The following is a 72,089-nucleotide window of genomic DNA, read 5'->3' on the forward strand; positions in this document are numbered from 1 at the left end:
TTTAACCCAAGTTAGCATGGAAGATATATTTGAAATGAAGTAGAGCTTAAGGTAGCTCACAAAATTATGCATAGGCAGTCGGGTTTTATTTTGGTTTTGAGAAATCTCTTCTGTTCGACCCAATAGCAAAGCGATGCACTAGTCTAGCATAGTCCAAGTGCCATATAGCTTTCTCCAGATCCCTACCTGATATGTATATTTTTAGGTGTTTCGTGGATTTACAGAGAGGGAGACAGAAAGAGAAAGATATAAGGTTTCAGCTTACTCTCAATTGATTATAAAGAGCTACTTTTCACGTGGAAATATTTCACAGTTCATTTCATTTTGCAAATGATTTGAGTTGCCATTTCCATTATATTGTTCCGATTTTTCCATCCCTTTTAAGGCAAAGCCCGCACATCTAAGATGGCCAGTTATGATGAAACTATAGTCGTAAAGACGTTTTCATGAAGATAATACTATAGGCTTAAGTTCTGAGCCAGTGACCCCAAAATACTGCCAATTTATAGTATTATGCCTTCCAAACTCAAGTATGCAGATCCTTTTTAACTATCAAAAAGGGTATCAACATCTTCTACCTCTATACTACTCTTAATTCAGTTTAAGTGAAATTGCATTTCAATAGTCAGACAAGTGCTAAATATAATTGAAAGTAGCAGTATGGAAAATATATATCCATTTATAAGTCACTGCTTCCTTGTTGATAGTAGAGAACTGGTTTAGGGGTAGCTCTGGATCAAAATGCTTGACTTGATAATCAGATTCTGCTTACTAGGAAACTCTAAGGCACAGTTTTCTGATCTATAAAAAAGAATGAGGACTTCATGTACTGTTATAAAAATTAAATGAGGAAATCCATGTAAACTGTTCAGCATAGCACTTGAGGGGAGAGGGTGCTAACAGTAAAAGAAATGTTAAGGTCACTTCGTGTTAACATTTTTAGTAGTATGCATATGAATCTGACTTTTTTCCTTTTACAATGACATTGATCACTTCCTCCTCAAAAAAATTGGGAGAAATCACTTTTGTTAATTAAACTAGCCAGGCCAGGTTGCTGAGCAATGAACAATGAGACCACATAGCTACAGTATAGAGAGATGTTACTAGTTAGTGTCTATACAGTCTTGAGACTTTTTTGGTTAGCTCACTGCAAAGTTATTTAAATGCCAATAGGTTTTATTGGCATTTGACAACTTCGGAGTAAACTTAAGAATGACCCAAAACATGAGTAGATAGTTAAAAGAAAATCGTCTTTGAGAAAAGTCCTCACCATTTCTCCAGTTATACTACAAATCAGTCATCTTAGTAAGAATTCCAGATTCCTTATTTGAAACTTAACATACAATGTTCTGCCTACCAATGCATAGAACAACCCTTCTTTTAGATAACCTTGAAAATGTCAATTTCTTAAATATTGTACACATCTTAGTACATTATGAAGGCTATATAACAGATGAAAGAAGAAAGTTAATAGCAAGGGAAAATGGTAAGTGTTTTCTCTTACTATTAGCATCCTCTCACCTCACCAAAAAAAGAGGGGTTTCTTCATCTAGTGTTTATACACTTTGTGGTTATTCCCTGTTGTTCTATATGCTGCACAATCCCTGTGTGCTTTTATTTTTTTTTGTTTCCCATAACTGTTCTACTTTTTCTGTGATTAAGTTAGAAATATTTTTTATTGACTCCAAGGTAAAAATGAACACAGCAGGATCTCAAGTCTAATTCTCCTGGGTATTCAGTGACTTTTTTAATAAAAAAAAAATATATGAAGCTTTAAGAAACAAATGGTATTGGGATGGGCTGCTCATTATAAAACAATTTTCCTTGGGTTATAGTGGCTCAAATGTCCTTAAAATTATATAATTGTATCTACTAGAAGACTGCGTACCAGAATAGATATGCCACACACAATTTTTCTTTCTTTTTAAGTAGGCTCCATGCCCAGCATGGAGCCCAACACAGGGCTTGAACTCACAACCCTGAGATAATGACCGGAGCTGAAATCAAGAGTCAGATGCTTAACTGACTAAGCCGCTCAGGTGCCCTGACACACACAATTTAAAAAGACATGGACTCCTCAGGTCTCACCCAGTGTAAATTATCTGCATGAAGAGGGTTCACTAAAAACTTTTACATCAGAAAGCAATTACCACTACCTGACAGGTAACTATTTATTAAAGTATAATTATCATTTTTTCTGTCCCACTAGAATTACATTCCATGAAGGCAAATATTTTGTCTGCATTTTCATTATCTTACCCCAATGTTTAGAACAGTGCCTAGATCAATAAAAGTTTCTTTGAATGAAGTAATATGTTACTAATGCTAGTCAAATTACTATAATTAACAATATAACAGTATGTTCGGAACAATGGGTTACTACTATTATGCCACATGACTACAGGGTAAGCAGAGTTAGGTGTTTTTGTTTTTTTTAAGGTGGGCTTTTTTTTATTTCTTCCTCTAACTTGTTATGTCAATGTTTGTAGAATCAAAAATTTAAACACTCCTTATAAATTAGCCATGACTGAAAAAATTACATATTCTAAAAAACAGAAGTAATAACATGTGTTTTGAATTCAAATGTTTAGGTTTGGCCAGATGTCTTAATTTTTCTACGTTTATGTTATCATTCAACTTGTATTATTGTATTAATCAAGGTTATTGGTAAAGTTTGCACACAACTCTGTGTCTATAACAAACAAAGTTCATACCCTTTGCACTGTTCTAAGAGACCGCTTACTCCATCAGGAGAAAGCTGTCTACCTTATCTATCAATGGTGATGATCTGGACTAATTCAATTCACGAGAAACACTCTAGTCTGGAGTCAGGTTTTGTATTTTAATCTCAAAGAATTTCAAGTACCATTGGTACTCTAAGCCTCAGCTTTCTTATTTGTAAAGTTATTTTATAATCTTCTAACTACCAATGTATAAATTGTTGTCCAGAGCAAATGAAATAAGAAGTATAGGAAAGTGATTTACAAGCTGTAAAGCAATTGAAGTATAGGATAGGTGGCTGGTATCAGCACTCCTCTACAGTCACTCATGTCAAAGTTTTCTTTTCTTTTTTGTTTTTTTAAGATTTATTTATTTGACACAGAGAGAGAGCACAAGCAGTGGGAGCAGCAGGTGGAGGGAGAGGGAGAAGCAGGCTCCCCATTGAGCAGGGAGCCCAATGTGGGACTCGATCCCAGGACCCTGGATCATGACCTGAGCCAAAGGCAGACGCTTAACCTACTGAGCCACCCAGGTGCTCCAGAGTTGTTTTTCTGTTGTTGTTTTTTATTCTTGTTTGTTTCTTTTTTTTAAGAGCTATGATTTTACACCAACTTTTACTTGTGGGAAGGCAGTAGAGTCCTGATATCTGAAGAGGACAAAAAAAATAGAATAACAGAAATAGCCAGTGTTTGTATCCTGCATATCCCTTTAATTGGACTCCTTTTTCAGAGCACATCTTGTATAGAATTCACATGGCAGTACTTTGAATAAAGCAGAACAGGGAGAAATAGGTAATTTATCGCCATTCATTACACATTAACCTGTTGAAAGTCTCCATATTTGAAGTGACAATCAGAAATGAGCTTTCTAATAGGTAATCAGATGTCTTTCTTTAAAAAAAAAAAAATTTGGTTCAGAAATAGACTGAGAATAAATTTCTGTTACCAGAAAACTTTTCTTTGCTAGTTCCTTTTATCCTCAACCAAATTAGAGTTTATGTATGACATCAAACTGAGTTCATCAGATCTTTCTATCTTAGTCCCCCATTTGAGTATTCCAAATGGTGGTTTGACTAAACTGGGCAGCAATTTGTCTGCTATCCAATCGATTCAATCAAAAGGATGTTTGAACAGCACTAATTAAACTCTGGGATATCGAGAATGAAAAAACCAATGTGAAAACAACTTAAAGGTTCTGTACAGTTTGATTTTTTAATTCCCTATAACATCACAAGTGTTGATGAGCCTATCCTAAGGGTCTTGTTTTTCTGTTAAAGAACATACTGACCTAACCTGATCAGTGTAGGCACAGCTCTATGCAGAATGCCAATATGATCTTGCATGTGAATAATGCTAGAAGGTAAATATCAAAAGAATAAAAATATTAAGCTCAAAGTCTAAATAAACATTAATTGCAATAACTAAAAGCACTGGAGAACCTAAAACTATTAAAACAATGAAGTATTTATTGGAATAGGTAAGAGTGAAAAATAAAATAATAAGTGTATGGAGCTACTAGAATAAAGGCTTATATCCAATACTTAGTCAAGACAAATAAAATCTACTTTCCAAAGAAATAAAGGCATTATTCAAGACTGACTACAATTAAGTCAATTAGCTCAAAAAAATATTTTGCTCACTTCTACAAATTTAAAATTAAGTTGGTATTTTCAAACACTTAGTTTTTCTAATACTGATTAATTTTCATCTCAAAATCAACTTTGAGAACAGGTAAAAAGAAGAAACTACCAAGAAGTTATAAGAAACCAGAATACAAATATTTAAAAATTAAAGACTAGTCATTTAAAAATATGACAGTGATATTCTTAAATAATTACTGTCAACACTTATAGGCAGAGCTTTTATATTTTAGGTATTTGTAATTCTGTTTATGTATCAAGAGTATATCCTCTTTCAGGTATGAAGGAATAACAGGAAAATCAAATGCCATGCTAGAGTTCCTGCTGTAAGAAACCATTAATGAGGTACCTGCTTTCAGGCATTAGACAACAGTTAAATTTAAATCCCTCTGAATGAGGAACCTCAGAAGCTAAGCCCCAAGGTCACCCTGGCTCTCTATTTGTAGAAAATGTGCTGACTTCAACTGCAACAAGCTGCAATCCATGCAGAGCACAGTGGCCCCACTGTATGGAGGAATTTGCAGCATAGGGTATGGGGTGGGGGAGGAGAATATGCATGGTAGTAGGAAATGTGCCCAGGAGACAATGAGCTTCCCATTTGATCTAGGACAAAGATTGGCTGTGCATGCAGAGTGCAAAGACATATAAGCCCTGCTTATGCATAATTTTTCTTTTTGATAATAGCTTTATTAAAATAAAATTCACAGACCATATCATGCCTCTATTTAAAATATTAATCTATCCACAGATACATGCAATCATCAGCACTGTCAATTTTAGAACCTTTTCATCCCCTCAAAAAGAAATTCCGGAACCCCTGGGTGGCTCAGTTGGTTAAGCAACCGACCCTTGGTTTCAGCTCAGGTCATGATCTTGGGGTTGTGGGATCAAGCCCAGCATTGGGCTCCACACTCACTGGAGAGTCTGCTTAAGATTCTCTTTCTGCGGGCGCCTGGGTGACTCAGTTGGTTAAGCGACTGCTTTCGGCTCAGGTCATGATCCTGGAGTCCCTGGATCGAGTCCCGCATTGGGCTCCCTGCTCGGCAGGGAGCCTGCTTCTCCCTCTGACCCTCCCCCCTCTCATGTGCTCTCTCTCTTTCTGTCTCAAAAAAAAAAAAAAAGATTCTCTTTCTGCCCACTCTCCTCCATGTGTATGCATGTGCACTCTCTCTAAAATAAGTAAATCTTAAAAAAAAAAAAGGAAAGAAAGAAATGCTATACCCTTTAGCTATCACCCCACTGATTCCCCCATTTCCCTAAACATAGGCAACCACTAAGCTACTTTGTCTCCATAGCTTGGCTTATTCTGGATATTTCACATGAATAGAATCATGTAATAGGTGGTCATTTAGCATAATGGTTTCAAGGTTCCACATGTTCAACATGTATCCTTACTTCATTCCCAGTATTCTATACAGATATATCACATTTTGTTTATCCATTCATCAGCTGATGGGCAATTAGGTTGTTCGTACCATTTGGCTATTAAGAGTTGTGCTGCTATAAACGTTTGTTTAAAAGTTTTTGTGTAGACATAAAGTTTCATTTCCCTTGGGAAGAAATCTAGGAGTGGAGCTGCTGGATCACATAGTAACTATATTTAACCATTTGAGGAATTTCCAGACCATTTTTCAAAGTGACTGCATCATTTTATATCCCCCACAATCAGTTTATGAAGGTTTTAATTTCTCCACATTCTCAACACATTATCCAACTTTGAGACTGTAGTCATCCAAGTGGGTATGAAGTGGTGCCTCATTGTGGTTTTGGTTTGCATCTCCCTGATGACTAATGAGGTCAAGCATCTTTTATGTGTTTTTTGTCAGCTTATATACCTTCCTTGGAGAAATATCTATTCAGATCCTTTACCCCCCCCTTTTTTTTTAATTCAGTTGTCTTTTTATTGTTGAGTTGTAAGAGTTCTATATATTTTGGTTACAAGACCCTTATCAGATATAATTTGCAAATATTTTCTCCTACTCTAGGGGTTGTCTTTTCAAGCTCTTGGTAAAAACCTTTGTCCTACAAAGGACGCTAGTTTTGATGAAGTCCATTTATGTTTTCTCTTTTGTTGTTTATCATCCTGGTGTCATATCTAGGAATCCATTGTCATGAAGATTACCCCTATACTTTCTCCTAAGAAATCAAGAGTGAAATAGAGCTGAGCACTCAGTGGCGGGAGCATCTTAGCTAAAGGCCCAGGTCACCTTGGTGTGCCTCTCTTGTCTTTGAGCTCCTACCCACAAACCACAGCAAGGGCAGTTAGGGCTCAAGTTTTCTCAGTGATGCCATGCCCAAGGTTGAACCTATATCCCATGAGCAGGAGCTGGGCAGAAAAGGGGCACTTACTTTTCAGCCACACTCACCTGGAGCTTAGCCTCAGTAACAGGTAGATAAAGGTAGGAGGAGAAATGCTGGCATCCTGGCCCTCTGCTGGGTAGCCCTACCAACTGAGAGAGGAGGGAAAAGGGAGTCCTTTGTACTTATACTTGTCTTGCTGAGCTGGGAGTAAGGAGTGAGTGGGTCTTGTTTTAAATACCACAGACTATCCAAGTTTAGAGCTACCCTACGATCCAGCAATTGCACCACTGGGTATTTACTCCAAAGATACAAATGTAGTGATCTGAAGGGGCATGTGCACCCCAATGTTTATAGCAGCAATGTCCACAATAGCCAAACTATGGAAAGAGCCTAGATGTCCATCAAAGGATGAATGGATAAAGAAGATGTGGTGTGTATATATACAATGGAATATTATGCAGCAATCAAAAAATGAAATCTTGCCTTTTGCAACAATGTGGATGGAACTAGAGGGTATTATGCTAAGTGAAATAAGTTAATCAGAGAAAGACAATTATCATTTGATCTCACTAATATGTGGAATTTGAGAAACAAGGCAGAGAATCATAGGGGAAAGGAGGAAAAAATGAAACAAGATGAAAGCAGAGAGGGAGACAAACCATAAGAGACTATTAATCTCAGGAAACAAACTGAAGTTTGCTCGAGTGGAGGGGGCTGGCAGGGATGGGGTGTCTGGGTGATGGATACTGGGGAGGGTATGTGCTATGGTGAGTGTTGTGAATTGTGTAAGACTGATGAATCACAGACCTGTACCCCTGAAACAAATAATACCTTATATGTTAATAAAAAATATATAAGCTGCCTTCTAGTCTTTGTTCTACTAAATAGTATGCGAGGGCCATCTCAAAGTTGGTTTCTAGTGACTGATTTTTATCTGGATTATCGGTGACATTTTTCGGTTTCTTTTCATATGTAGTAACTTTTTCATTGTATACTGGACACTATTGAATGTTATTTTTAAAAAAAACACTGCATTCCATTATATTCCTATAAAGATTTGACTTTTTTTCAGTTGGCATTTCAATTATTGGCCAACTTCATCTTAGACTTGTGTGAGCTTAATTTTGCCTTTCTTTAGGGTGGATGAGTGAAAAGCACAGTGTTTCGGGGGCACCTGGGTGGCTCAGTCGTTAAGCGTCTGCCTTCGGCTCAGGTCATGATCCCAGGTCCTGGAATCGAGCCCCCGCATCGGGCTTCCTGCTCCGCGGGAAGCCTGCTTCTCCCTCTCCCACTCCCGCTGCTTGTGTTCCCTCTCTCACTGTCTCTCTCGCTGTCAAATAAATAAAATCTTAAAAAAAAAAAAAAAGAAAAGAAAAGAAAAGCACAGTGTTTCTCAAGCCCCTGTAACTTGGAGGGACTGAATCCCTCTAAATGCTGTCTTTTATTGCTCTTGTAAGGACTTGGATATTAGGCTCTGTACAGGTGGATCTAGAGTAGATCTTACTCTCCAATGAGATCTATATGTCTGGAGTGTAGTCTTTTTAGCATCTTAGCTGGGTGTTTTGATGTTTAAAAAGATGGTGATGAAGCCTTTCCACTAGTCGGGTATGGGACCTGGAAGGTTCTAGCACTGCTTAACCTCTCTTCTCTTTTCCCTTGTCAACACAGTAACCACATTTTGGTAAGCGTCATATATTCTTTTTTTAATGGCAAAATTACTGAGATGTAATTTAAATTCCATAATGTTCATCTGATTAAGGTATAAGATTGAATGTTTTTTAGTATAGTCAGGCAACCATCACCATATCTAATTTTGGAACATTTTCATCATCCCAAAAAAGAAACCTTGTAGTTCCTTTGGCATGATAGTATGAGGAAACGCCATGGACTTGCTCCCCCAGGGAAACTAGTGAAAGTCTCTGGAAATGGTTCTAAGGGTATATAACAAATGAAGAAACATTTTTTTCCCCCAAGAAAATCTAAACTTGATAAGGGTAGCTCTATTTTCAACTTTTTGAGGAATCTCCATACTGTTTTCCAGAGTGGCTGCACCAGCTTGCATTCCCACCAACAGTATAGGAGGGTTCCCCTTTCTCCACATCCTCGCCAACATCTGTCGTTTCCTGACTTGTTAATTTAGGCATTCTGACTGGTGTGAGGTGGTATATTATTGTGGTTTTGATTTGTATTTCCCTGATGCCAAGTGATGTTGAGCACTTTTTCATGCATCTGTTGGCCGTTTGGATGTCTTCTTTGCAGAAATGTCTGTTCATGTCTTCTGCCCATTTCTTGATTGGATTCTTTGTTCTTTGGGTGTTGAGTTTGATAAGTTCTTTATGGATTTTGGATACTAGCCCTTTATCTGATATGTCATTTGCAAATATCTTCTCCCATTCTGTCGGTTGTCTTTTGGTTTTGTTGACTATTTCCTTCGCTTTGCAAAAGCTTTTTATATTGATGAAATCCCAATAGTTCATTTTGCCCTTGTTTCCCTTGCCTTTGGCGATGTTTCTAGGAAACAGTTACTGCGGCTGAGGTTGAAGAGGTTGCTGCCTGTTCTCCTCTAGGATTTTGATGGATTCCTGTCTCACATTGAGGTCTTTCATCCATTTTGAGTCTATTTTTGTGTGTGGTGTGAGGAAATGGTCCAGTTTCATTCTTCTGCATGTGGCTGTCCAATTTTCCCAACACCATTTGTTGAAGAGACTGTATTTTTTCCATTGGACACTCTTCCCTGCTTTGTTGAAGATTACTTGACCATAGAATTGAGGGTCCATTACTGGGCTCTCTGTTCTATGTGTCTGTTTTTGTGCCAGTACCATACTGTCTTGATGATTACAGCTCTGTAATAGAGCTTGAAGTCTGGAATTGTAATGCCACCAGCTTTGCTTTTCTTTTTCAACATTCCTCTGGCTGTTTGGGGTCTTTTCTGGTTCCATACAAATTTTAGGATGATTTGTTCCATTTCTTTGAAAAAAGTGGATGGTATTTTGATAGGGATTGCATTAAATGTGTAGATTGCTCTAGGTAGCATAGACATTTTCACAATATTTCTTCTTCCAATCCATGAGCATGGAATGTTTTTCCATTTCTTTGTATCTTCCTCAATTTCTTTCATGAGTATTCTATAGTTTTCTGAGTACAGGTTCTTTGCCTCTTTGGTTAGATTTATTCCTAGGTAGCTTATGGTTTTGGGTGCAATTGTAAATGAGATCGACTCAATTTCTCCTCTGTCTTGTTAGTGTATAGAAATGCAACTGATTTTTGTGCATTGATTTTATATCCTGTCACTTTACTGAATTCCTGTATGAGTTCTAGCAGTTTTGGGGTGGAATCTTTTGGGTTTCCCACATAAAGTATCATCATCTGCAAAGAGTGAGAGTTTCATTTCTTCTTTGCTGATTCAGATGTGTTTTCTTTTTGTTGTCTGATTGCTGAGGCTAGGAGTTCTAGTACTATGTTGAATTGTAGTGGTGAGATTGGACATCCCTGCCGTGTTCCTGACCTTAGGAGAAAAGGTCTCAATTTTTCCCCATTGAGAATGATATTCGCCATGGGTTTTTCATAGATGGCCTTTTTTTTTTTTTGGCTGGGTACAGTATACCTTATTGATGGTACATGACAAGGTAGGGCCCCCAAAGCCTCTCCCCTTCTTCAGGGGGTCTGGGATGGACACGATGGAGGTCAGGAGATTCTTAGTGTTTGAGGGGATAAGTTGGGGCAGGGACTCCCCAGCAGCTGAGGGCCTCTCTCTTCCTCTTGCTCTCACTGGGGCTGGTGGTCCAGGGGGCTCTTACTCCTTGGAGGCCATGTGGACCATAAGGTCCACCACCCAGTTGCTGTAGCTGAATTCATTGTCATACCAGGAAATGAGCTTGACAAAGTAGTTGTTGAGAGCAATGCCAGCCCCAGCATCGAAGGTGGAGGAGTGGGTGTCACTGTTAAAGTCGCAGGACACAAGCTGGTCCTCAGTGTACCCCAGTATGTCCTTGAGGGGGCCCTCTGATGCCTGCTTCACCACCTTCTTGATGTCATCATATTTGGTAGCTTTCTCCAGGCAGCAGATCAGATCCACGATGGACACGTTGGGGGTGGGGATATGGAAGGCCATGCCAGTGAGCTTCCTGTTCAGCTCAGGGATGACCTTGCCCACAGCCTTCTGGGTAGCCCCTCGGCCATCATGCCACAGCTTCCCCAGCTTCTCCACAGGGGCCATCCACGGTCTTCTGGGTGGCAGTGATGGCATGGATGATGGTCATGAGTCCCTCCACGATGCCGAAGTTGTCATGGATAACCTTGGCCAGAGGAGCCAAGCAGTTGGTGGTGCAGGAGGCATTGCTGACAATCTTGAGGGAGTTGTCATACTTCTCATGGTTCACACCGATCACAAACAAAGGGGCATCAGCACAGGGAGCAGAGATTATAACCCTCTTGGCCCTGGCCTTCAAGTGAGCCCCAGTCTTCTCCATGGTGGTGAAGACCCCAGTGGACTCCACAACATACTGAGCACCAGCATCAGCCCATTTGATGTTGGCAGGATCTCGCTCCTGGAAGATGGAGATGAACTTTCCATTGATGAGAAGCTTCCCGTTCTCAGCCTTGACTGTGCTGTGGAATTTGCCATGGGTGGAATTATACTGGAACATGTAGACCACGTAGTTGAGGTCAATGAAGGGGTCATTGATGGTGACAACATCCACTTTGCCAGAGTTAAAAGCAGCCCTGGTGACCAGGCACCCAATAGGGCCAAACCCGTTCACTCCGACCTTCATTATCATGTCTTGGGGACGTGGCTGGCACTGCACCAGAAGATGTGGTTATCTGTGGAACGGGAAGGAGCAGAGAGCCTCATAGATGGCTTTTATGATATTGAGGTATGTACACTCTATCCCTACACTCTGAAGAGTTTTAATCAAGAAAGGATGCTGTACTTTGTCAAATGCTTTTTCTGCATTTATTAAGAGTATCATATAGTCCTTATTCTTTTATTAACATATTGTATCACACTGATTTGGGGATGTTGAACCAACCTTGCAGCCCAGGGATAAATCCCACTTGGGCGTGGTGAATAATCCTTTTAATGTACTGTTGGATCCTATTGGCTAGTATTTTGGTGAGAATTTTTGCATCCATCTTCATCAGGGATATTGGTCTGTAATTCTTTTTGATGGGGTCTTTGTCTGGTTTTGGGATCAAGGTAATGGTGGCCTCATAAAATGAGTTTGGAACTTTTCCTTCCATTTCTATTTTTTGGAACAGTTTCAGAAGAATAGGTATTCTTCTCTAAATGTTTGGTAGAATTCCCCTGGGAAGCCATCTGGTCCTGAGCTCTTTTTTGTTGGGAGATTTTTGATGACTGCTTCAATTTCCTTACTGGTTATAGGTCTGTTCAGGTTTTCTATTTCTTCCTGGTTCAGTTTTGGTAGTTTATACATCTCTAGGAATGCATCCATTTCTTCCAGATTGTCTAATTTGATAGCATATGCTTTCTCATAATATGCTCTTATAATTGTATTTATTTGGTGTTGGTGGTGAGCTCCCCTCTTTCATTCATGATTTTAATTATTTGGGTCTTCTCTCTTTTCCTTTTGATAAGTCTGGCCAGGGATTTATCAATCTTGTTAATTCTTTCAAAGAACCAGCTCCTAGTTTCTTTGATCTGTTCTACTATTCTTTTGGTTTCTATTTCATTGATTTCTGCTCTGATCTTTATTATTTCTCTTCTCCTGCTCGGTTTAGGCTTTATTTGCTGTTCTTTCTCCAGCTCCTTTAGGTGGAGGGTTAGGTTGTGTATTTGAGACCTTTCTTGTTTCTTGAGAAAGGCTTGTATTGCTATATACTTTCCTCTTAGGACTGCCTTTGCTGCATCCCAAAGATTTGGAACAGTTGTGGTTTCATTTTCATTGGTTTCCATGAATGTTTTTAATTCTTCTTTAATTTCCTGGTTGACCCATTCATTCTTTAGTAGGATGCTCTTTAGCCTCCATGTACTTGAGTTCTTTCCAACTTTCCTCTTGTGATTGAGTTCTAGTTTCAAAACATTGTGGTCTGAAAATAGGCAGGGAATGATCCCAATCTTTTGGTACCGGTTGAGACCTGATTTGTGACCTAGGATGTGATCTATTCTGGAGAATGTTCCATGGGCACTAGAGAAGAATGTGTACTCTGTTGCTTTGGGATGGAATATTCTGAATATATCTGTGAAGTCCATTTGGTCCAGTGTGTCATTTAAAGCCCTTATTTCCTTGTTGATTTTTTGCTTAGATGATCTATCCATTTTGGTGAGGAGGGTGTTAGAGTCCCCTACTATTATTGTATTATTGTTGATGTGTTTCTTTGATCATGTTAGGGGCATAAATATTTATAACTGTTAGATCTTATTGTTGGATAGATCCTTTAAGTATGATGTAGTGTCCTTCCTCATCTATTATAGTCTTTGGTTTAAAATCTAATTTGTCTGATATAAAGATTACCACCCCAGCTTTCTTTTGATGTCCATTAGCATGGTAAATGGTGTTCCACCCCCTCACTTTAAATCTGGAGGTGACTTTGGGTCTAAAATCAGTCTCTTTCAGACAGCATATCAATGGGTCTTGGTGGTTTGTTTTAAAGATTTTATTTATTTGACAGAGAGACAGCGAGAGGGAACACAAGCAGGGGGAGTGGGAGAGGGAGAAGCAGGCTTCCCGCTGAGCAGAGAGCCTGATGTGGGGCTCAATCCTAGGACCCCAGGTTCATGACCTAAGCTGAAGGCAGACACTCAATGACTGAGCCACCCAGGCACCCCTGGGTCTTTTTTTTTTTTTTTAAGATTTTATTTATTTGAGAGAGAATGAGAGAGAGCACATGAGAGGGGGGAGGGTCAGAGGGAGAAGCAGACTCCCTGCCGAGCAGGGAGCCCGATGTGGGACTTGATCCAGGGACTCCAGGATCATGACCTGAGCCAAAGGCAGTCGCTTAACCAACTGAGCCACCCAGGCGCCCTTGGGTCTTGTTTTTTTTATCCAATCTGATACCCTGTGTCTTTTAATTGGGGCACTTAGCCCATTTACATTCAGGGTAACTATTGAAAGATATGAATTTAGTGGTATTGTATTGCCTGTAAGGTGATTGTTACTGTATATTGTCTCTGTTCCTTTCTGGTCTGTTACTTTTAGGCTCTTTGCTTAGAGGACCCCTTTCAATGTTTCTTGTAGGGCTGGTTTAGTGATCACAAATTCTTTTAGTTTTTGTTTGTCCCAAAGTAGCTTATATTAATATGAAGGAAGATTTAAAGAATATGCTTAAAGAAAAACAAATATGGTCTTAAGTAAACAAAGAAACATAGTAGCAAAATAGAAACTATAAAAAGATAGAAATTTTAAAACTGAAAAAAAAGCCAAATTCTTTGAATGAGATTGGAGATAAAAGAATAATGAGTTTGAGGCTAATGAATTGGAATTATCCAAACTGAGGGAGAGAGAGAACAAAGGTTTAAAAAGCTGAATAGAACCTCAGGGACATATGCTCTGGGATAACATCAGATAGTCTAATATACCACTGGGAGCATGTGTAATTATACTCCCAAACAAAAGATTAGGGCAGAAAAGTCCTTCAAAAATAACGGTCAAACATTTCACAAATTTGATGAAAAACATTTGATGAAAAACACTGCAGACAATCTGTTCAATGAAACCTTGAGATAGATGTAAAAAGAACCACACAGGGGACACCTGGGTGGCTCTGTCAGTTACACCATCCGTCTTCGGCTCAGGTCATTCCCAGGGTCCAGGGAAGGAGCCCCATGTTGGGCTCCCCACTCAGCAGGGAGTCTTCCTCTCCCTCTGCCTCCTCCTCCCAGCTCTTGCTCATACTCTGGCACTCTCTCTCTCTCTCTCAAATAAGTTTAAAAAAAAAAAAAAAGGCGGGAACCACACTGTGCACAAACACTAGAGGAAACGAAAAACAAAGCACTAATACTGAAAGCAATCAGACACACCATATACCTGAGAGCAGTAAAAACTACAACTACTTATAAGTTAATGAGAAAACATGTTTAAAGTGCTAAATAAGGCAAGAAGAATAACTTAGAAAGGTTTGTAAAACATGAACAAATAGAAAAATAGTACAAAGGGTGGTATGGGTAAATGGTATTATACTGTGTAAGTTTTAAATGTATGAAATGGAAAGTGAAAATATGAAATGAGAAGTGGGAAAGTGGGAAATAAGACCTATCAAATGTTAAATGGGAAGTGTGAAGTGTCAGATGTAAAACCAATAAGCTTTGATATATTAAAGATGTTAGTCCTAGAGCAACAACTAAAAAATAAAGTACTTAAAAAGCTGAATGATAAAAATATTCAATTGACATGAAAGAGGCAAGAACAGAATATCAAAGAAAAAAATGGAAAAGCATTCAAGCACATGAAACAAGATGGTAGATTCAAACTCAATCATATCAATAACATAAATGAACTAAACACTCCAATTAAAAGTGTATGTCTTAATTTTTAAGAAAGATATAACTAAATGCCTTTTTCAAGAAAGTCCTTAAGTACAAAGACAAATATTTTCAAAGTAAAAACATGGAAAAAGATAAACCATGTAAAAAGTATAAGAAACCTGTCATGGCTATATTAATATTAGACAAAAGAGACTTCAAGACAAAGTATTACATAAAGAAGGACATACTGAGGAAGAGGTAATTTATCAGAAGTAATTATAAGTCTCTATGTATATAACACCAGTTCCAAAATTTAAGAAGTTAAAAAAGTACAGAAATGGAAGGAAAAAAAAAAAAAAAGGAAAGTTCTCAGAACTGGAGATGGTAATACCCTTGTTTTCTTGCCTTTTCCAACTTCTAGAGGCTGCCTACATTTTGGGGCTCATGTCCCCTTTCCATTTTGAAAGTCAACAATCACATCATTCCAGTCTCTACTTTCCTCCTCACATCTCTTATTAATCTTTTCTAAACTTCTGCCTTATTCTTCCATGTTTAAGGGACTCTTGTGATTCCATTGGGCCCACCCAGATAATCCAGGAAAACCTACATATTTTACAGTAGTCTGATTAACAGCCTTAATTCCCCCTTACCATGTAGAATAACCTGTTCACAGGTTCCAAGGATTAGGATGTGAACATTTTTGGGGCGGGGAGGTAGAGAAAAGAGCATTATAAGCATTCTGTGTTTTATTTTATTTTTAAAGATTTTATTTATCTGACAGAGAGAATGTGCATGCACAAGCATGGGGAGCAGGAGAGGCTCCCCGCTGAGCAGGGAGCCTGTCAACACAGGGCTCCATCCCAGGCCCCTGGGGTCATGACCCGAGCCAAAGGCAGACACTTAATGACTGACCCAACCAGGCGCACTCCCATAACTTGTTTTATTAAGCTTTGCTTTACTGAGCGTCGCAGATACTGTTTTTGGTTTTCTGTAAACACAAATTGAAGGTTTGTGGCAACCCTGCATCAAGCAAGTGTGTCAGTACCATTTTTCAAACAGCATTTTCTCACTTTGTGTTTCTGTGCCACATTTTGGTAATTCTCATCATCACCAATTTCATTATCACTATATTTGTTATGGTGAGCTATGATCAGTGATTATAACCTGCTGAAAGCTCAGATGGTGGTTAGCATTTTTTTTTTTAACAATAAAGTATGTTTTAGTTAAGGTATGTACATTTTTTTAGACAATGCTATTGTACACTTAACAGACTACACTATAATGTAAACCTTCTATGCATTGGGAAACAATAATTTGACTTTTCTTGCTGTGATATTTGCATTATTGGGATGTGGGTCTGGAACCAAACCCATAATATCTCAGAGGTATGCCTACATTCTGCCTATTATAATTAGTTTTTCAAAATTTCCTATCTTGACATTACAACCCCCCCCCCAAACAAAAAATTCATGAAAACCAAGATAATCTAATAGATTCTACTTGGGGAAAATATGTTATCTTTTAATTGTTACAATATGATCCTGGAAATGTTAAGCCCATGTAATCCAATTTAAATATGAATTTCATTTATTCAGATTCCCAGCCTTTCCTCTTTAGAGTCCTGCTTATTAGAAAATGGCTAGAAGGCAACATTAGAAGCCCTTAATGAACAGGCTACGAATATTAACACATACTCTATTTTTGAGGATTTCATTCTCTTAGAAAGCATTAAAAAATGTGGAAAAGAAATATGTATATTTGTCACATCAATCTGTACTGTTCATGATGGACATTTTACTATAAATTGGCTTATTTTCTCATTCTTTTTTTTTTTTTTTTTTTTTTTAAGATTTCTTTGAGAGAGAGAGAAAGCAAGCATGAGCCAGAAGGGCAGAGGGAGAGAATCTCAAGCAGACTCCCCACTCAGCACAGAGCCTGATGTGTGGGACTCGATCTCACAACCCTGAGGTCAGGGCCTGAGCCAGAACCAAGAGTCAGATGCTTAACCACCTGAGCCACCCAGGCGCCCTTTATTTCATCTTTTTTTATCTTCATTCTCTCATTTTCTCATTATCAACCCCTGCCTCCTTCACTCTAAATGATGCAAAAAATATGCTACTGCTGCAACGTTCTCCAAAAAGTAATTGCGGTTTTCATACTCGGGCCTGTTTGCACAAATTACTTGGCGCCATTATTGGAAAATAGTTGAACAAGAAGTGGCTATAAAGGGATTTCTTCTTAATGAACCGAACCTAGCCATCACTTTTTCTTAGGCATGCTCAGTTGGCAGTTCCCTAGTTAGGACTATAGCCGCAGCAGTTGTGAGCACAGAATTCTTCATTCCATCAAGCAGCAGAGGTGCACAGAGTTGTAGCTACTTGTCTAAGGTTGAGGCAATCTCATATGAAACTTGTTCCTGAGTTTTTTAAATTCCATTTTCTTTATGTTTGCTTTTCCAAGCAGAAGACAAAATTGATTGCTTCTAGTCTAAATAAGCATTTCTCTTAAATATCTGATGTTCTCTTCAGTGAGGTTTATTTCTTTATGAACATGTTCGGGGGGAAAGTTATGATTATTTGCCAACGTATGTAAGACTTCTTAAACCACAGCCTTAGCAGACAGAACCATGGTAGAAGTTAATTTATCTCTAATTTCAACTCAAATTTTCCTTTTAAAATAAATGAAGTCACCTTGCTTAATAAACCCATATGTATTTGTGAGATTTTCTAACTCCTGTACTCTGTTGAATATATAATAGCCTCTTGTTTAAAATACAAAATGAGTCATTTGTAGATTTGCATGAAAGTGCAAAATTTAAATGAATTGACTTGTTCATATTTTACCTGTATTTCAATGAGCAAAAACAAATTATAGAGTTCTATCATAGTCTTTAATTTCAAACACAGGGTTGACAACCTCACTAGATATTTAAATTGCTCCATTACACTATTATTGAAGATTTACAATGGTGAGTTTCTGTGCTAGCTGATGGGAACTCTTAGATGAACGAGTCTCAGCTAGAGTAAGAGCACTGTGGGTGAACAGATCACAGTGCAGGAAGACTCAGTGCAGCCTAAAAATTCATGTCCCTTGTGCACTCCAGAGTAGCAGATCATGTGCTGACTCAGAGTTCCTCCTAACACAGCATCTTCCCCAAACTGTTTCCTCCAGTGCATCCTATCATAGAAAATGGCATTAATAGTCACCTACTTGCTTGGGCCAGAAACCTGGGGGCTCACTTCTGACTTTTTCTCCCTTCTAGCATCTGGTCAATCACCCCTGATTCTATGTCCTAAACAGTCTCCCCATCCCGTTGCCAGTACCACAAGCCAAGCAACTGTCATTTCTTGCCTGGATTCCTGAAGCAGACTTCAAACTGACTTCTCTGTATCCACTGATCTCTTCTGCATTCTCCACATATTCACCACTCAACACATTTGCTATTTTGTTTTCATCATCTGTCTTCCTAAGTAGATTAGAAGGTCCATGAGGACCATAGAGGTCTGCATGCCATGGTAACACCAATAGCTTTGCATGATACCTGGCAAAAAGTGGTGTGAATTAGATATATGTTAAATAAGTGAAAGGCTTCTTCTACTGAAAACTAAGAGAGCAGACACAAAAAAGAGTAAGAGCTCTTTCAAGGAAAAGAATGAAAACAAAGACCTTTGGAAACCCAGCAATGCCATGTGCTCAGTGAACCACAAGCAGTTCAGCTGTACTAAATTTTAATATGTGAGGCAAAGAGAACCTTACAGAGGTGCATAGGATATAGTCATGAACTTTAAACACAGGCAATTAACTAAAGGGTTATAAGTAGGGAGGCAATAATATGGTCTCATTTACATTTTAGGTAAATGATAGCAACAGAGGGAAGATTGGTCTAACATGTTAGTTAGAGAGCCTTTAATTGCAAATGAGGGAATTGCAGCATGAATAAACTTAAATAAAAAGGGAGATTATAAGAATATTGGGATTTCTCATGGGAGTCGAGAACAGAAAAATGGCTATCCTATAAAGAATACCCTGCAGGAAAAACAGAGAGATTTCCCCCTAAGGTCAGGAACAAAACAAGGATGCCCACCTCCACCACTTTTGTTCAACACAGTACTGGAAGTCCTATTCACAGCAATCAGACAACAAAAAGAAATAAGAGGCATCCAAATCAGCAGGGAAGAAATCAAACTTTCACTATTTGCAGATGACAGCACACTACATATAGAAAACCTGAAAGACTCCACCAAAAAAAAAAAAAAGGCTACTAGAACTGATAAATTCAGTAAAGTCACAGGATAAAAATCAATGTACAGAAATCTGTTGCATTTCTATACACCAATAATGAAGCAGCAGAGAAATTAAGAAAACAATCCCATTTACAACTGTACCAAAACCAATAATATACCTAGGAATAAACCTAACCAAAGCAATAAAGACCCATACTCTGAAAACTATTAAACAATGATGAAAGAAATTAAAGATGACATAAAGAAATGGAGAGACATTCCATGCTCATGGATTGGAAGAATCTTGTCAGAATGTCTAGGCTCCTCAAAGCCTAGACTTTTCCACCAGCACTTTTCACAGAGATTTAATTCCACCAGCACTTTTCACAGAGATAAAATAAACAATCCTAAAATTTTTATGGAACCACAAAAGACCCCGAATAACAAAAGAAGTCTTGAAAAAGAAAAGCCAAGCTGGACGTATCAATTCTAGGCTTCTAATTTAATTACAAAGCTGTAGTGATCAAAACAGTATGGTACTAGCACAAACAGACACATAGATCAATGAAAAAGAATAGAGAAAACAGAAACCCACAATTATATGGTCAATTAATCTTTGACAAAGCAGGAAAGAATATACAATGGGAAAGACAGTCTCTTCAAAAAATGGTGTTGGGACAACTGGACAGCTACATGCAAAAGAATGAAACTGGACCACTTATACCATACACAAAAACTTAAAATGGATTAAAGACCTAAATGTGAGACCTGAAGCCATAAAAATACTAGAAGAGAGCACAGGCAGAAATGTCTGACATCAGCCATAGCAACATTTTTCCAGATACGGCTCCTGAGGCAAAGGAAATAAAAGCAAAAACAAACTATTAGGGCTACCTCAAAATAAAAAGCATTTGCACAGAAAAGGAAACAATCAACAAAACTAAAAGGCAACTTCCTGAATGGAAGAAAGTATTTGCAAATGACACATCCAATAAAGGGTTAGTATCCAAAATATATAAAGAACTTCTAAAACTCACCAAAACAAAACAAAACAAAACAAAAACAATTAAAAAATGGGCAGAAGACATGAACAGATATTTCTCCAAAGACAACCTACAGATGGCCAACAGATACATCATCAGTGATGAGCATCTTTTCGTCAGGGAAATGCAAATCAAAACTACAATGAGATATCACCTTACACCTGTCAGAAGGCCTAAAATAAAAAACACAAAAAACAACAGGTGTTGACAAGGATGTGGAGAAAAAGGAACCCTCTTGCACTGTTGGTGGGAATGCAAACTGGTGCAGCCACTGTGGAAAACAATATAGAGGTTCCTTGAAAAGTTAAAAATAGAACTACCCTATAATTCAGTAATTTCACCAGTGGATATTTACCCCCCAAATACAAAAAAAAAAAAAACAAAAAAAAACTAATTCAAAGGGATACATGATCCCTATGTTTATAGCAGCATTATTTACAATAGCTAAATTATGGAAGCAGCCCAAGTATCCATCAACAGATGAATGGAAAAGAAGAGGTGATGTATACATCGGAATATTACTCAGCCATAAAAAAAAGAAATCTTGCTACTTGCAAGGACATGGATAGAGCTAGAGAATATAATGCTGAGCAAAATAAGTCAATCAGAGATAGACAAATACCATATGATTTCACTCATCTGTGGAATTTAAGAAACAATCAAAGGGAGGGGGGAAAAAAAAAAGAAACCAAGAAACAGAATCTTAACTATAGATAACAAACTCATGGTCACCAGAGGGGCAGTGGGTAGGGAGATGGCTGAAATAGGTGATGGGGATTAAGGAGCGCACTTCTGGCAATGGGCACTGAGTGATGTATGGAAGTGTTGAATCAATATATTGTACACCTGAAACTAATATAACACTGCATATTAACTATACTGGAATTAAAATAAGAATTAGGAAAAAAGAAAAAAAAAAGACCAGCGGAAGCCTGGGTGGCTCAGTCAGTTAAGCATCTGACTTTGGCTCAGGTCATGATCTCAGGGTCCTGGAACTGAGCCCCACATCAGGCTCCCCACTCAGCAAGGAGTCTGCTTCTCCCTCTCCCTCTGCCCCTCCCCCTGCTCGTGCACTCTCTCAAATAAATAAAATCGTAAAGTATTCTGCAATGTACATCATGTTCTACTCCCGCTCTGCACATCAACTTTAAGGATAATATATACTTTATGCTATTAACACATCCATCTCATGAGGTCATTCATCAGGGCAAGATACGGACACCACACTAATAACATAGAAAGAACCTGAATTAAAAGAACACTGGCAAATTACATCATTTTGAAGGCAATTTCTACTGTTATACTATAATGGAAGAGTTTCTAAGCAGCCTACAGTAGCATAGAAGTGTTCAAAATACAGCTTTGGTAAAGAGTGTATGGTCTAGGAGTTACTAAAAGAAGAGAAAATAGGGAAAGAATAAAGATTGGCTTTGTCTCACACTTTTGCCTAGAACTAGCCTTGCTTATGTAAAAAACCTGTATTTCTTCTAAAGCCAATGGCAAGATAAAGAGAAGACTACCTTTTTTTTTTTTTTTTTTTTTTTTTTTTTTTAAGATTTTGTTTTTAAGTAATCTCTATACCCAACATGGGGCTGGAACTTACAACCCTGAAATCCAGAGTTGCATGCTCTACCAACTGAGACAGCCAAGAGCCTCATTTCAATTCTTCACAGGCAAAACAACTCCTGTAAAATTCTACTGCTTATTTAATAAAGAATTCTTTTTAAAAATCTATTTCAATAATAAATTTAAGTTGCCGTAACTGCTACTGTAACACTTCAGATGTACTAGTCATTGCAACATGAGACTTCTCATTTAAGCCAATTAGGGTTATTTCTTCCCAAATTTCAAATCATTGTAAGCAATCAACATGTGAAAGATTAAGGAAACTTACAGAAATAAGACAGAGCAAAGATTCATATATTTAGCTACTAGCATGTGAGAGCTAATTTTCAGTTAGGAAAAGATACTCAGCTAAGGGAATGCATTTGGCAGCTTGTGTAGAGATTTCTCAAGAGGACACCTAAATGAGATGTTGCAATTCTTGCTACATGTAGTTTGTCATTAAACAGGAATGGTAGAGGCTACTGCAAAAGCAGAGATAAAGTTATCTTTTTCAAGTGCAAGAACAGGCTGATCTTAAACCCTGTAGCAAATTTAATGGGAAACAATATACTCTGTCTTTAAATGAACTAATCAAAAGATGACTAAAATACTGTTAAATTAAAAACTATAAGAGTACATACGTTGTGTTATCTTAAAAATGGAAACTAATCTGTTATTCGGAGTTCTGGGTTTCTTTATTTTTAAACCCTTTGGCCCTCATTTAGAGTTGATTTCCAAATAATTTACAAAAAGACTAAAGCACTTTTTTAATTAACTTACAAAGTAAACTCATAGTTTAGCCAAAGGAAAAGTTTAGAAGATTTTTAGTAGGCAGAAAGTTAATCTTTGAACAGTATAGAGTTGGTTCTTAAACAGCAAGACTATCTTCCCATACGATCTCTAGCAAGGTTTATAGTATCTTTTCATCTCCTTTACCACAGATTTCCATTGGCCTTACAGAGGTAACTAAACAAGATCAAAGCAGACCTCTTTTTCCAACTAACTGGACTCCATTTTCTGAACCTAAAACCCCGCTATTTTCAATACAGATGGGGGATCAGACTAAAAATGTAACCTCTTAGAGCAGTTTACTAAGATTTGGATGGAATCTGCCAATGCAATTAATCCTTAGCTACTAAATGGATACTGAAATTCTAGATCATTTGTCTGTGATGGTCCTAGATCCAGGATACAGGGCTGGCTTTAAAATATTCCACTGAGTCCCAGTGACCTTCTTGGTTTGGAGAGCCAGCGAAAACGTGAACAAAAACTAGAATAAGAGTAATAGTGAACATTAACAGTCATAGATAACGTTAATGTCATCATCTGTTTGATATAAACCCCGCACATGGATTATCCTCGTTAAGCTCACAACAACTTTGTGACAACAGTACTAGAGTTATCGCCACTTTGCATACAAGAAAAATAAGGCTTAGACAAAACTTCCCAAGATTACAGGGCCAATAAGAGCTGAGGAAGGGGGCGCCTGGGTGGCTCAGTCGTTAAGCGTCTGCCTTCGGCTCAGGTCATGATCCTGGAGTCCCGGGATCCAGTCCCGCATCGGGCTCCCTGCTCGGCGGGGAGCCTGCTTCTCCCTCTGACCCTCCCCCCTCTCATGCGCTCTCTCTCATTCTCGCTCTCAAATAAATAAATAAAATCTTAAAAAAAAAAAAAAAAAAAGAGCTGAGTGAGGATTTGGTTTCAGGGCTTGTGTCCCAATCCTGACCTGACACTATTTCTGGAAAAAAAGGGCTACTGCAAGACCCAGGCACTGACCCGATTCCAACGATGGGATGAATGATAACTGTGCCTCTCTGGCCAAGTTACAGAACCTATCTGGGACTTGGTCCCCTCTTCTGTAAAATACTCCCTCTTCTGCATTCCACAAGGCCACTGTGAGCTCTCAAGTTATACTATCCCAAAATACACTAATTTTATAGAATTCATAGGAATTATTTTTGAAAGATTTGAGAGACAGAGAGAGAGAAAACACAAGCCAAAGGGAAGGGCAGAGGAAGAGGGAGAAGCAGACTCCCCGCTGAGCAGGGACCTGACCCCACCTCCCTCCCTGATGCCGGGCTCAATCCCAAGACCCTGAGATCATGACCTGAGCCTAAGGCAGACACTTAGCCAACCGAGCCATCCAGGCACCCGCATAGAAAGAACTTTAAATGAACTCTAGGGAGTCCAAGATTTGCAACTAGCTTTTGTGATTTGGGGTAAGTCATTTACCACCACCATCCTAGTTATTTGCCTCACTTCAAGGGCTATTTTTTTTTTTCCAGGTTTGGGACAATGCTTGTTTTAATGGTAGATTCAAGTACACATTGCATTCAGCTGCTACATATGGGTTCCATATAAAGCTCAATTTCCATATTATTTTTCTCATTTAATATCCTGTGGTATTTGATATCACTTACTTGTGAGGTTCCTTGATAGACTTGCACTGTCTTCAAGTTTAAACATTAATTTATTCTTCTCATCTTTCTCAGTAAATCCCAGTAATATTTTCTAATCACATTAGAACTGGGCCTTAAACCAAGAAATCATCAACAGAACCATGCTGGGTGAAAGAACAGTAGAGGCCGAGCTTGTCACTTGCTGTTGGAAGTGTAGGAGTGCAAAGGAAGTATCACAAGACAAAACATCTCTACTGGTTTAAGGACATTTTTCTTAAATTAAAACTTAGCTAAAATATGAACTCTAAAATGGTGAATTTAACGGAATTTTTTTTTTTAAGATTTTATTTATTTGACAGAGAGAGACACAGCGAGAGAGGGAACACAAGCAGGGGGAGTGGGAGAGGGAGAAGCAGGCTTTCCGCGGAGCAGGGAGCCAGAGGTGGGGCTCGATCCCAGGACCTGGAATCATGACCTGAGCCGAAGGCAGACGCTTAACGACTGAGCCACCCAGGCGCCCCTGGAATTTTTGACTATGTATTCTATCCGAGGGGGTGGGAGGGGGTTCAATGTTTAGAACTGGGTTCAATGTTTTATTTTAAGGGCTATTTTTAATACTAAAATAGGGGTGCCTGGGTGGCTCAGTCAGTTCAGTGTCTGACTTCAGCTCAGGTCATGATCTCGGTCCTGGAATCGAGTCCCGCATTGGGCTCCTCACTCAGTGGAGACTCTGCTTCTCCCTCTCCCTCTGCCCTTCCCCCCTCTCATGCTCACTCTGTTTCACTCAAATAAATATCTTTGAAAATATGTATTAAAATATGTCCGTGCTTCAGGAAGTGTAATATAGCACATAAAGTACTATCCCACCATCTTCAATAAAATTTTAGAACATTAAGATTATGGAACTAGGCAACTGTGATAAATTGGCTTCTCATCCCCTTGCGCCTTAGGACTTAAAAATATCTAGTCTTCAGTATTTTAAGGTAATCCTTATTTGTAGTAAATTTGAAGAAAGAAAAGCAGACCAGTAGAGAGAAACCTCCAGGTTTCCATTTATATATGAGAAGGGTAGGGAAGGTCAAAAACACATAACCCTATAAGTGTTGGGGGGGGGGAGGGATATGTGCCAATTAATACATTAATTTTAGAAAAAAGCAGCAGTGGGAAAAAAAATTCTATGTATTCCCTGACTCTGGCAGTTTGACAAAGTTAATGATTAAAATGTCCTACATTTTCCCCAGAGTGTCTATTTGCCTTGATTGATATTATTTTACCTCTTGTGGGCCAAGGATGACTGCCCTTGTTTCTGTGTAGAGATTAATAATTGATTAGTTCACAGTCAGGAATCTTAGTAAAAAGAAACTGGTTACTTTGGGCTGCTACTTTGTCCTGGGTCACGTACAGGAGACGGGGTGTTGCAGAACTTGCTGGCAGAAAAATGAAGGTGATCCTGGTTCTTCTGCTTGCTGTAGCATTTGTGCATGCTCTAGAAAGAGGTAAGACCTTCCAGCGGTGCCATCACTTATAAGAATTCTTACTAGTTTGATTTTCCATTACCGTTTTTAAAAGTTCTACAACAGGTGAAGAACAGAGAGTTGGTAAACATGTTGAGGAGTAAGGGTAGAATCAAAGAGGCACCAATCTGAGCTCAAATGGGGCATATAACATTGAATTGGAATGGGCAAGAAATCAAGAACCTCATAAAAGAAAAATCATAATTTTTCAATTATCCCTCCCTGCTTTTTTGAAAACCAAGATCTGGAGAGAATTGCTTGAAATTAGAAATTTTTTCATTGTTAAAAGATAACACAAATGACAGGCACCTGGGTGGCTCAGTGGTTGGGTGTCTGCTTTCAGCTCAGGTCATGATCCCAGGGTCCTGCGATCAGTCCCCTGTCGGGCTCCCTTCTCCGCAGGATGCCCTCTTCTCCCTCTCCCACTCGCCCTGCTTGTGTTCCCTCTCTCACTGTCTGTGTCAAATTTTTTTTTAAATCTTAAAAAAAAAAAAAAAAAATATATATATATATAACGCAAATGGAAGCTGTAGTCCATCACGGAGTATTTTTTCCCCCAGACTTCGAAGATTTATTGTTTTTGAGAGAATATACCATATCAATGATGCATGAAGTCAGCTAAGATCTTTGATCCTCTTCAAGGAATTCTGTGTACGTGTAATATTTGAAAATGCATTATAGTTTCTAAAAGATCCTACATGAAAGAATTTAATAGATATGAAACATGACTCAATAATTAAGCTATATTTTTCATTAATATTCTTCAAATGATGTCTTTATCTCTGAGCAATGTTTAAAAACCTTTTTAAATGATACAAGCTAAAATATGTGAAGCATACAACTTCATGAGAAGTTCCCAAGTTGCAAAATTCATAATCTGTTCCAATTAACTTTTCTGGCTGATTCTTTAATGCTTATAAGGAAATCTGCATTTGTCTTGCTTTGGCAAATTAAAACTTCCATCTCATGCTCTCAGTGAACAGCCTCGCCCATATCACAGGGTAATATTCATATCGGTAACCTATCTAACCAGTAGAAGATGTGTATCCCAGAAATTGTCAGTTACTGTGACGTGAATAACCTTATCGCTCTTTTTACATTCACTTTTCCTTCATCTTTGGTTATTGAAGTTACTTTAAATTTTAAGTTACTCACTTATAGATTCTTAAGGAAGCTATGGGTCCTTACGTTAGACTACTAAGTCTGAGATATAAATAAATGGTGTCCTTTACAAGACCTCTGAATAGGCCAAGTCCCAAGAAACCCTGAAAGCTTACTCCTTTGCCCAAGGCTTCCCTGGGGCAGATCTGAACCTGAAAAATCCTACTGAAATATGTTCAGATCAAGATCTTCAAAACACAGAGGATCTCGGAGTGACTAGGTTCTGGGATTATGTGCGGACACCATAGCTTGGGGCATGAGTCATTTTGAACTGCTGACTCAGTAAGTATATATTAGATTCACCACAAAGGATTACAAACGTCCTCTGGAAAACGGTATTCTGCACCCTCTGTTTTGACATCATTCAGTTCTGTCTCACGCTCTGATGAAATGGATGCTAAAAACTACAATTCACCTTCCTTTAAGGTCTGAACTTCACAATCAACTTCAGTCAGATTACTTAGGTGCCGCAGGTAGATGATATCCCGAGACATAAAATACATTTGTAAGTGATACATGTCCAATATTCGGGAACAGTAGTCCTGACACATCAGTCCTCTATTCTACAATACATGAGCATGACCCAAATGACCAAGCCAATGATTTACCTGGAAGCTAGGTGTACGGTCTCCTGGAAGAAAGTTACAAAGTACAGATTAAAGGAATTGAGAGGAGGCTTGGGTGGTAGGGGATGGGTTTGGGATCCAATTCTCTCTGCCTTTTATAGTTCCAGAAAGTGGACCAACAATCCACAGCATGTATCTAGAACATCTTTTTGAAAGTATTTCATTCAAGACTCCTCTTGGAAGAAAGTTTCTATGGCCAAACACATTTAAGAAATAAGCCATACATTAGTCCTTCTTGGTCAGTTTACAATCAAGGTCTTTGTTATCCTAAAGATTCTGAGAAATCATATAAGAAAGAAATCTTATTTACCCCAGTTTCCCAAACACATGGGCGCATTCCTAAAGTGCCTTTGGGAAAGGAAGTGTTCTTTGGGAATTGTCAGGTTTAAGATGGGATCTACTACAGCTCACCATGAATATCAGCTCTAGTTCGGCCAGTCCTCCCTTATCAAATGCACTGGAGATTCAGTTCACAAGACCCTGGGTACATCTTGGGAGAGAAGGCCCTTGCCAAATATGCCAAATCTGGATGGAGTCATAAGAACATATCCACTTTAGCTACCCCATGAAAGGCAAGCAGTCTGTGTGTGCCAGGTGCCTCTCCACTCAGCTTCTTTCCTCAGGACTGAAATCTAAAATGTATCTTTCCCTGTTCCCAATGAAGCAGCAGGAAGGCTGTGACACAGCTACAGGATTGCTAAGGAAATAATCCTACAGGAAACAAACCTCTGCATTTTATATGAGCTGTTGGCCATAACAGGTATTTAGTATGAACATTTTCTTTTTTGCTTTAAGCAGCTCATTCTCAGCATATGTATTGTGACTAGATGGGATATCAAATAGTAAGAAGAAAGTAAGCCCTTTGGGTTGGTGGGTAAGCTGCATTTTTCCTTCTCCCACTCGCCTGTCAGACAATATGGGCTATCCCAACCTCCCCACTCACCACTGAATCACTGTTTCTCTTTTCTACAAGTTGCCCCTTCGTCAGCAGCCATACTAAAAACAAGTTGTCCTAAGTTTGATTCAGGGACATAGCTGTACAGAAAGCATGATAAGTGGGTAATCTTCTCTATTTTCTCAGAGAAGTCTTTATATCCTCTCTGCAAAACCTATATAATGGTTATTGAGGGGGTGACCTAGGATAGGAGATCTACATGATGAAAAGACCGCCATGCAAAGATCTAGAAGTATGTTTCAAGCTGAAGGAATGGAGGTGTAGATGATGCCGCAGGTAGATGATATCCCGAGACATAAAATATATTTGTAAGTGATACATGTCCAATATTCGGGAACAGTAGTCCTGACACATCAGTCCTCTATTCTACAATACATGAGCATGACCCAAATGACCAAGCCAATGATTTACCTGGAAGCTAGGTGTACGGTCTCCTGGAAGAAAGTTACAAAGTTCGATTCAAGCCTGGCCTGATTCAAGTTCGAAAAGCAGCCAGAGTCGGAGCCCAAAAGAGGTTTAGCCAGGAAGGGGGAGGAGGAGGAACTGAAATCAGAGAGAGAACTAACTTTTGTCATCAAAGGCAATGTTAAGCTCCCTGGAAATCAATAGCAACGTGACGCTCCACTGTTGTCAGGTATAACGCCAGGTATGTCCTCACCACCATGTGTATAGTATAGGGGTAGGTATGCATGCTTTTAAAGGCCAGGAGATCACTCTATCAGTAAGAGATGAAGACTCCTTAAGAGGCATTGATTACCCTTCTCCCTGGGTACCTATGGCCACTTAACCTCTTTGTTCTGCCCACAGCTACCCCTTCACTCTGCATCAGCCACAGACCTCTACATTCTCCCATGTAGAACACTACATGTTCTGCACCTAAGGGGCTTGCACTAGCTTCCCCCTCCTCTTAGAACACTGACCCCCCCCAATATCCACATGGCTCCCTTCCTCACCTCTTTCATGTGTCTGCTCCAAGTTCATGTACAGAAGAGGCTTCCCTGACCAACCTATCTCAAATAGCACTGACCACTTCATTTTTCTCTATCCCCTTACCCTGCTTTATATTTTTCTTTTTGGTACTCATCACCTTACCTGATCACCAGCTGTTCATCTGTTTATTATAACAAATACAAAATGTAGACCCTAAGCTCCATGAGATCAAGGAGTTTATTTCTGTTCCTTAATTCCCAGTTTTAGAATACCACCTGCCAGGTAGTATGTGTTCAACAGAGGTTTTGTGCAAAATCACAAAATTAGGATTGTTAGAGTACCGATCTCAAAAGGTAGTTTTGAGTATTTAAGGAAAATTGAGTTTCAATTAGAATACCTAATAGACATCCTGAAAGTAGTAAACTCTAATTCTAAAAATAAGATTTATAAATTATCCACTGTGAAACATTGGTCTTAGAGTCTATGCACCAAATAAAATAGACAATATTCACAATGTCCCAGCATGTTCAAGATCTTTTGAATAGATCTATTTCATTATTATAACACCCTGATCAACTCAGCATTATCATCCCCACTTTAAAAGTGAGAATCTGTAGGAGGGAGGAGTCAGTAGCTTATCTAAGGAAACCAAGCTAGTAAGTGGCAGAATCAGAATTTTAGAGCGATTAGTTAGGTTTACAAAGACAATGCTCACAATCATGGCTTGGCTGCCTCTCATGGGACAGATATCTGAACAATCTTTCACTAATATAAGAATAAGAGAGAAAACCAGTTCACTACCACGAGTTTAGGGGGAATTAAGTAAAATTCATGCTGCCTACTATTATCAGTAACTGATCCAAACTCTAGTTCATCTGTACTCCATGGATCCAGCTCTGTCTTCTAATTTCCCTATTTCCCCAGTACCTTGGAATCATTTATGTCCCATCCTGTAGAGACTTCCTGGATTTTATTGTATCCATTTTTGCTGTCTATATTCAATCATTTCCACATTCTACCATTTTCAGCTCCGAAATACATCAGCCATATACAGAACCTTCTACTATAGAAAGCTCCTCCGTATTCCCTTTTTCTTCTCTCCTTTACCCTCCTACCTGTATCTAGCTCAAGGCCTGGTGAACACTACCTCTCATATCCACTACATTTCCACATACTGTCTTTGTCCAGATCCTGTTCCCCTTCACCTGACTATTGCAATGGCTTCCTAATCAAACCCTATCTCTTCCCCAATCAATTCATATTAAGATACAATACCAAACCTGATAATCTGGTAACTGGAATCCAAAAGATGAACTACATCAAAGTCAGGATCACTCTTGAGAGATTAATGAATTGATGAGCTTGAGCATGTACAACTGACTGGTAGGATTCCAGGGTTCGGGCGGTCTGATACAAATCCACCCAATTCTGGTCTCTGTTTAGAGCCACCTGATGGTGACTTGAGGCTTAAATAGGAATATATGGTAAGCAGAATAAGGGCCCTCCAAAATGGTCTACATCCTAAGACCTAGAACTGTGAATAGGGTAGGTTACATTGCAAAAGGGAATTAAGGTTGCAGATGAAAAAAGGAATCAGCAGTCTTTCAAACAGAAAAATAATGCCAGATTATCTGGGTGGGGTCAGTGTAATCACAAGGTGCTTTAAGGTGGAAGAGAATCAGAACACAGTCAGAGGAAGGTGTGACTAAGGAAAAAAGAGGTGCAAAATTGCTGGCTTTGAAGATGGAGAAGAGGGCCTGGGCCCAAGAAGTGTAGGCCACCTCTAGAAGCTGGAAGAGGCAAGGAAACAGATGATCTCCTTGAGCCTCCAGGAAGAACACAGTCCTACTGACACTTTGACTTTAGCCCAATGAGACGCCTGTCAGAAATATAAGCTAGTAAACTTGTATTGATTAAACCACTAAATTTGTGGTAATTTGTTACAGTAGCAATAGAAGTCTAATACAGTAGGTTTCTGGATCCTGTGACAAGTTGAAACTTCTCAGAGAAAAAGAGCACTGAGCCAAGGCATCTCAGTGTTGACAGGCTACCCTTTTATTTGCCAGATCCAGTGAAAGCTGGCCAGGAGATGACTGGGGTGCATGTTAACTCATTTCCCTGCTCTCTGGGAGTTTTCTATTTTTACCTTCTCTTCTGTATTCTTACCAGAAAGTAATTTAACCTACCACCTGCAAGAAGGACTGGAACAAATCCCAGGATATCCACATCAGAAGATTATAGAATATCTGATAATATATATCATCATTGGATTTTGCTATAAAAAGTTGCTAATACAGGGTGTTCATCACATTAGGCAGGAGAGGTGCTAAGCATTTTTACTTAGATTAACATTTCATAGAACAGCCTTATGAAAGGGTACTACTGACCATCTTAAATTCAAGATTATTTTTCCTTGAATTCCCTACAGGAATATATTTCAATGGATACCCCATTACCTAAAAAGTAAAACTTTGGCTTTCAAGCATGTGTTAAAGTCCACCTTTCCATTTCCTTATAGGACTTTTTTTTTTTTCCAAGTAGGACTTGTGATTTTTTTAACTTCAGATCTCTCCAAGTTGTTCTCTCCACTTAAAATACTTCTTCCAATTCATTTACTCCTGTTAAAATCCTGCCCATTATTCATGATCCACTTCAAGTAATAGTTTCTTTCAGGAGACTTTCTAAAAGCCCTCTTCATTCTGAGGTTTTGTAATGCTTTGTTTCAATCTCCTCTATGGCAATGAGCACTATTGGTGTTATATGCTTAGCTCTATGAGACATCAGTTCCTTAAGTATTGGTGGCTTCAGAGTTTCTTGCATGGTACCTTTTCATTCTTATATTGCTTAAAAACTAAGCCCTGCAATGCATTCTAAATTTCTAAATCAGGTTGTTGAAGGTAGCACTCTCATGCATCCCAAAGGTGGCAGAAAGAAACTTGCTCCCTAATCTTCACCCCTGCAAAAGCATTTGTAGATAACGAGATGCCCAACCTGTGAAGGGAAGGGGAGGTGGAATGAGATGCATGAAGGAAGAATGCCTCCTTTGAGACTTTGGTGGGTGTAGCATCTATATAGGCAACCGCCTGCAGTGGACCCAAGGATATTAAATTTGAATGAGTCTATGAAGTCATTCTCTATTGCAATTTTAGGTTTTGGGCAACTGACTCACTGACCCTGTATATCCTACTGCTTTTTTAATGTTCAAAGTCTAAAATGAAGATTTGTTCCTCTGATGGTATCCTAAGAGGTACATTTCCTCTAGATGGTTTAATATATAGATGTCATGTAGAGTTCTAGGTTTAGTATTAAAAGGATTGAATTTCTTTCTATGGACTCAAACCCAGAAAACTGCACACCTACCTGCAATCATTATCAATATGAAAAACCAGATCAATGCTTTATGATGTAAAATGTCAATAGATAGGGGAACCAAAAAAGCCTGAAAAATGAAATAAAATATTAATTTGCCACTTCATTGACAGTGTTTCCAGTAATAAATCAGTAGTTTTCTTTAGCTCCAATAATTAGGGCAGCTTCCTAAATCAGTCCAGCAATGTTCAATTTCTCAAGTAAACCACTACCCTGCAATCAACATCTAACCTGACTAGTCAGAATAAACACTACAAACCATATTTTTAAACACACAGACACACACACACACACACACACACCCCAAATACCCTGGCCTTTTCTGACAAATTAGTCTATCAGTGTATAATAGAAATGAAAATGCCAAAGGAATGAAATTACAGAAATACAGAATGCCCAACAGAGCTCTGAAAGCCCATGATTCTCCAGAACACAATAGGAAAATAGCAACGTAATGTAGTTTCTAGCATTTTGTATAAGCATTTTTCAATTCAATGTTATTTAGAGTACAGCAATCATTCCTGGTATACAAACAACTTTTATAAAAGACCAAAATGGTTTCAGAGAAATATTCTAACTGTGGTTAAAGCGTTCAAAATACACTTTTTAGCGAAGTTTGTATCAAGATGGTAGTAGCTGATTGTCTATCCCCACTAGATTGAAAGTTCCATGAGGGCAGAAATAGGTCTATTTTGCTCTCCATTGTATATTCAATACTGAACCCAATACCTGGTACAGGTCTTCAAAACATATCTGTTGCATGTATGAATATTGTTAGCTATGTTGAGAGGTACATGAAGCAATAAAAATTTCCCGAAAATAAATCAAGTTTTCAAAAGTCGAGAATTAGATGCGATTTACCAGAATATTTCACAATACAGAGAGAAACGAGACAGGCTATTGCAAAAAGCAAAACTGTTAATGAAATTTGTAAACATTTAGTGCCAAGGGGTCACTTGATGTGAAAATGATTTCACCAGGGTCACTGAGATTATGCCAATATTTACTGGGACCATATCAAAGTTCAGATTGCCTTCTTTATAACCACATGGAACATTAAAGAACAGACTAGGTCATTTACAATTCATTCTAGATAGGATTTAATTATATGAATCAAAGGCAGTTCCACCAGTATGAAAACATTTAGCAGTACTCCATGGAATAAGGAATCAATTTGTAATAATCACATTGCAAATTAACTTCAGTATTCGCTTTTTGGACCATGAGAAAATTATTAACATATTTGCTTAGGCTTAGAAGCTATAGATCTCTGTAGATAAATAAGTGAAAAAAATTTTTTAATCAGAAACATTTTGAGTATTCTACCTGAAAGATACATAGTACAACAGCTTCCTCTACAGGTTATTTCTTTAAGAGAACTATTTTACCCTTATATTTTAATTCTAAACTTTCTCAATGACTCTCTTTTGAACTTCCTTCCTTGCTTCTGTCAAGCCCAAGGCTGAATTTTCAGCAAAAATTATTCCCAAAGCACTTTAAGTCATTAGGTGATCGAGTTTCCCCACTTTGCTGTTATTTTGCATTCTAACTAAAGCAGTACCTAACACCTGTGGATTCTAATGCATTTTAGTGCAAACACCAGTTGATTTAATTAAAGCTATTGAACAGAGGATAATCTGTGGCATCTACTTATACTACATTCATATGTACTCCCATTCCCATAACATACTGAAACTTCTTTGTGAAGTGAGAAATCTGAATCTGAAAGGCTAGGAACAAAATATTTCTTTAAATGTTCATCAGAGGTGTACCATTTGAATACAGGCTCTCACTTTTCATGTTAATGAGTGTTTGCAATCACAGTAACAAAAATGACCTCTATTTCTATAGGGAACGTTTATTAAACAGTTAGCTCCTCTGCATTAAAGAGAGAAAAGTTCTTATTGGAGAACTATTTTTTGTGGTTTAAAACACCATAAACTTTGGGGGGGGGTCCATATAATTTCTTACTATTTCTAAAAGAGATTATTTTGTAAACCTTCGGATGTGATCTTAGAGATCACGAGGATATAATCTTGTACTAAATTCAGGAATCTTTAATAATTATGGTTAAATTCTACTTGATTATTTTCAGGGCAAAACAAATTCACCTTTTCAAAAAGCAGTTCATTTATTAGTCATGGCTATAATAAAATTCTCGCACATTGAACTAAAATCTAACACCCAGCTATTTTTCCTAGCTCTACCTTAGGAACAACATAAAACAACTCTATGGACATCCTAATGGCACATTCTTCACTATAGGAGGACAGCTCTCCCCTAAATTCTTTCCCCCATGCCCTAATCACTGGTCTCATTGAATACCATTAATGATTAATGGAAGTTTTTGGTACTATTTGATCTTTTGAAACTGTGACAATATCCGACCTTGTAAACTAGTCAATACATTTCAGAAGATGTACTAGATGTGAAGGTCCTCAGCTCTAACAGGTTCACTGCAAGTAGCTTTTTATACTCCACTGTTAACTTTATCAATCCTATGGTCTTGTCCTGATTTCCAAGATAACATGAGATCTGAACATGTAGTTTCTTTCACACCCTTTAGGATTTTGATGGAATTTGTAATAAGGGGCTTAAACAAAGTGCTGCTTAGGAATGTCTTTGTCCCTCAATTCTGACTCTTCCCACCTCAGTGATATACTTTGAGCAGTCCACCTGAAAGACAGAGGGGCAACAGCTTCCTCTACAGGTTTTTGCCATTAAGTCTAAGACATCCTCAAGAGAACCTTCTCAAAAGAAAAATAAAAACAAAAGAAAAAAAAATTTCTCCCCGCTTGTATCCAAGCGACACCACCTGCTCTCCAAATCATCAGAGACCGCTTTCAACCCTGGCTTATGTTCCTGCTTTCAAAGCTGTAGCTCTGAGAGGCAAGGCCATGTAGGAGGGTCAAAGTCATGATAGAAGTTGCCATTGTATCACCTGAGATGGGTTGCTCAATATTTAAAGTCCAGGAAAAAAAACTTACTAAACTTTAACACACTTAGAAACTGGGCCATTTATATTCTTCTTACATTTTTCCCCCCAAAAGCTGTATCATGAAATGTTGGAATGTTTCCTAGACTTACTTGCATAAATAATGCATCAGGAAATAACCGCATGGACTACTTCCCCACATCCACCCTATTGTATTATGTCGTAGGTATGGTGAACAGGTGGGTCTTCAGCAGTAGAGAACTCCTCTCCTCCTGTGGGAACTACCTCTTCCCAACCATTTGGATGGACCTAAGAGTAGGTTCGATGATTTTTCTGTTCACTTAAAGAGGTCCTCTCTGGTCCTTTTGAACCTCAAAAGGACTACCTCCTAACAGTCATGGGAATGTCTGGTTTGTTGAATAGTCAAGCACTTGTAAGTTCTTTTGAAGTTGAAGCTACTCTCCCCCCAGATCAGGCCTGTGTTAGTCCTGTTGCCTATGGCGGCAACAAAGGACCTGTACACTTTTCTTCTCTCCGCCTTCCTCCCATTCTCTAGGCTTTTTTTTTTTTTTTAAGATTTTATTTATTTATTTATTTGACAGAGAGAGATCACAAGTAGGCAGACAGAGGAAGAGGGAGAAACAGGCTCCATCCTGAGCACGGAGCCCGATGCATGTGGGGCTCGATCCCAGGATGCTGGGACCATGACCCGAGCCAAAGGCAGACGCTTAACTGACTGAGCCACCCAGGCACCCCTCTCTAGATGGTTTTTACCTTTTCCAGTTTTAACATAGGGAAGGGAGAAGCTAGCAGGAGAGGTAAGCAGCAGGAACATTAATTCAACAGATAGTTTTCTGAGATAGTGTTTCCACTGCTTATGGGAGGTATTCCAAGTTGATATTTTTCCTTTATGGGTTCTTTAGGGAGCTCTTTACCATCATTTCTGGGATCTCTTACATCCAGCCAGTACCTTCAGACTTTTCAAGTTGTCACCTTTCCATGGAGATATCCACTGTTGGCAGCCCACCGCCCTCTAGATAGCCTAGCTCCACCCCAAAATTAAGACAAGTCCAGGCAGGCTTGCTCTCTTGCTTGATCTTCATCAGGTCCACAGGTCACAATACAGCTCCCACTCAAAGCCTTCTCCTTTGTTGCCCCAGGCCACTTCGCCAGCCCCTCCCTCCCTCCCTTTAGCATTCTCTAGTCTGAATCAGACACCGGTCATCATACCCCAAACTCCACGAGTCCCCTATCAAGGTCTGAGTGTTTTCCTTTAAGCCTTTCCCTATGCTGGAAATGAGAGGAAGTGCTCTCCACCCATTCCTCCAAACCCACCACACAGGCAAGTTATTTTTTGAGAAAGCGGTCAAATTTCCGCTTTTCCCCCCTGAGCTGAATTCCTAGCATTCCTGGATAGAATTTGGAGGTGGGTAATGGGGTTACGGTGGCAACACCAGCTCACATACTTCCTTTAAAGTCCTGCATTAGGTGGGGCTAGCTCTCCACTATGTATATATGTAGACATACTCTCCATTTATTTTTTTGTTGTTTCTTTCAATGCCTTTGGTGACATGGAGACAAAGAAGGGAAGGATAAAAAGTTCCATCTTAGCGTTATTGTAAAGAAGGGGCCCATGAGAAGGATTACCATGTCAATGGTTCTGACATCATTTGACTTTTCTACTTTCAGCATTAGTGCATTTGTTCTGTCTGTCACAATTTATAGCAGGCCATAAAGTTCATCTGTAAGAAAACAGCTAGAAAGGCAAGCAAAAATGAAATTGTATATAGAGAAAAATGCTACTTTCACCTTAAATGAATCCTGTAGAAGACACATACATATAATGTAGCAGTCATTAAAAAGGAAAAGATACAGATTCTTCTATTTCTGGTTCCTAGGCCGAGATTATGAGAAGGATAAAGTTTGCAAGGAACTGGCCAGTCTGGGAAAAGAGGACTTCACATCCTTGTAAGTATAAGGTATTTGCTCACGCTCTTCGTTACTGGACCTTGAATGAAATCACATCTGAGGGAACTTCAAATCAGCATGCTGAACCACTCTCTGCACATTTTAAAAGGATAGAACCCAAGGTCAATGTGGGCATGGACATCAGGCCAGTGGAGGACATCCAAAGATTCCGGTTGAATTCTTGTTATTAGACCAGTTAAATTATTGTTACTAGGGTCTAAGAATTTGTTAGCAGTAAGTTTATTAATAGAGTTAGGAGAACAAGCACAGTTTTCTAAGGTAAATTCGAATGTAAAGAGTATACAGAAGGACTGAGGCAAACAAAGACAACAAGATACAGAACGGGTCCTACTGGGGAGGCTTGAGAGAAGAACAGGAGGCTGCTCAGATAAAACCCCAAACCCAACTTCCATTTTACAAGAGAAGTTTGCCTAGAACAAAAACTATGTTTTTAAAAGTCAACCTCCTGTTCTTTTCACTAATCAAGGTGTGCAATATGCTTGTTAAAGACTGAACAAATTTCATGTTTTAATTTGTACAAATGGGAAATTTTCTGAAAATTTTTAAAAATTCTATATATTGACTTGCTTTCTTCCCCCCTCAGATCAATGGTCTTATACAGCAGAAAGTTTCCCAGTGGCACATTTGAACAGATCTGTCACCTTGTGAATGAAGTTGTCTCCTTGACAGAAGCCTGCTGTGCTGAAGGAGCCGACCCTGACTGCTATGACCGCAGGGTAGGTTCACATGGCTGGCCATGTCCACAGTGGCCCAGAGAAAGAAGCCAGGATAGGCTTTTATGCCATATCTTGGAGAAATCTTGGACAGCAACTCCACCTACTCCAAGTTTGGGAGACATATAAAGCCTGTTACCCGCAGAGCCCAGACTTATTCTAGTATAATGAATCAGTTTTGCCCAGCAGTCTTACAAGGTTCAAATGAGAAAACTGGGACACATATTAATTCATGAACCTCTTGTAATATATTCTGTCTCTTAAAAGCCTACTCATGCACATACATTTATCATGTTAAGACTGGTACCAACTGCCCCAGAATAATTTAGTGTTTGCCTCAAATTATTTAGGGGTTCAAAAGTTGCCCTATAACCATATACCAGGTTCTCCCTTCAAGTATATATGCAGAAGTTAAAATGCTGAAGGGACAGGGTTCAAAATGTAGACAGGAGCTGAAAAAAGTGAAACCACAGGTGTTTCTAGCAATTTACTAATGCAGTCATCAGGCCTCATGCAAAGGACATTTAGATGCATCTTGATAAAGGCCTCTACAAATATCTGCTTGCTCAAGCCTGCAGAAACCATGCTCCAAAGATCTGATTAGAATATATCCTACACAATGGTTATTCTTACCCATTAATTGCTTCATCTGGCCCTTATGTAACTTCTAAGAATTTTAATCCTTTTCTCCTACCACCAACTCCGCAAATATCCATCATTTAAAACCTGACCTTCTGCACCACCTTAAAATAAACTACCAACCATGATCACTAACACATTATTTTATTTACATTTTATTTCATGTATTTGCTAAGTGATCCCTTGACCAGAGATAAGCTCCAGGTTTGTAGAGAGACAGATCATAACAAAATAGAAATGGCACTGCCCTTTTTAAAAAAAAAAAAAAACACACCTTTCTCCTATTTGTTCAAAGCATTTTTAAAAATCTGTTGACTCTTTTCAAACTTTTTTGAAAGGAGGTAATTAAAAAAAAAGAAAAAAACAGGAGATTTTTCAGGGAAAGAAATGGAAAAGGAATTCACTGAAAAAAGAGATAAGGATAAAAAAGAGTTCCTAAGAATTCCTAAGTTCTGAGAGTCTGATGGAAAATAGGTGTGAAGCTTTTGTCATGGATGGTTTGTTACTAATGAGAATTTTTAAACTTAAGACTAAGATGGTCCTATTGAATGGAGAACTAAGAGCCTGGAGACTTCCATTTAGGAGCTGATTGTTTCTCTTCTCTCATTCTAGACCTCAGCATTGTCTGCTAGGTCCTGTGAAAAGGACTCTCCATTCCCAGTACACCCAGGAACTGCTGAGTGCTGTACCAGAGAGGGCCTTGAACAGAAACTCTGTATGGCTGCCCTGAGGCACCAGCCACAAGAATTTCCTACCTACACAGAGCCAACAAATGATGAAATCTGTGAGGCATTCAGGAAAGATCCCAAAGACTTTGCTGAGCAGTAAGCTGCTTTCATCCTAAGTAAAACTTCAGGGCATAAAAATACCAGAAGTGTGTCGAATCTAACCCCCTCCTCTATACAAACACCTCTTCTATAGAAACCTGGATAATTTCCAATAAGAACTTAACTCCTACCCAAGACTTTTCATCTCCATCAGTGCTAATTATTGTAAATGCCTTTCTCAGACAGAGATGAAGTCAACTTCCTAAAAACTCCCAAACTTAGTTCTATTGTCTAAAGCAGAATCACTTGGATTTCCTCTCTATGTGACATTTTCAAATATTTGACAGCTATTGGGATCCTCTTTATGCGAGGGATCCTTGCATACTCTATCAGATAGATTCCCCCCCCCATTTTTGTTAGTTTTTGTGATCTTCCAAGGCTAATATAAGAATATATAACCTGGTTACTCATGAATGTTAAACAATGAGATGGTCAAAGTTACATGTTCAATTATGTGGTATAACATGTCACGTTCACAACTGTTTCTAGGGATGTAGGAATAAAAAAAACTTTTCTGAACATTAAGCATTTAAAATGTGCACAGCAATACAATTCTGTTTATGATCATGGCAAAATACATATACAAAAGTCAAATGCAATGTCACTCAAATTGGCTTTAGAAGTTTATAGTTAAGGTCATGATCTTATAAAAACTCATTGGCTTTCCCATCCCTGAAAATTTTCAGAGAGGATTTTGCCCAAGATTTCAGAGTATCCAATAGACCCCTAAGGGCTTATGCTCCTAAAAATTAAAGATTTCAGCAAATAAGCAAGCCTACACATAGCAATTATCGAATAGTAAACTGGGATAGATCATGAAAGCTAAATGTATCTCATTTTAATTTGTTCAATCAACAATAAGCAATTACCACGGGCCATGCAGCTTGTAGACACTAACTAAAGAGAGACAAATAGCCCTTCCTCTTAAGTAATCCACATGGAAATTTAAATTAATGAAAATACTGATTAAAATTGACTAGTATTGTAACCCATTCTTTAAATCCTTAATACTTTTCATATAATAAAACTAAACTAATGTAATGCATCCTTTGTCCATCAAATGCCTATGAAAAAGTAGATTCTGCTTCCCACCAATGTTTTGACCAATCTTATTTCCCCCCCCCACAGATTTATGTATGAATATTCCATTAACTATGGACAAGCCCCTCTATCGCTCTTAGTCAGTTATACCAAGAGTTATCTCTCTATGGTAGGATCCTGCTGTACCTCACCAAGCCCAACAGTATGCTTTTTGAGAGAGGTAGGTATCATTATGTATTTATGTTCTATTTTTTTCTTCTATTAATGCCATTCAACTTAATGGGAGTTCAGATTCTATAATCAGTAAAACTTTCTAAATGCCTCCTTTACATTTCATTCATTGGAAAAACAAACATAACCACCTCTAGGAAAGGAATATCAATAAGTTCCTTTGGTCAGAATTCAGTTTTATAGTTAAAAAAAATAGTTTTGAGGTTTTTGGGGGGTTTTGTTTGTTTGTCTTTTTGGCCATTCCTGCACACTGCTTTCAATGGATCTTGACCATCTAATAGGATTCTCTCACTTATCTCCTAGAGACTCCAGATGAAACATTTATCACTTCTCACCACTATGTCAAATAGAGTCTGTTCACAATATGCTGCTTATGGGAAGGAGAAATCAAGGCTCAGGTAAAGATTAAGCATCATCAATATGTTTAGCTGTTTGCTTCTATACTATCCATAATATTAGGATGCTCTAAGAAAATATTTGTATTAGAATATATACACCATAGTCTTACGTTCCTATAATTCACAATAGTCTCGTTCTTCTCTATGTAAAATCTGAGTAAATAGGCTATTTTGTAAAACATAAGATTTGCTCTTAATCAACCTTTTCCACATGCATATGGGAAAACTGGTAGACCAGTAGAAATTGTTTCTTCAGTATTCATGTTAGTATGTATCACAAACACAAAAACAAAAAAAAATCATTTTCTTGTTCATCACCTGTTATTCCCTTTGCCTATTTTTTTTTTCCTTGGGATGAGACTTCCTGAATTATTTGTTCTATGAAGTTTTGTGCTATATATAATGTGGATCTCTTAAGCTTTGTGAATGTATTCTAATTATTTGTAAACTTCACTGATTTTTGTGTGGCTACTGTTAACACTAGATTTTAATTTTGACAGTTTCTATGTTAACACATCTCAGACTTCTAGACTTTGCTCAGATTTATCTTTCCAGTATCTACAGTCTCTAATTCTTTTTACTCTGATCCACAAGTTTTTCTCCTCTAATGGTAATAAAAAAAAAAAAAAAAAAAAAAAAAAAAAAACTATTTTGTGCTGGCATCAGATCCTAAGGTTCTCTAGTGGTAATAGAAACTACTTTAAGTTCTTTAAAAATAATCCTCCAGTGGAAATACTCAAATACTTAATGGCATATTCTCTAGACCTTCCCTCGCCTTTTCCTTTTGCATTAAGATGGTGTATTTGGCAAATAGAACATAAGGATTTATAATACAAAACCACCTATAAAATATATATCTATCTTATCGTTAATTTATACTTGCATTAGTGTCTGGGAATTTATCCCAGGGAAATAGCATTGAATGTGAACAAAGATTTAGCTAATATATTACTGCATCATTTCTTTTTAAATATAAAAAAATTAGAGTCTTCCTAAATTTCCCTAGAATGGAGACTACTTCTATCAGTTATAGTGTATCCATATGAGAATGCTATATGGTTTGCTATAATGTTATTGTAAAAAGATATTTAATGAAAACTATAAAATACTGGCAAAAGAAACTGAAGATACAAATAAATGGAAAGACATTCCATGCTCATTGAATGGAAGATTATTATTAAAATGCTCATACTATTCAAAGCAAGGTACAGATCTAGTGCAATCACTATCAATATCCCAATTGCATTTTTTGCAGCAATAGAAAAAAAATCCTAAAATTCATATAGAATGTCAAGGGACTCTATGTAGCCCTAACAATCTTGAAAAAGAAAAACAAAGTTGGAGGCCTCACACTTTAGGATTTCAAAACATACTGCATAGCAATAATAATCAAGATGCTATGGGACTGGCATTAAAAAAAATAGATGGACTAATGGAACAGAGAGCTCAGAAATACACTCTTATATATTTGGCCAAATAAATTTCAACAAAGGTGCTGTGACTACACAATGGGGAAAGGACAGTCTTTCAACAAATGCTGATGGGAAAATTGGATATCCACGTGCTAAAGAATGAAATTGAACTCTTACCTTATACATATATTAAAATTCAAAATGGATTAAACCTAAACATAAGGCCTAAGACTATAAAACTCTTAGAAGACAACAAGAGGGAAAGCTTCAAAACATTAGATTTGGTGATGATTTCTTACAAATGACCAAGAATAGACAACAAAAGCAAAAATAGACAAATGGTGCTAATCAAACTTAAATTTCTGTGTGTAAAAAGATAACCTACAGAATGAGAAAATATTTGCAAGTATATCTAACAAGGATTTGATATCCAGAATGTAAGGAACTTCCATAACTCAGTAAGAAAGTATTCAATTCTGTTTCATTGAGTTGTTTAAACAATTACCCAAGAGATGTATAAAAGGCCAACAAGCACATGAAAAGATGTTCACCATCACTAATCAGAACAGAAATGCAAACCAAAACCACAAAGAGATGTCACCTCACACCCATTAGGATGGCCACTACCAAAACAAAAAATGACTGTTGGCAAGAATGTGGAGAAATTGAAATTCTCGTGCACTATTAAAGGGGATGGAAAATGGTACAGCCATTATGAAAAACAGTATGGAGGTTCCTCAAAAATTTAAAAATAGAATCCTATGATTCAGCAGTATCACTTTTGCGATTTGCACACTCTTGTTCATTGCAGCATTATTCATAATAGCTAAGAGGTAGAAGAAATCCAAATGTCTATTGATAGATGAATAAAGCAAATGTAGTATATATATAGAATGGAATATTATGCAGTCTTGAAAAAAAAAATCCTGTCACATGCTACAATAGAGATGAATGCTAAGGACATTATGCTAAGCAAAATAAGCAGTCACAGGAGGACAAATACTGTATGATTCCACTTCTGTGTAGTATCTAAAGTAGTTTTAAAAAAAAAAGTAAAAAGGTAGCTGTCAAAAGACTGGGGTGGAGGCAATCAGTGTTTAATGGGTATACAGCTTCAGTTTAGCAAGATGAAAAGATTCTAGAGATTTGTTATATTTACAGATATTTACTTTTTTTTTTTAAATATTTTATTTACTTGACAGACACAGCGAGAGAGGGAACACAAGCAGGGGGAGTGGGAGAGGGAGAAGCAGGCTTCCCACTGAGCAGGGAGCCCGAGGCGGGGCTCGATCCCAGGACCCTTACAGTAAATAAATTTAACACTACTGAACTATACATTTTAATAGTTAAGATGACAAACAAGGTTATGTGTTTTGCCACAATTTAAAAAGAATACTTAATACAGAAAATATTCCTGATATATTAAGTGGAAAAGGCAAATATATAAGTAGTATAGCAGAGTATAATCCCTGATGAAATACTTAATACTTGATAACCCTTATAAAATGCTTCAGGGTTATAAACCAAAATATCAGCATTTATTAATTCTGTGATCTAGGGCCATAGATCTTCTTTCTTTTTAATCTGTAGTTTCTAAATGAATTTATAAACCATTTTTAAAAGTACAATGAGGGGCCACAATATATGACATTGGCCCCATGAATAGGGACATTAGTGCTTTATTGTTCTTTTGGATCTAACATTTTAAAGGCATGCTTTGAGTAGGTAGACCTGGCAAAAAGAAAAGCTGCATATCAGTATTAAAACATAAAAGGATTCCTTGGGGATGACTGAATTTTGAATAGTGGCTCTAGCACATGGGACCCATCACATACATAGCAGATTTGTTCCATGCAGCTATTGAAGACAAAGAGTTGAAACTACGGTATTATTCCTCCAGAGTGTAGATTCATAATGAAAGCAAGAAAACGGAGTGTGGCTGAGCTAACAATTCATTTTTAACTGTTTAGCCATCTCATAAAATTAGCCCAGAAAGTGCCAACTGCTAATCTGGAGGATGTTTTGCCACTAGCTGAAGAGATCAACACAATCCTCTCCAAGTGCTGTGAGTCTACCTCTGAGGACTGCATGGCCAAGGAGGTAAGAGAATCCTCATCATGGGCCGTGTACTGAGTGGCAGGCACTCTAGGTTGCTTTTTACCTACCTCAGCTCAATGAATCCTTGTGACATTTAAGTGTATTGTTAACCCCATTTTATAGATAAGGAAACAAGATTAACCAGGATGAATAATTTGAAGTCTTACAACTAGGAAGTGGCCAAGTCCACACACAAGGACAAGATCATCTAACTCCGGAGATCTTATTCTACCTGCACAGCCCAATGCAGTTTAATTATAATTAAACAAGTTCTTTAACTTAATTCCTAAAACTTAATATTTAAACTCAATTCCTTGGAAACACTAGTCATATTTTTTTTTTAATTTTTTAAAATTTAGGTAATCTCTACACCCAACATGGGGCTGGAACTCTCAACCCTGAGGTCAAGAGCCACACGCTCTACCAACTGAGCCAGCCAGGCGCCCCACTAGCTACACTTCAAATGCTCACTAGCATTGGACAGTATAGATAGAGATCATTTCATCACAAAGTTCTATTGAACAATATTGCAACCATGGGAACTGCTCATGTTTATACCTGTTATAAATTGGTCGATTTTTTTTCCCATTTTTCATTTACATAATCCTTTCAAGCAGATATGAATTTGAACAGTTGCTTTAGATAAAAGTTACTCTAAGTCTTTGGACCTCTTTAGAAATAGGTATATTGTATTGCGTGGTCTTTTTCCTCTAAGAAAACAGGTCTGTGTTAATAGGTGTTTTTCTATAACCTGAGTTAGAACCTTTCATACATACCAGGCCAAGGCTTGTAAGAAAAAATAAGGCTTAGGTAGGCTTAATTTTATTTTATTATGTTATGTTAATCACCATACGTTACATCATTAGTTTTTGATGTTTCCATGATTCATTGTTTGTGTATAACACCCAGTGCTCCATTCAGTACGTGCACTCTTTAATACCCATCACCAGGCTCACCCACCCCCCCCACCCCCCTCCCCTCTAGAACCCTCAGTTTGTTTCTCAGAGTCCACAGTCTCTCATAGTTCATCTCCCCCTCCAATTTCCCCCCCTTCATTTTTCCCTTCCTACTATTTTTTTTTCTTTAACATATAATGTATTACTTGTTTTGGGGGTACAGGTCTGTGATTCATCAGTCTTACACAATTAACAGCACTCACCATAGCACATACCCTCCCCAATGTCTGTCACCCAGCCACCCCATCCCTCCCACCCCCCACTCCAGCAACCCTCAGTTTGTTTCCTGCGATTAAGAATTCCTCATATCAGTGAGATCATATGATACTTGTATTTCTCTGATTGACTTATTTCGCTTAGCATAATACCCTCTAGTTCCATCCACGTTGTTGCAAATGGCAAGATTTCATTCCTTTTGATGGCTGCATAATATTCCATCGTATATATATACACATCTTCTTTATCCATTCATCTGTTGATGGACATCTTGGCTCTTTCCATAGTTTGGCTGTTGTGGACATTGCTGCTATAAACATTGGGGTGCACGTACCCCTTCGGATCACTACATTTGTATCTTTGGCTAAGCCTTATTTTTAATGAGGCAAACCAGGAAACTAACAATGCACAAACTCACAATTGCTTTTATAGCTGCCTGAATACACAGTAAAAATCTGTGACAACTTATCCACAAAGAATTCTAAGTTTAAGGACTGTTGTCAAGAAAAAACCCCCATGGACGTGTTTGTGTGCGCTTACTTCCTGCCAGCTGCCCCAACACCTGAGCTGCCAGCCATCGAGTGGCCCACAAATACAGACGTGTGTGACAAAGGGAATGCCAAAGCCATAGATCAGTAAGTAGAGTTGATCGGAGTAATTTTTTTCATGACGGTATTGATATTCACTAGCACTAAGTGACAAAGAAATTAAAGGTTTGCCACTTTCTTCCCATCTATCTGTTTTCATCCAATGAAGAACTAAAATAGGCCATATGTTGCATAGACCATGAGCTGCATAAGCTACGGGTATGTGTATATCCATGGCACAGAAATATTTCACAGACAGGTTGGATTAACAAGTCGGAAAATGACCAATATTAGAGATCAGAATTTAAACTTTAGCCTAACGTATATTTGTCTAAATATTTTCATAAATGCATAGAGAGCAATGGAATAAGACAATAGAAGGACTGACACAAATCTTCCACAGAAAAGCCATTCCTGGTACATACCTGATGCTTTATGTAGTGTTCATTATATTATAGTTACACAAAAGCTAGCTCCATATGCATTTGAAATAGATGTTTATATATAATATATACATGTGTATATATAGTACACATAAAGCTTTAATTATTAACTAGTCAGAAAACTCCAAAGCAACTACTAATAATTTGCATTTCGATGAGACTATTAATCCCAAACCTGTTGATTTGGAGTCAGTTTTACCTAAACCTTTTATTTCTAATTAAGATGCAGAAGCCAGGTGATCAGCCTTTATTAACAGAGATCCAATTTCAAACAGGACACACATACACAAGTCTACTCATGTTAAAAAGTACTCGCTCCTTTCCCTCTCATGCCAGGTATACATTTGAATTAAGTAGGAGAACTCATCTTCCAGAAGTATTCCTCAGTAAAATACTTGAGCCAACCTTCAAAAGCCTTGCCAAATGCTGTGACTCTGAAGATGCTACGGGCTGTATGAATGCGCAGGTACCCCTCGCTATGTTTTCTTTGCCAACCTCGGTAGAAGTCAAGGGTTGGAAAACTGTAGCTCATGGGCCAAATCGGACCCAGTGCCTGTGAGCAGAGACTGGTCTTCGATTTTTAAATGGTTTTTAATTTTACAACACAAAAATGTGAAACTCAAAATTCAGTGTTCATAAAGTTTCGCTACAGCCCAGCCTTACTCCTTGTTTGCACATTGTTTAGAGTTGCTTTTGTGCCATATTGGCAGAGTTGAGTAATTACAAAAGAAACTGTATATAGCTTACAAAACCTAAAATATTTACCATCTGGCCTTATGAAGAGAATGTTTGCCAATGTCTGGTGTAGATAACAAACCCACATACTAATACATTAAACAGAATTCTGATTTAATGTTCTTCTAGAATAATGCTTCAAGACAAATAATTTTGTATGTAATTGTTTTCTTACAGGGCCCTCAACTGAAAAAGGAATTATCTTCTTTCATTGACAAGGGACAAAAACTATGTGCAGATTATTCAGAAAACACTTTTACTGAGTATAAGAAAAAGTAAGGGACTTTTCTGGCTGTTTTGTCTACATTTATCAATATTAGTAGTTTGGTATTGTGATTTCAGAGTATAGTTGAAGATTAAGATGTGCTAAGTGAGCAACAGAAAGAAGGGGTGCAATCAAGAGTTTTAAAAAGTAGAATCTAGTATCTATGTAGGAAGAAATGGAGTTCTTTTCAGAGGGGAAAAAAGTCATGTGTATCAGGGGAGGTCAATTAGAACACAGCCACAGAAGTATAAATTGCAAGACCTGCAGGAACTTGATTCAAAAAAACACCAAATTAGCCCAGAGTTCATCAACATTCTTGCCCTAAAACTTATGTAGATGTCGCCACACGTAATTGAACTGTAAAACTGCGGAAAAAGGTTACCTAACTTCGTGGCATATTGTGTCTGACAAGACAACCCAAACTCTCAATCAAGTGTGATACCACCCATGACCAGCATGTATTCTTTACAAATTGAAAATAATTAATCATCAGTAATGTCGTACAAGAGTCAATAGTCATGTTTCCCAAGAGAAGAAAGGCCATACTAGTGAAATGAATTTTACTGGGTTCCTAAAGATCCATGGCATTCCCAACTTCATTAAGTAGATTTCTTAGATCCATTTCAGATCATCTTGATCAACATAGGCCTAAAGCAAGCACAAATAGAACTCCACAAAAAGAACTAAGAATTCCAAAAGTAGGTCACCTCCTTCAATGACCCCCCTGAAGCCTACTTTAGCAAAACTCTAAAAGAAAATGAAAAATTGTGAAAGCCTTAAGTTCAAAATGCTTATTTCCCCAATTATCAGAAAACAGTATAGAATAACATTAAACAGATAATACAATTTTTGTACCCCAGTGTTTCCTTGGGCAACTGACAATTTATATAATCTCAATACATTAAAAATAGCAATGTAGTAGAATTGACCTTTGGGTTATGAAATCAAAAATTGAGACAACTGCATCGAGGTATTTGAAATCCTGCACAAGTGTACACACACATACCCACACTTTTTCTTTCTCCATTCTCTGAGTTCCTTTTGGTCTGACTTGCCTCCTCTTCCAACTGGGACCGACTCTTTTCAGTAACGCTATTATGCGTAAACTAGTCCCCCCTCACCCTCTTGTCTCTTCCCAGCATCCACCTTAGGGCAACTAGGTAAATTTGGGTTTCTACCACCTCCCATTGCCCACAACTAGGCTGGCAAGTAGTTCCTGGAGATGGTCCTAAAACCAGGCTGAATTGCCCATTATAAGAGTAGAGAGATACCAAGATTCTACAGACAATCCAGAGGACTCGAGTCCTAGCGCCATCTTGAAAACTAGATGGAAAGTTAATGGATAGTAGAGCTAAAAACAAGAGCCAAAGTTTCTGACCTTTTTTGTGTTTCTCCAACATAGCCAGTTGAGAAGTAGGCACACTGAGGAGGAAATTGTGTAAAATGAGAGAAGAGAAAAAGTATTAAGGTGGCATAAAGTCCCATGAGGGAAATACTCTTTAAGAAGCTTGAAATCTAGCACTGGAGAGATGAAAAGTCAGGAAGAATAGGAGAGGAAGGGATCCATGTTAATATAATGGAGCAAATGAAAGGGGAAAGACCAGAATTCAAATCCAGCAACAAATTTTAAGTTTACTTTTAGGGTCTTAAAAGAGATGTGGAGATTTCACTTTCTAACCTTGAATTAAGTCGCTAAAAATCACTCCACAGATCTGAAGTTTAAGAGCAACTATTTCCATTTTTCTATTGTAAAAGACCTGAAGTGGGTTATCATCTTGCATCAGAAAGGTTTATAAAATACATCTAGTAAAACTTTACATAAATATGGTCTTTCAGACTAGCAGAGCAATTAAGAGCACAATTGCCTGATGCCAGTGCCATGGAACTCCAAGGGCTGATTGACAAGCGCTCAGACTTTGCCTCCAAGTGCTGTTCCATAAACTCACCTCCTCTCTACTGTGATTCAGAGGTAAGAAAATATAACCCTCTACTTAGCACTGCACAGTATTTTAAGAATTTCTTTACTCAAACTTGCTCATTCCTTTGTTACTAAAATGCCATTATGTGGTAGACTTTTCCTGACACTTTCATGAGAAAGACAAAACAATTACTGTTTCCTTGTTATGCTAATTTAAAAGCAAATTGAGGCAGTTGCAAAACTTTGTTGCCTATATTCATAAACCCTTGTGTTAAAGCACACTGCAGGGGTGCCTGGGTGGCTCAGTCATTAAGTGTCTGCCTTCGGCTCAGGTCATGATCCCAGGGTCCTGGGATTGAGCCCCGCATTGGGCTCCCTGCTCAGCAGGGAGCCTGCTTCTCCCTCTCCCACTCCCCCTGCTTGTGTTCCCTCTCTCGCTGTGTCTCTCTGTGTCAAATAAAATCTTAAAAAAAAAAAAAAATACACTGCAGTGTTTTTCAAACTGAAGGTTGAAACATTAACACCTTTTTAAAATAAAAAAAAATACGGTAGAAAGAGTCCATCTCACACAGTAAGGGTAAATATTTTGTGAATTTTACTTCATATATGTACATGCATATAGGTATCAGTAGATAGAAATACTTTTAGAAACCTGGATCACACACCTTCTCTCAATTATAAAAATTTAATTTTGTTTTAAGAAAAAAATGCAACTGAAAATTAACGGTCACTGATGTTTCTTTAGAGTAAGAGGTTCTAAAAGTTAAGATGCAGTCATTTCTCATTACCCAATTTTTTTAGATGCTATCGATTTGCTTCCAAACTTTAAAAGCTAAAGAAATTAGCTTGGGTTCATTTTTCTTTAAATGTTAATAATGTTAATCCCCCTGCTCCTCCATTCCCTTTCCCTTATTCCCCTCCTCTCTAGCTTTCCTTGTGTCCCTTAAATGTAATTTGCATAGATGCCAGATTTTTTTTTTTTTTTTTTTTACATTGTGCATGACAGAGGCATTTCCAGCCAGACTTTTTTTCTGTAGTCTGTTAGTGTATCCTTTTCACTACCTCTGAGCCTACTGGCTTTCTCCTATAAGCCAGTGTGAGGCAGGTACTTAGTGCCCTACCTTTATGTCAGCTGAAAGTATAAAGGAGGGGAGGAGAGCCCAATTTAGAACACGTAGGTCTGCTGCAGGTAGATCTGGTCGTAGTCAGATTTTGTTCAATGTTTTAAGCTAGGATGTCCTCCACCAAGTCAGTATCTATCCTATTCCATGGGGAGAGGTTCTGTTGGCCTTTTTCAGATATAGTAAGCCCATTCACATTCTCTATTTGACCTGTTCCTCCCCTGCAGTCATATCAATTATTTAGAAGAGTCAAAAAGACAACATTTTATTCACTTTACTGCTAATTTGGTGGTTTTAGCGATCATTCCAAGAACTGTGTTGTCTGACCCATTCCACTTCTGGAATACAGAGGCAGGGTTAAGAACAACTCTATGCCAAACCAAAATATCTTCTTCCTTTGCTCACCTCTTTATGAAGCTCATGATATTAAATTATATCCCTTTCTTACTCTGTCAGTGGCTGTTGAGATTTGACTGATTTTACTATTGTTTATTTTGTCATGTGTTGGGGAAGAAGCAATTATGATCCATTCTTGACTTGTCATTTTTGTGTTTTTACATGAAAAGAACTACAGTGGAAGTCAATATTTAGGCTAATAATTTAGTGTCAATTAGAAGTCCTCTTCTATAAGCTGGACAAATTCATGTAAATTCTTGAAAGATCTTCATTTAAACTATGAAAGTGACAAAAGCTTGGTTTCATCTTATTCTATTATTTTTTCTATTTCTAGTATTCTATTAGAGCACATTTGAAAATATCTAAGAACTTAGTAGAAATTACAAAAGTTTAAATGTCAGAAAAAACTATAAAGATCATCTAGTAGAACTTTTCACTCCACTAATTCCTTCCAGAGGTCATTCAGCCCACACGTAAAATGTCTATAATCAATTTATTTTCTCCTAGAGGCAGCATATTTCACTGCCAGGTGGCCTCATTTATGAGAGCTTTCTTCTACAAGTTAAGCCACAGTATTACCCTCATGATTTCCACTGACTGGTCTGGTTTTCTTTATCAGCTAGAAAATGTCTCTCTTCTCAATAGCAGCTTTTATACCTAAAATGGCTTTTTAAAAGTTAGCCAAGTCTTAAGTGATACATCTGATAAAGGGTTAGTATCCAGGGCACCTGGGTGGCTCAGTAGGTTAAGCGACTGCCTTCGGCTCAGGTCGTGATCCTGGAGTCCCCGGATCGAGTCCCACATCAGGCTCCCTGCTCGGCAAGGAGCCTGCTTCTCCCTCTGACCCTCCCCCCTCTCATGTGCTCTCTCTCTCTCATTCTGTCTGTCTCAAATAAAATCTTTAAAAAAAAAAAAAGGGTTAGTATCCAATATATAGAGAACTTATAAGACACCACCCAAAAAGTGAATAATCCAATCAAAAAATTGAAAAAAAAATGTCTATTCATGTCTTCTGCCCAAGAAGCCATATGGATAGCCAACAGACATATGAAAATATGCTTAAAAAAAAAATCACTGGATACCAGGGAAATACAAATCAAAACTACAAGGAGATACCACCTCACAACTGTCAAAATGGCTAAAATCAACAACACAAGAAACATGTGTTGGCAAGGATGTGAAGAAAGGGGAACCCTCTTGCACTGTTGGTGGGAATGCAAGCTGGTCCAGCCACTCTGGAAAAGAGTATGGTTTCCTCAAAAGGTTAAAAATAGAACTATTCTATGACCCAGCAATCGCACTACTAGGTATTTACCCAAAGAATATAAAAATATTGATTCGATGGGGCACATGCATCCCTATGTTTATAGCAGCATTATCTACAATAGCCGTATTATGAAAACAGTCCAAGTATCCATCGACAGATGAATGGATAAAGAGGTGGTATATATACACAATGGAATATTACTGAGCCATAAAAAAGAATGAAATCTTGCTGTTTGCAACAACATGTTGGAGCTAGAGAGTATTATTCTAAGTGAAATAAGTCAGAGAAGGACAAGTACTATATGATTTCACTGCTATGTTGAATTTAAGAAATGAAACAACGGAGCAAAGTGGGGGGGAAAGAAAAAGAGTGTTTCTTGGTTTGCCTCTAACTATGGAGAATAAACTGATGGTCACCAGAGAGGAGGTGGGTGGGGGGATGGGTTAAACAGATGGGGATTAAGGAGCACTATGTGATGAGCACTGGGTGATGTATGGGAGTGCTGAATCACTATACTGTACACCTGAAACTAATATCACACTGCATATTAGCTAGAATTTAAAAACTTAAAAGTTAGGCAAGTTTGGTCTCTGAGTGCTAACATTTTAGTGAAGTTTTATTTGTTTTTGACTGTATAGCACCTAACAAAGTCCTAATTAGTTTGCCAAACTGAGCTACATCACCTTGTTTGTTGTTCTGCTTAATATCGTGGGAGATTCTGATTTCTAATTTCTACATTCACACCGTAAAGCCAAACCTATTAGCCAATCTTGTTTGTAGCAATTTTAAAGTTAGAACTCCAGACGAAGAATAAAAGCCTATTCTTTAAATTCTGCTGAGAAATAGATCATGTTCATCTTTCATGAAAATTCAAGCCAAGTGAGATTCTAAACATAAAAATTGGAGGAGTTGGATTGCTAGAATATTTTGGTCATTTTCAGCATTAAAACGCTTAGCATAAAACAACTGAGCAGTCCCTTCGTTACTACTAACCTACAACAGCTGAATTAGGTTGCCTCATCCCAGAAAAATAAAACTACCTCACTTAGAAGTTGTTACCAGCAGATTTTGCTGAGTCTCGCTCAATTATTAAAAGGACGAAGGATTTTTTTTTTACATTCTGTCGAAAAGCAGTTTTGTAACCCTTCCCTACTCTTTTTGTTATCTGTTTAACCATATACACTTTCCTTTTTGACATCATACAAGACAAACTGAACAATTGCACACAACACATGCTTCCTTCAAGTCCATTGTTGTTTTTTTGTTTTTTTTTTTTTTTTGAGTTGCTTTTCAGAATTTTTATTATAACATATGGCCATTTAAAAACACTGTATTTTCAATTACAATGATGAAAAGTCAGGCTTACAAAGATGTTCTTGCTTTATACCCAGCAAATGTAGAGCAGTGTTGCTGCCGAATAGCCAATCTTTCAGAAACCTTCTAGAGAAGAGGGGGACAAATGGAGTGGAGGCACTTGCACACATGTGATTGTTTGGAGCACTGCGAGAGGAGACCCTCTGTGGTTTGCATTAGCCCTTTAGATGGTCTTTCTACACTAATCTCACAGCTAGGTTAATGAGCTGGCCTCTGGGACTTCATGTTAGAACAGCATTCACTTTGATTCTCAGTGCTTGGTGTATTTGTCCGGTCACCCTGTAATATTTGGGATATAATTTATTAAATCTCCTTGCCCTATATTTGCTTGACAGTTTTCCTTTAAAATACCCATCTACTACTACAAATTGAGGCACAAGCAATAATAAATCCTATCAATTCTAACACCTCAGTATCTCTATCTCCCCACTTATTTCTACATTATTGGTACTTAAGTTTAGGCAAACTTTTGCCTGCATTATAATGTCCCAGTTGGTCTCCCATCTCCAGTCCCCCCACCTTCCACACCTCACATCCACCCTCATCTCTATACAGAAGTCAAAATAACCTTTGTAAAACACAAAATAGTACATTCCTCTATCTCCATTGCATCTCAAGTTTTGTAATAGAGAGTTTGGACCCTTGACTTCCTTTCCAGTTGGATCTACCATTACCACTTGTTCCTCCTGCTTTGGTTCTCCTGAACTACTTGCAGTTTTTCAAGTACATTCAGCTTGCTCTGACCTCAAGGATTTTGCACATAATGACTCATCCCAGATTGCCTAATGCTCACTCAAACCTGGATAAATCTTTCATCAAGTCTCAGGATTCAATTTAGGACTCACCTACCACCTTTGGGAATCCTTCCCTGGACTCAAGCTCTTCTGTTAGCCCTTAGTATTCTGGGCACACCCAGTAATTGGCATTAACTATTGTCATTTCTTTCTTGTCTATTTTTCCCGGAACACTGTAAATTCTAAGGGCAGGGACAGTATAAAACTAAATAAATGTGAATGATGGCTAATAAAAAGTTTGATATAAAGCTACTTTTTGACAAGAATCTTTTTCCCTAAGCAAGGTTCAAATTTGTGTATACCTTCTGCAACAGTCTTCGAAATACTTTATGAGTTAGATAACATTTTTTCATTTCAGATTGATGTTGAAATGAAAAATATCCTATAGTCCTGATGCATGTGTGTGGTCTTAGGTAAGTATAAAGGCAGCAAAGAACCCAAATTTGTATTTTAAAAATCTGAGAACAATTTGAATAGTCTCCTTTCTAACTATCATCTATTCAAACTCATTTTACAGTGAAAACATTAAGCATATGGAAAGGTTAAGGCACTTATATGTATATACACAACCAACTTCTGACCTATTTAGGCCTAGAATCCAGGTCCCCAGCTTGGTACTATATCCATTACAACTTCACATCTAAGATAATGACAACATGGAGATCACTTCAGGAATTTTGAGGCATTCAAAGTTTAAAGACTCAGTTTAAAGACAGAGTCCATAAAGTCTTAAAGACAACAGGGTTCTTAGGAGGAAAGAGGCATTTTTCAAATTAAAGCAACATGTTTGAAGTATTATCACTTGCTTATTTTAGATATTACACTTTCACCCATTAAAAAATGCAGGAGGATGTTAAGAGCATAAAGTAGAACCCCATACCTTAAACCGAAGGTGACCTCAACTCTGCACATTACAAAATTATTCTCTCCAGATTTAATTGTATTCATTTTAAAGATAATACTTTTGAGATAAAAAATGATGAAAATCATTTAGGTTTATCTCAGACCTTCATTGAACAGAGGTTTTTAATGCTCTAAGACTGTTATTTTGATTTATTGACAACATTCTTCAAAATGATATGGAAGCAAAGATCATTGACTAAGGAAATTGAATCATTCCATCATATCCAGGCTTTCAATATAAACTCTTTGAATATAAAATGGTAAAAAAGAAAATTAACATCCTGAGAGGCAGGACAATGGGGGTGGTCATGGAAACTTTTGAAATTACCCACTCTACATTAGAACCCCCACTCCAACTATCTATCTTTGTGAGCAAGTTATTATACTCCCTAAAGCTGTTTCCTTTTCTGTGAAAAGATATTACAGTATCTCTCCGCCTTGTTGTAATGATGAAAGGGAGGGGATGTGTAGAAACGCCTAGGAAATGGCAGTCCTACCAGCAACGTTGCTGCTGTTGTTTCTACTACGTATAACGTGAATCTAAACTCAAACGAGTTTCCTCCAGATCCATCAGTCTTTTCATGTTTTAAATTGCTCTAGAATAGATCCCTTTTCTTCGGAGTTTCCTCTTCCTAGAACATGTCAGCTCTCCCATGGCAGAAGGGGCACGTACTGTTGAGTGTGAAGCAGTTCCTAAAACCATTAAACCAACTGTGGCTGGCTCTGCATTCTATCTCAACAAAAGCCTGTATTTCGGCAGATGGAGGAGCTGAAGCCTTGGTCTCAAAGGGTTCTCATCCTTAAGTACACCTCCAATTCAGGGCTTCCAGCCAACAGTGTGATGCAATTTCATTCTTAACTAAAAGTATATGATAAACCAAAGTTGTCCTCTTGGCCGTTATTGGTCCCCTTGATCACTTTCTTTCTTCCAGCCCCAAAACTGATTGTGGCATACCTCACTAGAGAGAGAATTATGGTCTCCTGATAAATCCCACGAGGCCAGTTAGCTTTTTCCTTCAGCTTTGGAAAGCGTGTTCCCCGGGTTGCCAACAGATAAAGGAATAGGCTCCCATTGCAGATTCAAGTTGGATAGAAAACACTACCAGAATCACACTCAGCACAACCAGGTGCTTACACCAGGAGAGAAACCAGTGAGGAAAGCACAAACAGGTCTCCCGTCTCAAAGGCATAAACTCAGGACAACGAAAGATGGAATTTCTTGCACTGTGCAAACAGAACTATGGTATAACTTTGCTGTCATGTCTTGGTGGGTTTGGTAACCAACGTGGGGGGGGGGGGAATCATATTTGCCTCATTACAAAGTAGAGGGGGATTGGACAAAAACTCACACTGTTTCACTAAAAAAAAACCTATTATCTCAGTCCCATGACCAGGGAGGCTCATGTGCTATTGGTTGCTGCATTTTTTTGTTTTGGCCATAACCATTCATTCTCTGAGCACATAGTTACACACAACATTAATTCAAAGAAAGAAAGAAAAGCGATGATGTACCTTGACATAACAGTGATGGCCTCCTATACAGGTCTTGGGAATTTCTTAATTTTTATTCTGGACCCATCAGGTAGGTCATAGTGGATAATGTGTCATGTTAGACAGGTCTCTCTTTAAACAAAAAAATAACCAGACCTTATAAACATCTGCTGAGCAGTATTATGATTGTTGCCCATTAGCTCTTTTTCTAACATTTATTTTCATTATTCTCATAGATCTGGTGTTGGAACCACCTGGGAATATCTGACGGCCTAACCTAAGCAAAACCAGAGCTCCTGGGGAGACCAGGAGGATACTCCCTGCTTTTTATCAGCTACATTTTCTTTATACAATAACTTTGATAATTTGCTATAAAAATAAATATAATGCAGACCATAAATTTTACTGAGGATAATGTTACAACGCTGATCTTCAGCTCTGTCCCTGTGATTTTCACAAAGATGCTGCAATAGGCAGCCCCAACCTCACGAACCCCTGCTTTTTTCTAGCTCTCTGCTGTGTCTTTCTAGAAGATTCACAACATTAAGTATCCACTTTCAAATTCCCAACACCCTAAGGTCCATTTCTTGATTGCTTCTCAGGCTTAATAGGTACCATTAAGGAAAAGTTAGCCAGACTTCTATCATAAATAGCCTGGGATAGCTCACTTCTTAAAGAACCACCACCACCACCTTCCTGAGAACACCTTTGTACTCCCAGCTGCAGGCTGTGTGGCATTAAGTAAGTAACATCTGCCTTGCATAAAAAATCTGTGGTCTGAACATTTTTATCTTTGCTAAAGACGACTCCTCAGAGCAATTTATTGGGTCAAAATTCTAAACACCTGATTTCAGCTTAATTCAATTTACCACATATACAGTGCATAGGATATTATTTCTATGTGCTTTCTTTGCTCAGGGGAAAAAAAAAAAATCAATGTTCCAAGTTGATAGGTTTTATTTTGAAAAAACAATCATACTTTTAGAATAAGCACCTTGCTGAAACCAATACAAGCCAAGGAAACCTTCTATAACTAATTGCCTGAAGGAATTTACATTTATCTCATGGTAGATGTAGAGTTATATGGTAGAGATGAAGCATATTTTAGAGCAAATATAAGTGGAGTCCCATTAACCAAAATCATCCCTCGTCATGCCTCAAGATTCTAAGTCTTCTCAGCAGAAAGAATTTCATTAACTAAACCATGGACAAATACTCAAGACTTTAGCTGCCAGTAACTGGGAAATAAAATGCCTGTCCCCTTGCAGCTTCTGTAGAAGGTTCCAGTCTTACCTCCCACAAAGATTCCAAAATGGGAAATTAACCTCAAATAGGAAAGTTCTTCAGATACCATGGGGAAAAAAAAAAAAAGGCAACAAACTATGCACTACATATTTAGTTCTTTTTTTACTTCCAAAAGTACCTTGCTGAAGCTTCAAAACCAACTCTGGGATGTAAACATCATTGATAAAAATAAGAAGAGAATGAAACTCCAAAAATGAGTGGCCCACGGTTAACAGTGAAGAGCAAAGCAGAGACTTAGCCTTCAAGTCCAGTATGCCATACAAGATTAATGGGCATACTGGAAGAATGTGTTCCCTGATGAAATTAGTTCTGGAAACAATATAATATGTCTCCCTTGAAGAGTCACAATTGACCATGTACAATTTAGTATTCCCTAAATTTAACCACTGACCCCTTTTTCTTTGGATATCACCCAGAATTATTGCTCTATAAAATTAATCTTGGAAAATTCTGCTCCGTTCTTGAGAAATTACGTTTACAAATTGTTCATTAACCACTACAAACAAGCCCGTTTTGATCAAGCATTTTTATGCCTGACCAAGTAGAATGGAGTGTTTTTTGTCACTAAGTATTCGATAATTACATGATGGGTTGAAGTAGTGTTTTCATGGTTCCCCCGAATATATTTTCCAGCAAGCTCTGAACAACTTTCATTGGTTTCTTTTATATTAGGGATCTCTGACCCAAATATACCATCATTCTAATACAAGTTTTAGTTTTAGACTTTATATGCATAGTTACGCCTGCACTTGTTCCATTTTATGGGAAGCAGAGATCTTTTGAGAAGATATTGCCAAAATTTACACTTCCTAAGTGCTTCTCATCATTAAAGAGGACTTTGAATTTCCATCTACTGTCAACAATAGCTGATTTTACTTGTCTATTATATGTAAATAATCCTCAGTTTTTCATGCATTACCTATCACCTTCCAAAAACGAGGTACTCACCATGATAGAAACAAATACAATTCTTTGTTTCTAAAAATGGCACTTACAAACTGTATCAATAAGGTTCTCCAAGGAAACAGAACTAAGAGGAGATAGAGAAACAGAGAGATTTTACAGAATTAGCTTACACAGTCATGGAGCTGGCGAGTCCGAAGTCCACAAGGCAGGCCAACAGTCTGGAAACTCACACAGGATTTCTCTGTTGCAGCCTCGAGGTAGAATTCTACTCTGGGTAGAGTTTTGCTTTTAAGGCCTTTGATTGGATGAGGCCTATGCACCTCGTCAAGGGTAGTAATCTCCTTTACGTAAAGTCAGCTGGTGTTTGATGTTAATCACATCTACAAAATACCTTTACAGCAACATCTAGACTAACATTTGACTAAACAAATGGCCACCATAGCCTAGCCAAGTTGACCCATAAAGTTTGGCCATCACACAAAACTTCTGTAACTTGCATTGTCCTTTACGAGGCTTAGTCTTTCCAATTGTAGTACTAACCCCCTGTGTTTTTCTAGATGCCTAAGTCATTCCACAAGTGATTCTTAAAGGATCACCTGAGATCATCCCCTTAAGTGGTCTACACAGGATTAGTATATTAATGCCTTTTCCTGGAAATTCTTAAAACAAACAAAGCTCCTTTTTATGGAGATTTGAATTTAAAAACCTACAAGGGGAAAGCCTTTCTATTATGTCATTTAATTCAACAGCAATATACTCTAATGAAACAAGAATTGAGTCAACTTGACAGTTTACCCAATTTCCAAATAGCTAAAAATAAATAAGAAGGCTTAGAAGCTTGTGTTTTTATGACCCTGGTCTTCCTTCTGTGTACCTCTCCCCACCACCAAAGCCTCAGCTTCACCCAATCTATAGACCAGCGATTCTCAGAGATTCGGGTTTAATCAGTCTTGAATGGAACCTGCTGTGCAAAAGCCTGCACATCATTGCTTTAGAAGCTTGGCACATGGGGCACCTGGCTGGCTCGGTCGGTTAATCATCTGCCTTAGACCCTGTCAGGCTCTCTGCTCAGCAGGGAGTCTGCTTCTCCCTCTTACTCTCCCTCTGTTCTCTCTCTTTCTCACAAATAAATAAATAAAATCTTAAAAAAAAAAAAAAAAGCTTGGCACCCTCACCTAAATTAGAAAAAAGAGAAGCATCTGAAATCAACCAGTAAAGGACCTGTTGGTTGGCTAAGTGGTTATCCTGGGCAAGGGTGAATTTCTAATATCACTTTCCCTCTGTCTGCCATTGCATTATGAAAATGCTGTCGATTATGGAATGAAATTTTTGTCTCCCAATAAAGAAAACCCAGTCATAGATAATCAAGTCAAAAGATGGACTTTCCCAGAGGCTATTTCTTCCTTGTCCATTTCTTCCAGGATCTGAGATATTTTTTCCCCCAATCAGGCCAAGAAAGTACCTAATTATTCTTTCCACTACACACACCACCACAAGTCTCCTCATTTTATAACTAATGCTTTTCGGCAAATTCTAGTTTGCAATTAACGATAGTACCTACTTACCCATCTTGCTTCTGCCCCAGTAAGAAAGTTTCCAACAATGAATTAGGTGTCTTTTCTCATGCTACCATCCCAGAAATCCGGATTTTGCAACCCCGTATGCTGCACCATGAAAAGCCTCGGGAGGACATGCCTGTTTCAAATAAAAATATCTTTGCCTCCACCTTGTGGTTGACAGGCCTAAATGCAGAGAGCTGTGCAGAAATCTATTCTGAAATCAGATTTTCATAAAGTGGATGGTACCTGATCACCTGTAATATGCTGACTTTGTGCTACAGCTCTACTTAGAACAACGTGAAAAGCCAAGTTGACAAGATAAAGAATTCTCAACCTTTATTCTCAGAGATTTCAACAACTGTGTGAATTTGGCAACTTTGTACACAACAGACCAAATGATCTGTCTAAATAGATCCTGAGGATGTTTAAAATTTTAAGAAAAAAATTTAACCCATTTTCCTCTCTGAAAAGATAGCATCAGTGATGGAGTGGAAGTATCTTCTAATATTAAACTGCTAAGATTAGGTAAGAAAATGTAAGAAATAGTACAATACTTCACTTTTCACACACTGTTGTTGTCAATAACCAACCTCTGTGCTCCGGAACCAAACTATAACTGGAAGACAGAGTTTGGGATAAAGAGGAACGAGAGCTTTATTGTTTTGCTGGGAAAGGAGGACGCAGCAAGCTATGGCCTTCAGAAACTGCAAGCCTGGGCCCTTGGGAGGCTCAGTGGGTTAAGCGTCTTGCCTCCCGCTGGAGTCATGATCCCGGGGTCCTGGGATGCAGTCCCGCATAGGCTCCCTGCTCAGCGGGGAGACTGCTTCTCCCTCTCCTCCCTGCTTGTGCTCTCTCCCTCTCCCTCCCTCTCCCTCCCTCTCTCTCTCTCTCTCTCTCAAATAAATAAAATCTTTAAAAACAAACAAATAAAGAAACAAACAAAAACACTGCAAGCGGGCGCCTGGGTGGCTCAGTTGGTTGAGCGTCTGCCTTCAGCTCAGGTCATGATCCCAGGGTCCTGGGATCGATCCCCGCATCGGGCTCCCTGCTCGGCAGGGAGTCTGCTTCTCCCTCTCCCGCTCCCCCTGCTTGTGTTCCCTCTCTCACTGTGTCTCTCAAATAAATAAATAAAATCTTAAAAAACAAAAAAAAAAACACTGCAAGCTCTCCCAGAGCAAGGGGCTGGGGTCTTTTAGGGGGAAATACAGGATCTAGCGGGTTTCAACAGGAACTGGGGCTGTGCTGCCAGCCTTAGTCGTTTTCAGGGTGGTACCAGGTTCCTGAAACAAAAGGCTAAGAAAGGAGGAGGGGGGAAAGGTTTTCAGAAAAGAGGGAGAAAGTTACTTTAAAATAGAGCTTCTCTGAGTGCCTGGGTGGCTCAGTCGGTTGAGCATCCAAAACTTTATTTCGGCTCAGGTCAGGATCTGGGGTCTTGGGTTCAGCTCCGCACTGAGCAGGGAGTGAGCGGGAGATTGTTTGCCTCTCCCTCCGCCCCTCCCCGCAGTCGCTCTCTAAATAAATAAACAAACAAAATCTTTTTTTAAAATTTTTATTTATTTATTTATTTATTTTAATGAGAGAGAGAGCACATGAGAGGGGGGAGGGTCAGAGGGAGAAGCAGACCCCCCGCCGAGCAGGGAGCCCGATGCGGGACTCGATCCCGGGACTCCAGGACCATGACCTGAGCCGAAGGCAGTCGCCCAACCGACTGAGCCACCCAGGCGCCCCAAATAAAATCTTTTTTAAAATCTCGAGCTTTGCGGGAGCACTGGTGCAGCTGTTTTGATTTTTGTTCAACTTTATGCTTTTAAGCGGTTTCGGTATTACTTTTTCAAAAACTTTCCCATCTTATCTCGTCCAATCTTCCTCACACTGACATGAGGCAGATAATCTGGGTACTGATACATCTAATTTACAGGTAAATTGGGTTCAGAGGGATGAACGCGCGCTAACAGCGGAGACGGCCCCAACAATGCGGAACGTCTCCTAGGCGCCTTCCGAAGGTCAGGTGTAGCAGGTACCACTTGGCGACGGTGCTGCCACGGATCTCTTGCTCAGGGAAACGCCACCCCGACAGAGCAGCTGAGAACAATAGCAATCATTAAACATTGGCTCACGCCTATCAGTGTTGACGGAGCTCGGGTTCCTCGTGCAGTTGCAGGCAGGCGGTGGCTGGGTCCATCCTCGAAGCGTTTTCATTCACAGAAGCTGCCCTGGGATGGAAGCAACCATCCATGGGGCTCCTTGAGCATCTCGCTCCTGGTGCTCCATTCACGTGGTCCCCGCAGGCAGCCTCAGGGCAGCCCGCCCTTTCCCGAGGCGGCTGCACATTTCCGAGTTTCCCAAGATAGAAGGGCGAAGCTGTCCTTTCTAAGCAACCCTCGGAAGTCAGGCACATCCTTCCCACTGCGTTCTAGCCAACAGGCGGGGCAAAGACCCCACCAGCTTCGAGAGCAGGTGAGATAGACTGCAGTTTTTGATCAATGGAGTATCAAATAATTTGCAAACGTTTTAAAACCACCATCAGTACAAGATTTTTAGATCAGCGTATTTATCATTGGCAGTGGTTGTGCAGAATATGACAAAGCGCTCCCAAGGCTGGGGAAATGATGTAAATAGGAGTCTAATCCAAATATAGATTTGCTGAACAGAAAGAAAATCACCAACATTTTTTAAAAATTACTTTCTATATCAGTAATCTGAGGAGTAGTTCATAGAATATGTTTAGGTATAAAATTAGATGAAAATAAGAAACTAATATAAACTCAGAATAAGGCCAATACTACTACTACAAACTCAACATTGAAAAAAGTGAATTCCAGTCTCCAATGAATTTTGTCATCCAGTTTATCATATTTGGTTCCTTGCCATTCATATGTTCCCAATTATGATGTCTAATACACTCAAGTTAAACCAACAAATACACTCAGCTGTTACTCTAATTTCTAATAGATAGTCTCTATGTAAAAAGCAGAGAATTACATAGTGATACATCATCAGTTATTAACTCAAAGACGGCAATGATGAAACCTGTGATTACTTTTGATTCAAATAAAATCAATACTCTCATCAATTGGCAATTATATGTAGTCATTTATATAATTTTTAATTAGCATGACTGTACTTCAAAATAGTTGCTCTAAGCATTTCCACGTAACCATGGAAACACTGAGTAAATATAATGCAAACATTGAGTAAAATTGTCTGACATGTTAGAAATTTTAGAACGGCATCGTTATTGCCATAAAGATAGGATAGATCATCATTCCTGAAAATAGACCTCCCAGGTCTTTCTTCTATTTCTTAGCTATTCCTGAAAAACAACCCTGAAGCCAGGATGTGCCGTGGCTTAATACTTAACTAAAAAGAAGAGACAGTTCTCTCCGGAGCACCTGTCTGTGAGACTGGTCACTGCCTCCACTCCTCTGCTGAAATTTATGAGCAGGATATGGTAAACATGAAAGGACTGGACTTCCACCCAGAAACTCAGGCTATCAGAGCATACCAGCTGCAAGACCTCGATCCACCCACACCTTTGCTCGTGCTCCAAGGGCAACGAGGTCATCACTAGTTATCATTCGTCTCCTTCATGAAGATTTGAGACACAGGAAGGATGAGAAATAACCAGTCATTTGAACACCACTGTCTCTCTGACTTGCATATCTGTGAGATTTTATTCTTTTCTGCTACTTTATACAAAATACAGTGCCGTTGACCTCTCACAATCAGAGATTAATTTGTGACTCTGCCAGTCCAGAGCATAATCTTTACAAAATAGAATCAAGGGTTCTATCTTACCCTCTTCACCCTCCCCTCCTTAATAAAAGACTCTTTCATCTCATTAAATAATATGCTAAGAACATCCATGATGTGGACTTCTCAGGACTGAGCCCCTTTTTCTATGCACAGATAATTAAGAAAACACATGATTTGATTTTAAACCCCGCCACAACACAACTTTAAAACAACTACACTGTCCATACTTGGTGAAGTTTCATTAAAAAAGGCTTGCTTTCCCCAGTCACCATCCACACTTCCAGCCTCTGTTTTAAGTCATTCCATTCTCTTTTAATAGCCAGGCTAGAGGCACCAGGATGGCTCAGTCGGTTAAGCGCCTACCTTCAGCTCAGGTCATGATCCTGGCATGCTGGGATCAAGCCCTGCTTTGGTCAGCGGGGAGTCTGCTTGTCTCTCTACCTCTGCCCTTCCCTACTGCTCATGTTCTCTTACTCTCTCTCAAATAAATGAATGACATCTTTAAAAAAATAGCTAGGCTAAGAGGGAACTTGTGGTTCATATCTACATTATGCAGGTAGAACAAAAAGAGGAGGGATTTGGGGGAAGATGTCTCTCTTCTCATAATCCATACTTCATTTCACCCCCAAAACGGAAAGCTCTCCCCTGCATCAGGGGGTTAGGCAAAACTGTGCCTCTTCAGAATTTCGATGGAAGGCTGATACTTCTTTCTTCAAAGCCTAAAAGAAGCAATAGTACTTGACCTGTCTTGGGCCTAGGCACACAGAGCTCCAGCTCTGGGCACCATACTTTAGGGTACCCTGTTCTCACCTTTGTCTAGCCAGGACTCCTGCCCACACCATGAGACCAGGCATCCATGGAGCCAAAGGGACATGCCCACCCTAAAATCTACTCTTCCTCCTTCCAGACCTCATTCTAGTACCCAGGATGCCAGAATTCCATTCCATTCCAGCACCTGCACAGGCCTCCTCTCTAGGGGGACCACATGGTTGGTGGGTCAAGGGCACTTGTTTGTAGAGGGTGTGGACAGGGTTGAGACAGGTGGACCAATGCCTGCACCTGCATATGTATGAGATCATCACAGAGGTGTTTGGAGTTGGATCTGGGAGGGAAACAGAGACAGGCCACAGGGTCGAGGCAGGCTTTCTGCATTTTGCCAAGTTCTGTTACAGAATTAAGAGGGATCTAAGAATTTTAGGCCTACACCTGGATTTTCAGGTTGTTCAAGGATTATGTTTGCTGAACAAGGAGGGTAGAACGTATTTTATTTATGTAACAGTTTGTCAGATGTATTTCAAGCCGTCAAATATTTAGACATGTGCTCTGTGGGCCCCCCCACTTGTGCGTTTCCCCCTGGGCTGGCAGTTCCAGGTCAGGTCCGTATCTTACAGGTACCGCAATGGATCAAGTAGGTGACTTTTTCCCTTTCCCCCACCCCCCACAAAAACACGAACACAATACACAGCCTCATTCACACAGGCTTAACAACAAATTTCCCCCAGGCTCTTCAGCATGGTGACTTCAAGCAAGCTGCTGGTACTCTTTCCTCCAAGCCTGGAAAACTATAAATGTGAAGGGAAACTAAAATGATTTGAAGAACTAACAACCATACTAACAATAGTTATGAGTATCTTTGGAGAGTCTGAAGGCTGGGGAATTCCCTAAAGGCCGTCTTGATCTTGGGAACACAGTAGGGGAGAGAGGTTGATGGGAGTGGATTCAACCTTGGGCAGAGTAAGGGGAAGAAAGCTTCTAAAATCTGCTCAGGCATTCAGAAAAGTTTAAAACGCTAATAAAATCATAAAAGGTGGGCTGAATAAGTGAGAAGACAGTCCATGCTCTTGAAGTGCATGATTCACTATCACAAAAATATCAATCCTCTTCAAATTTATCTATGAGTTAAATGAAATCCCCCATTAGAATTCCAGGTGAATTTTTTAAAAAATTCATTCAAAATCCCTTATTTGAAAATGTATGTAGAAATTTAAAAATCTACAAGAAAGAAGTCTAAAAAAGGAAGAGTAATGTGTGGGAATGTACATAAGCAGATATTAAGATATAATACAAAGCCATACAAATAATAAATAATATAATAACATACAAATAGTTAAGTAAAATGGAATAGAAATCCAGGCATATATGGGAACTTAAAACTATAGTAATGGTATCATAAATCAATGTAAAAAGGTTGGATTATTTTGTAGATGGTGTGGAATTTTTCTTCAATGTGTAGAAAAATTAAATTGGAATGCTATCAAATAGCATATGTGAAGATACAAATGGACTAAAGTCTTTAAGGTAAAATTAGAATACACTGGAGTTAATAGAGAAAAATGTAAGTAAACATATTCATACAGGGTCAGAAACATCCTCCTTCAAAAAGGACAAATCATAAGCAAAATCGTGATATATTTGCAATTCTAAAACCGATGAGGCATTAAAATTTAGAAAATAAAACAAAATCCACAAGGAAAAAAATAAAATGCATTAGTCAAATGGCCAGGGGAACCACAGGAGATTTTTAAGGTAGTGAGGCTATTCTGCCTGAGTCTGTGATGATGGACAGACAAATGACATTATATGTTTGTCAAAACCCACAGAACTGTACAACCCAAATAGTGAACCTTAATGTATGCAACTTTAAAAACATCATTTATGAGGTCAAAGATCACAGGAAAGAATGCAGACTGTGACAAGAGAATTTAACTGTGTTATAAAGGTATGAACAACTTCACCAGAAGGGTTAGGGGAAATGGTGTCAACCTACATAACTTTAGAAACAAATGAAGTCTGTAAGACTAAGAGCAAAAGGAATTGTGCATAAGCACTGAGCTCCAGTTGATAAAGTTATTTCCCGTGGGGATACTTGTTAACAATTCTGATACTGCTACACATGTGTACTGGAAGTGAATAATTAGTAAGTGGATGGAAGATAGTAGGAGCCAAGTTTCTCACTATTGGAATGGACATTTACAAATAAGTGAGGGGAGTAGCCTGAAATGATCCACATGGTAATGGAGTAGAGTTGGAGACATCAGTAAGAACTCATGTTTAACTTAAGATAGCTACAGATGGGGCGCCTGGGTGGCTCCGTTGGTTAAGCGACTGCCTTCGGCTCAGGTCATGATCCTGGAGTCCCTGGATCGAGTCCTGCATCGGGCTCCCTGCTCGGCAGGGAGTCTGCTTCTCCCTCTGACCCTCCCCCCTCTCATGTGCTCTCTCTTTCTCTCTCTCTCAAATAAATAAATAAAATCTTTAAAAAAAAACCCAAACAGGGCGCCTGGGTGGCTCCGTTGGTTAAGCGACTGCCTTCGGCTCAGGTCATGATCCTGGAGTCCCGGGATCGAGTCCCTGCTCAGCGGGGAGTCTGCTCCCTGCTCAGCGGGGAGTCTGCTTCTCCCTCTGACCCTCTTCCCTCTCATGCTCTCTGTCTCTCATTCTCTCTCTCTCAAATAAATAAATAAGATCTTAAAAAAAATTTTTTTTAAAAGATAGCTACAGATGATTACACACAGAAATATTTATGGATGTGTGTATATATACCGGGTTTAGTATACACACATGCATGTGCTTGTGCTGTCGGCAGAGAAGGCCTAAAAGAAATTATAACCCAGAAGCAATGAACATACCTGGCACTCTGACCTTAGTTTCTAATACCATTCTCGCCAATAAAAGGAGGTAGGGATTGTTGGAGAAATGGGCTGTTAATATTCAAAATGAGCCTAGAGTATATTGTAGTAACAGGAAAAACGGAAGTGCTCAAAAAAGGGGGAAAAAGCCCCACAAAGATTGGGGTAAGTGAGTGGGACACAGGAGCCAATGTAAGGAGTTCCCAGTGGTCAAAGCTGGAACAAAACAGATACAGTAGTATTGGATTATAACCCAAAGTATAAATAAATGTCCATGAGTTAGTCCATACTAATATAAATAAATGTGTAAATTCATAAATGAGAAGAGACAAAACTTCCCTGCAAAAGCGTTACAAATGAATTATGCAAACATTTGCCCCCTAAAAGAGGGGGAGTGTAAGTCCCCACTCCTTCTGCATGGACACTGCATAGTGACTTTCTTCCAAAGAGTAGATCATGTAAAAAAGGAAAAAAAAAAAGATCTTACAGGAGAGAAACCTGAAAAACACTGCTTCAGCCAAGTAATCAAAATCAACATCAACAATCATAAATCATGTTGATAGAATGTACCCTTGATATGATGGAATGAAAATGAAACTTGACTTCTGTGGTCTTCCTCCTAAAAATCTGTAAACTCAATTTATTAATGAGACAAATTCCAAGAGAAGGACACTCTATACAAAATACCTGGGCCAGTACTCCTCAAACCTCTGTCAAGGTCATCAAAAACAAGAAAAGTCTGAGAAACAGTCACACTGAGAGGAGCCCAAGGAGATATGAAGACTGAATATAATGTGATACCTGGTTGGGATCCTGGACCAAGAAAGGGTATGAGGTAAAAAGGAAGGAAATCCAAATAAACTATGGCTCGTTAGTTGTAACAAATGTATCATACAAATGTAGGATGTTAATAGGGGAAACTATGTGGGAGTGGGGCAGGAAGTACGGGAACTGTACTATGGGCTCATCTTTTCTCTAAATCTAAAACTGCTCTAAAAAATAAAGCCTACTAATTTAAAAAATGCAATTTACAGATGGGCATATAAAGAGATAATCAAACTCGTTAATTCTCAGAGAAATGCTAATTAAAACAACAAGATATCATTTTACCTCTGTGAGACTGAGTAAACTTGGAAAGCTGCGTAAAGCCCGGAGCTGGTGGAGATTTGGGGACAAAGGTTCCTCATGCACTCCTGGTTGGAGTGCAGCCTGGTCCATGTGTTCTGGGAGGGATCAAGAGGCTCTTAGTCAATTACACATACACATCAACTCTGACCCTACGTTCTGTGCCTGGAGATAGATACATAAATAGATAAATACACACCAAATTCTCACATGGTCCACAAGAGAATATGTAGGAGGATGCTTTTGTAGCGCTGTGTGGAGGCAGAGAGTCAAACGAACACTGGCTCTCCAGCCCTAGCCTAGAAGAATAAACAGGTAGAATATAATGGATGCACACCATGGAATATTACACAGATGTTAAACACAGCAAACAATGTATGTGTAGCAACATGGATGGCTCTTAAAATCATAATGCTGGCAAAAAAAAAAATACAAAACTCAGTCACATTTTTACACATGACCATCTATTTCAATTAAAAATACATACACGCAAAATGAAATTTTTATATTTAACAAGAACAGATACAATGAAAATATACATAGGAAGCACATGGAATGATTACTCATAGGCAGAGGGAAATGGGGTCTGAGGAATGGGGATAAATTAAACAAGAGCTGAGCCTTCTGTGAACCAAAGATGATAATGTGCATTAACTGAAGGGTATAGTTGACATCATTAACTCACCTTCCGCGCTTGAGATCCAACAAGAAAAAAAGATTCCAACTCAGATATAGAATTGAGGCCTAAGGACTTCATCATTCCTACAATTGAGGTATAGTCCAGCTCCACACTGTCCATGGCTTTTCCAAATCCTCTCCCATAGTCTGTGAGACTAGCTGAGGGAGATGAGGAGGATATTATGTGGTATCCAAAAAAATTCTCCAATGTAAATCATCTAGGCATGTCTCCTTGGCACAGGCCCAACCTGTCATAAAGATATCACCCTGAGATCAGGTGCACCTGTAGTCTCCTGCCCAGGGACCAGTAAATCCTGGAGTAGGCCGAACTTGGCATCTTCCATGTGCTGTTGACGAGTAGCCTACATTGTCAATTATACTTGTAATACCAACCAATTCTAACAACTGTTGAGAAAGAAAAGGGTTAATGGCTCCCTGAGTTGGTGCCCTACTGTAGTATCATAACCCCCACATTGTACAGAGTGGAGCCAGATTCAACACATTCAGAGGAAACTCTGATCCTTTCAAGACATTGAAGAACTATTCTCCAAGGAACAGAATTCGTTCTAAGTGGCTAAAACAGAGATTGGTTCACGAGAAATGTTATCCGATTCATGATTCCACTGAGTTAAGACACGACTTTAATCCCTTCAAGATCTCTAACTGGAGCCATTAATAACAATTATTTTAATAGCTGAAAATTAGTGTTTACTATGTGGCGAGCATTGTTCAAAACACTTTAACTGCATTATCTCATTCCAGCACACACACACAAAGGTCTATGAAGTAGCTACAGTGATTATGCCAATTTAATAAAGCAGAAAATTGACAACATAGGAGATTCTGTGACTGGCTGAAGGCTACCCATTAGTAAATGGTGGTGGAGCTGGGATTCAAAGCTGGGCAGGCTGACCTCAGAGCCGTGTACTCAACTTGTATACCTCACTGTCCACTGGGCTTAGCAATTAAGAAAAAGGCAGCTTCTCTAAATTATGCCTAAGTTAAAACAGAAGAAATTTTTCATGGTTTGGTCAGGAAAGCATTTTCTACCCATATATTCTAATAGCCAGCTTCATTTCTTTTTTTTTTTTTTTTTTGTCTGAGTCTCAAGATTTTAAAGTTTCCTTCCTCCCTCCCTTCCTTCTTTCCTTTCTGGTGCTCTCATGGAGTTGCTAAAGATATGGCAGAATTTTTAAAATGTGTCCAGCATTTTGCAAAACTGAAGATGATAACAACTGGTAAGACACTTGATGATGGTTTCCATCTGTTGGAGAATTATATCTAGAACATATAGAAAAGAGGTAAAACTCAAGAAAAATCCCTAAAATCTCCCCTATGGCCGAGATCATCCAAAAAAAAAAAAAAAAAAAGACAAGAACTGCTTTTTCCTGATAGAAGTCTATGGTTCTCTCTGTCCCAGCCCCCATGCTATTTTTCAAAAACACCACCACCAAATGAAACAGTTCTTACCCTCC

General features: G+C 38.6%; 1 protein-coding gene and 1 pseudogene across 1 annotated transcript; one reads left to right on the forward strand and one right to left on the reverse strand.

Annotated features, from left to right (window-relative positions):
• Positions 1–10,332: 10,332 nt before the first annotated feature.
• Positions 10,333–11,622, reverse strand: LOC118010216 (annotated as a pseudogene).
• A 13,761-nt stretch (positions 11,623–25,383) lies between these two features.
• GC (GC vitamin D binding protein) lies at positions 25,384–58,049 on the forward strand. Its single transcript, XM_035004398.1, has 13 exons — positions 25,384–25,849; positions 37,742–37,811; positions 38,416–38,548; positions 39,797–40,008; positions 41,140–41,272; positions 41,587–41,681; positions 45,064–45,193; positions 46,795–46,997; positions 47,729–47,858; positions 48,305–48,402; positions 50,229–50,361; positions 55,621–55,675; positions 57,893–58,049. The coding sequence occupies exons 1-12, from the start codon at positions 25,792–25,794 to the stop codon at positions 55,648–55,650; spliced, it is 1,425 nt and encodes a 474-aa protein (XP_034860289.1). The 5' UTR covers positions 25,384–25,791; the 3' UTR covers positions 55,651–55,675; positions 57,893–58,049.
• The last annotated feature ends 14,040 nt before the right edge of the window (positions 58,050–72,089 follow it).

Source organism: Mirounga leonina, unplaced genomic scaffold, assembly GCF_011800145.1.
Source record: "Mirounga leonina isolate KUSES-001 unplaced genomic scaffold, KU_Mleo_1.0 Mir_129, whole genome shotgun sequence".
In the NCBI taxonomy this organism is placed as follows: Eukaryota; Metazoa; Chordata; class Mammalia; order Carnivora; family Phocidae; genus Mirounga; species Mirounga leonina.

Coding starts and splice junctions, on each gene's coding strand:
- GC (XM_035004398.1), top strand. CDS start 25,792: ATGAAGGTGATCCTGGTTCTTCTGCTTGCTGTAGCATTTGTGCATGCT. Junction 38,549..39,796: donor CTGACTGCTATGACCGCAGG/GTAGGTTCACAT, acceptor CTCTCATTCTAG/ACCTCAGCATTGTCTGCTAG. Junction 41,273..41,586: donor CAGTATGCTTTTTGAGAGAG/GTAGGTATCATT, acceptor CTTATCTCCTAG/AGACTCCAGATGAAACATTT.